The 69,743-nt window shown below is 35.2% G+C and overlaps 1 protein-coding gene across 1 annotated transcript; it reads left to right on the forward strand.

The window, feature by feature from the left end:
- The first annotated feature begins 31,268 nt into the window (after positions 1–31,268).
- Positions 31,269–59,069, forward strand: LOC149576341 (N-(5'-phosphoribosyl)anthranilate isomerase 1, chloroplastic-like). The gene is made up of 4 exons (XM_089816913.1): positions 31,269–31,731; positions 32,450–32,820; positions 58,088–58,254; positions 58,391–59,069. Exons 1-4 carry the CDS (start codon positions 31,635–31,637, stop codon positions 58,611–58,613), a joined length of 858 nt encoding a protein of 285 aa, XP_089673039.1. The 5' UTR covers positions 31,269–31,634; the 3' UTR covers positions 58,614–59,069.
- Positions 59,070–69,743: the final 10,674 nt, after the last annotated feature.

Below are 69,743 nucleotides of genomic sequence, written 5' to 3' on the forward strand. Positions count from 1 at the left end.
CCTTGACCTGCACTACTCTAACAAAATTTATGTTCGTGAATCCCACAAGTTTGATAAAAAGGGTATCCAAATCTACTCTCTAATTCATTATTCCACACTTATATCTGCAAGAAAAATGGTTTCATTGTTTGGATGAGAGGTTTGCCTTGGTAAAACCCCAGTTTGGAATCAACCTTAATAATAGAATTGAAATAAGGAATGCTACCAAGTAGTATAAGTAAATCTAACAATGAAGCTATGATATTCAATAGATATGCAATTGCATTTGAAATGTAAGCAATTATATTGATATGAAAGCTTGAACATAACATTAGTAAATGCAAATAAAAACCTCCATGATTGTATGCTTGAAATCCATCTTGATAGAAGAATGAATATATCTTGAAGGTGAACAAAGGATCTTGAAGGAAGATCACTGATGAGGCTAATTATTGCCTCATTTTATGATAATTTTAATACTTTGTTTTAATACCACCAAGACATTTGTGAACTTATGTTTACCTGAACTGATGATTAGAGTCCATAATAGAACCATTAACCTATCAGTAGATAATATGTCATATTTTGCCAATATTGTATATATAATGCAACATTTCATATAACCATCAGAATGTGTGTTCTTATATTTGGATTTAATTTGATTATGCTTATTTGCAAATATCTCTGCATTATAACTAACTTGTTAGCAAAGGAAGTTGAAGATGGTCAGAAGCATTCAAGGGGAACGTTGAAGATGGTCAACGGCATTCAAGGAGAAAATATTAAGGTTCAACCATGTTGGAGTGGAAGAAGTCATAATGGTACCAAGAGACACGGCCGCTACCAAGGAGGAGCTATGAAGAATTGCTATATTTTCTCTACATTTACTATTGTGTCAAATTAGTTGTCGAGACTTTATTACCTGTGTCGTGAACTATTATCTTTCCTTCTTTTTCTCTGACAGATTTTTAATTAGTTTGTTTGCTTTCTTGTTTTAGAATAAGTGTTAATTGTCTTTTTATAGGGATCAGATCAATAGTGTTAGGAGGTTAGAAGAAAGTTTATGAAAAGAAACTGTTGACTCTTGCAGTGAGTTGTTTTTACAGTTTTATGTATCATTCTCATGTAAGGAATTTTTGGAACATAATGAAATAGCTCTTGGTTTACATTTTGTGTTAGTAGATTAACAGAAGCCAACCAAGGGGGCCCACTTGGGAGGTGGATTAGATTAGAGTAGTATAGATTTGTTTTTAGTATTTCTAGTATTGTAAGTAGAAGTTATAAGTTCCTTCCTATAGCATCATACTTTGTGAGTGTTCCTGCAGCATTTGTAAGAACAATTATAGTAGATGAATTGAGTTCTTATATAAGTTAGTATTTAATTGTATTTCCAACATTCATTTCAGTGAAGTGTGTTAGTTTCCTATAGCACTAGTGTAGGTTCTTTCCTTGCATTTTACTTTCCTATAGCATAAGCATAATGACTCATTAAGAAACCTAGTGCACATATTGTGCCGACCATTTCAAGTATACATCCCTAGTTTGACAAATTAAATGCATCTCATGGTGAAGAAAATAGTCCTTAGATTGAATATACTATTCCTAAGTACAGCCTTGGGCATGATTATTATACACCTATTGTGAGGCAGATCATTTTTTGTGCCATTGCCAGGAATGGTGTCAAGCTGGGAGCATTCTTGAGTCATAGTTCTTAGTTGAATTTTTTTAGAAATTTGTAGTCCTAAAACTTTCTTCACTAGTGTGAAGAATTCAATTGCATGCATCGAAGAGGAAGACAACAAGATCAATATGGTAGATTTCTTCCACGGGAGTCTATTAATTTGAATGAAGAAATTGAACAACAAGAAGCTAAGTTGCCTTTTGAGGATGCAAGCCCTATTTTTCCTACAAAATAATCCTCAAGAGCAGAACCTATGGATATGAGTGGTCTTCAACATTTTGTAGAAATTTTGGCTAGTTTCCTTGATAGTACTGCTCCAAATCCACCAATTGTTAACAATCTAGTACCTAATGTTCCTTTTCAGCAACAACCTCATAATCTAATACCTCCAGTAATGGCACAACCTACTTTTCCATTTCCTCTTCCAAGCCTCGTAAATAATGCTAATCTCAAGAATATACCTACAGCTGCTCTTCTAAAGTTCTATGGCCTTGCAACTGAAGACCCTGATACTTTCTTGTTTGAGTTTGACATACTTTTTCGTAGCTTTGACTACAACACTGATGCCCATAAGCTCAAGTTGTTCCCAACAACATTAAAAGAATAATCTCTATGATGGTTCATGGGCTTAGGAGTCAATGCAGTAAGAAATTGGGATGAAATGCAAACTTTGTTTCTAGATAAATACAAAGAGTATTGCAAAGCATCTAGTTCAAGAGGAGATGACATCTTCGGGATATCACAAAAGGAGGAAGAAACATTGGAAGACTATGTTTCATGTTTCTTGTATACACTATAGAAGAACCCTCAGCATGTGTTGTCTGAGGATTCACAAAAGCTAGTCTTTTTGAGAGGTGTGCATGATAATTGTCTAGAAGCACTAGACCTGATGGGTGGTGGTGATGTATATCAATCTTCTGAGGATGACCTCAAGAAAATCTATCAAAACTATTCAAGGTCAACTATGAAGAAAGGTCGAGGACCTCATTCCATAGTCACTAAAGGAATTAGTTAGAGTATTTCAAAGCTCGAAATATCTAACCTATTGAAAGATTTCAAGCAGGACATCATAAATGATGTCACTATACATCTCAACACAATGACTATAAAGAAGAATTATGCCAAAGCTAAATCATGATTGGCCAAATATTGTCCTCATTGCCACAAATAGAAGCAAGACTACGCATGTAAACTAGTAGCCAACCTAGAGAACCAACATTTGTCGACTAAGTACATGAAGATAGATGGGGATAATGATTGGGTGTTCTTCATTGGTCAACGTCAACCATGGGCCTTGAGACAAGGTATGCCTCAAGATCCTCTAAAATTTTCAAATCCTTATAATAATCAATGGCAAAACCAAAGCTATCAGAATCCCTCCCAGTACTCCCAACCTTCTTGGCCAAACTAGTATAATAACCAGTAGCCAAACCAGTACATTCACCAATGGCAAAACTAGTAAAACAATCAATGGCAAAATCAATAGAACAATTGGCAACCACCGTAGGGAAATTGATAGCTTAATAATTAATGGAGGGGGTCTTCACAATGGTCTAATCAAAATCCTGGTAACCCACAACTCCTACCTCCAGTTCAACAACCTGCAATAATGCCACCTCCTACAAAAACTAATGTTAACCCTAAGCCAACTCAATTGCCTGCTCAGCCTCAGCCAAATCCAAAGAACAAGCAACAACAATAGCAAATGTGCACTACAGATAATCAACAATTCCCTACATATTCCTTAGAAGTATCTGATAAACATTTAAGATTAGGTAAAACTTTGCCTATACCAGAATACCTTATTATAACAGAAGTTGCAAATACTCCTGCAGCACCCCTTCCAGAAGTGATACTGCCAGATATCAACCTGCCAACAGATGTATCTAGCAAGACTACTGATCATACCGTAGTGAATCCTCCTTTTCCACATAGACTAGATAAAGAGAAATCTATACCCCAAAAGGAAGAGACATTTGACATTATTGAGCAGCTAAAAAACATGCATGTTCAAATTCCTCTATTTCAAACTATCAAAGATGTCCCTCTTTATAAAAAGGCTATTAAGGAAGCATGTCTTAAGGAGCTAGGGCAGAAGCAGAAAGACCCTAGAATAGTTCATGTTGTTGGGCAACTAGCAGATATCATGTTAGGGAAGGTAGTAACACCAAAGTATTCAAACACTGGTAGTCCAGTGGTTAACTTGATCATAAATGGACAGGCTATAAAAAATGCTTTAGTTGATCTTGGAGCAACAATTAGTGTAATGAGCAAAGATACAATGCATTAGTTATGCATAGAGGGATTAAGGACAACTCCCATAGTGTTACAACTTGTAGACAGTTCAACTGTCACTCCAGATGGTCTCATAGAAGATGTGATAGTGACTTTAGATTCATGGGAGTACCCTATTGATTTTCTTATCCTATCACCCAAAGTCAAACTTTCTAGCTATCTTGTCATATTAGGAAGACCCTAGTTAGCCACTACTAATGCCAAAATTAGTTGTAGATAAAGCAATATGACAATTTCAAATGGTCAAAACATAAGGAAGCTAGAGCTATATCCACCTGACTAACCCCAACTAGATTTGGGAGAACCTATTTAGCTCGATTTAGGAGATGAAGATGAAGAACTAAATTCTATAGCTCAGCTCATGATGTTGCATAAACAATCTTTTATGAAAATATAGGAAGAAGATGATATAGTACAAAGAATTCTCACCAATGAGTGTATAGTGGCCAAAGATATTGATGAAAGTTCTATCTTACAACTATGTACGTATGAAGACTGTGTTTATCTAGCAACTCCTAAAATAATTGACCAGCTATTGCCAAGAGAAGTATCTACAAGACCAGTACTAGAAGTGTCAATGGTGGAATTAACAACTACTGTGGAACTTTGCTCTGGTTATAATCTTCATGTAAACAATAAGTTGTCCATATCCCAATTGGAACTGTTAACCAGGCTCCTTAATCAGCATGAAAAAGCCTTTTCTTGGGATTATAAGGATATGGTAGGATTGAGTCCTAAAATCTACACCCATAGGATATACATGAATGAAGAAAGCTTGCCACTTCAACAACCTCAAAGGAGAATAAACCCAACATTGCATGAAATAGTTAAGACAGAGTTGCAGAAATTGTTGGATGCTAGATTTATCTATCCAATCTCTGATAGTAAATGGGTATCACCCTTAGTTATTGTACCTAAGAAAGGAGGGGCAAATCTGTGTAGACTATAGAGAATTAAATAATGCCACAAAAAAGGATCACTTTCCTTTACCTTTTATTGATCAGGTTTTGGATACTTTGGCTAGAAAGAAATACTTTTCATTTCTAGATGGATATAGTGGATACAACCAAATAAGAATTGCTCCAGAAGATCAGGAGAAGACCACATTTATGTCCTTGGGGTACTTATGCTTATTCTGTATTACCATTTGGTTTATGTAATGCACCTGCTACTTTCCAAAGAGTTGTAATCAACATCTTCGTTGATATATCACATGATTTCATGGAGATATACATAGATGACTTCACTACATTTGATGTCAAATTTGAGGAAGCTTTGAAGAACCTAGGGAAGGTACTCATCTGATTTGAAGAGCACAATCTGTCTCTCAATAGCGAGAAATGCTTCCTGATGATGTAGGAAGGAAAAGTATTGGGAATTTTTATCTCTAAAGCTAGAATCCAAGTAGACCCTACAAAAGTAGAGGTAATTCTCACACTCGCCACTCCTACAAAATAGAAAGAAGTCATATCTTTTTTAGGACATGCTGGTTATTATAGAAGATTCATTAAGGATTTTAGTCAGATAGCTAGTCTTCTTCATACCTTGCTTACCAAAGAGGCTGAATTTGCTTGGACAAAGGAATGTGACAACTCCTTTCAAAAGCTTAAATCATTGTTGACCGCTGCACCAATACTTAGGGGTCCTGATTGGACTTTTCCTTTTCACATACATACAAATGCTTCTAACTATGCCATAGGTGCAGTTCTAGGACAAAAATCCCAACATCTTGAAAATACAATCTACTATATTAGCAAGAGCCTTCATGGACCAGAGTTAAACTACACAGTGACTGAAAAAGAACTATTAGCAGTAGTTTATGCTCTGAACAAATTCTGGCATTACATAACTAGCTATCCCATATTTGTTCATACTGATCATGTAGAAATTAAATACCTCATGAACAAACTTGCTATTATAGGCAGGTTAACAAGATGGCTACTGTTGTTACAGGAATTTGATATCACCATCATTGATAAGTGTTGGAGAGCCAATGTGGTAGCTGATTATCTATCAAGAATCCACCATGATAAGAATGACACTACTCTGATAGATGATGCATTTCCAGATGAACATTTATTTCATATTACTATCCAAACTCCATGGTATGCAGACATTGCTAACTATATTGCAGCTAATAAAATGCTAGCACATTTCTCTTACAAGGAAAACGAGTTGCTCGTAGAGAAAAGTTTCCATTTCTCTTGGATTGATAATATCTTATTTTACATTGGACTTGATCAAGTTATGAGGAGATGTGTGAGGGAGGATGAGACATATGACATTCTACATGCCTATCATAATGAACCATGTGGAGGACTTCCCGCAACAATTTCAACAGCCAGCTTCAAATGAACAACAGGTAACCCTTCCTGCAACAGAAGGTGCTAACCTCCTACCTACAGCTCTTCAATGCTAATTTCTTCGAGCATGCCCATAATAAAAACTTTATGTCCACATAAAGTTCAAAAATTCTCCATTCACTTTCTAATTTCTTCTTTTCCAACTCATCTCATTTCTTTACCTACCACCCACCCACCTTTCACACCATCATTTTACAATGCTTTTAATAAACACCACCAGTTTTGCTGATGTATGCTATCACTATTGATATATTTTCCACCACCTTTTGGTATGTGCAATGATCAACTAATAGGTATAAGCTTTTCAAATCTTTATTCATTTATAGTACATAAATTTTGTTGCTTATATCTAGTATTGCATTATTTCTATTATTGCGACATTATGCCAGTTCCATACCTCGTATTAAGTATGACAAGTGTGGACACTTATCCATGTTTTGTAGGGGGCAGGGAAGGTTACTAATTCCCAATGACATTCCTATTTATTCATTAAGATTTTTCAAATCTTTATACTCCCTTTTATTGATTAAAACTCAATTGCTATAAGTATGCAAGTGTCTAGGTGTCATACCCTTATTCCTAAATGATTCCCTACTGTCACACTATGATGTGACCCAAATTTAATTTTCAAGTGATCCGAATTCAATTCTTAGACAATTTTCACATATCTATGATTTACTCTCATTAAACTACATTATTATTGCTCATGACAAATTTTTATGATATTAATTAGCTGAAAGAGTGTGAAATGTGAAAATGGGTCTGTAAAAAAAACAAAAGAAAGCCTAAATTCATAGGAGGGAAGAGGGAAATAGTGCAAGCAAAGTAGAGAGTGAAATTTTCAAGTAGAAATGGGTGGATAATTGAAGCAACAAGAACCGGTGGAGCATACTATTTTACTCTCAGACATAGAAGCAATGAGAAAGATTTAATGTGTGTGGCTGGTTAGGGTATTTCTTAAGCCTAACAGTGTTTGATGAAGAAGTAGCCACATAATTTACAATAATATTTAATGACAGAGAAGCTACTGTATGGGGATTGATGGTTGTTGCTATAAAAGAGTGAATAGCAAAAGTAACTGGGTTACCAATAGTAGGAGAACATTACCCTAATATGCATGATGCAAGATCAACTAGGGCTCAGTTTATCACACCAACTGATCCTCAACTAGATATAACCAAGAAGGGTTGCAAAAGGACATTTCTTCTGTCGCCATACAACAAACTGGTTATGCACATTGTCAGGTACCTCACCTGTGAAGGAAGATTCTCATATTTGCATGCACATCATTTTAAATTGCTCAGTTACATAAGGCACAATTATCTAGTAAATATTTCCAATTTCTTGGATAACATGTTATGCATTAGTGCTGAAGAAACCCAAAAGGGGAACGACAACTCTGTCACCCATCATGCCCTAATCAAATTGCTCATAAAGAGATCATTTAGGGATGCCTCTCCCATCTCATGGGTAGAATTTGTCCAAGCTAAAACCCTACAACCTCAGGTTGTCCTTAATAAACAACCCAGTGAAGAAAATGTAGCTCCCATTGATGAACCTATTGAGCAAAGCACTCAAGATGCTGAAGCTGGCAATGTACAAGAGAATGTACAAGAAAATGTGTCATTACCTGTTCAAGAGACTAAAATACCTACCTTTTCCTGAGCAAAGAGAAAATAGAAATTGCAAGAAGAGACCTCAGCTCTAGTAGTAGAAAAACCAAACCCTACAATCGCAAAGAAAAAGAAAATTAAGACGGGTCTTGCAGCAGTCACTCCTGCAGCAGAGACATTGAAAGGAAGTAGTTGGAAGAAGGCTATGATACCTAAGGAGATCCCTATGAGAAGAAGTCCTAGAATGAGGGACAAACTTCTAAAGTGTCAATAGAAGCTTAGTCTACTTTATCTAAACCATCCACTAAAGAATCCCTAGTATAAATTATTTTGGATGACTCTCCTCCTCACCCTGAAACTTCAAACATTCCTAAAAACCCTAATGAGGAATATAGGGTTGAAGTAAATGAAAATCAAAATGATTCCCCAATAGGAAAACAAGGTACTCCACGTTGTAAAGACACCAACCTAGTTCCCTACAAGCCAACATGGCTTATAAATTTCTTAGAGCAGTCGTGGAGGGAACAGAGGAAAAAGAAAAATAACTACGAAGAGGACAAGGGTTCCATTGCCTTGCAAAAACTTATTTTCCAATTGTATGGAAAACATATGCTTGCTGCAACCCTATGAAAAGAGGAGAGGAAGAAGATGAAGAAAGTCATAGTGTCCCAAGGTGAGGAAATTAGAGATTTGAAAGAGCAATTGACAAACCAAAAACAAAGGATGGATCATGCCCTCAAATTGGTTGATCAAGCACTTGCTTGCAAACCACCACCTCAGATTTATGCTATGTGTTTAAAGGAACAATTCATTTTATTCCAACTTATGCTAACCCTCAAGAACATAAATGCAAAATCCAAATTAGCTTAGGAATTCTATGGTTTATACCAGACTCTACCATCCTAGCAACAAAACTTGCTCTATGAGTTACATGTGCACAATTTTATCATCCCAATAGAAACCCAATGGAATCCTTTACTCAACATAAGGGATATACATCTGAGGGCTTTGATGTCCTAGATGTATAATGAAGCTAATTATGATAGACAATTGAATAATTAGAGAGATGAGGAAAGAACAGAGCCCCTATTATTAAGAGTTGAGAGTAGTACACCAGAGGAAATTCTTAGGGACTGGTTTAGATTGACTTATGGGGATAAGCACAAGGAGATAAGGGACAAAATCTTCACTGCTAGAACCAAGGTCTATGTAGAATATGATAACCTACCTTACTTTACCTTTCAGAGAGCCATGGTTGGTGTTAAAAGTAGGTGGGGTAGATTACCTGAGACACTCAAAAGATCAGAGCCACACAATCCTATCAATTTAGAGGCTGCCCTTAACCGAGTTCCATAGTATATACAATTGGGGAAACAGGCTAGGCTAGAACTGTGGTGCCCACTCACAATGCAACCTCCAATGCTCATTTGGCCCCTGTATGATATTGATGCTGACAAACTTGATAAGTTGCAGAAGGACAATAGAAGGAAAGTTTGGGAGAGAACATGAGGATTTTACTACACCTTCAAAAGTAGTAGGAGAGGAAGGATTGAAGTTGGAGAATTTACATCACTAACCAGGAAATGCCATGCTTGAGGAAAAGAATCAGTTTACAAGGGGGCAGATGATGAGGCTAATTATTGCCTCTATTTTATGATAATTTTAATACTCTGTTTTAATACCACCAAGACATTTGTGAACTTGTGTTTACCTGAACTAATGATTAAAGCCCATAATAGAACCATTGACCTATGGGAAGATAGCATATCATATTTTTCCAATATTATATATATATAATGCATCATTTCATATAACCATCAAAATGTGTATTATAATATTTGGATTTAATTTGATTATGTTTATTTGCAAATATCTCTGTATTATAACTAGCTTGTTAGCAAAGGAAGTTGAAGATGGTCAGAAGCATTCAAGGGGAACGTTGAAGATGACCGAATGCATTCAAGGAGAAAACATTAAGGTTCAATTGTAGTGGAGTGGAAGAAGTCATAATGGTACCAAGAGACACAACCACTACCAAGGATGAGCTATGAAGAATTGCTATATTTTCTCTGCATTTACTATTGTGTCAAATCAGTTGTCTAGACTTTATTACTCGTGCCGTGAACTGTTATCTTTCCTTTTTTTTCTCTGAAAGATTCATAGTCACTTTGTTTGCTTTCTTGTTTTAGAATAAGTGTCGATCCTCTATTTATAGGGATTAGATCAATAGTGTTAGGAGGTTAGAAGAAAGTTTATGAAAAGAAACTATTGACTCTTATAGTGAGTTGTTTTTACAGTTTTATGTATCATTCTCATGTAAGGAATTTTTGAAACATAATGAAATAACTCTTGGTTTACATTCTATGTTAGTAGATTAGCAGAAGCCAACCAAGGGGGGCCACTTGGGAGGTGGAATAAATTAGAGTAGTATAGATTTGTTTTTAGTATTTCTAGGATTGTAGGTAGAAGTTATAAGTTCCTTCCTGTAGCATTATACTTTGTGAGTGTTCCTGCAACATTTGCAAGAATAATTATAGTAGATGAATTGAGTTGGAATATAAGTTAGTATTTACTTGTATTTCCAACATTCATTTCAATGAAGAGTTAAGTGTGTTAGTTTCCTATAGCACTAGTGTAGGTTATATCCTTGCATTTTACTTTCCTGCAGCATAAGCATGACTCATTAAGAAACCTAGTGCACATATCATGCTGACCATTTCAAGTATACATCCCTAGGTTGACAAATTAAATGCACCTCATGGGGGGAAAATAGTCCTTAGATTGAATATACTATTTCTAAGTACAACCTCAGGCATGATTATTATACTCCTATTGTGAGGCAGATCAATTACACCACCATGATGGTTAGATCTAGAGTTTGAATGATGAATCTTGAATGCTTGAACCAAATCCCTTCAAAGGCTTGAATGCTTCAATCCTTGATCTTCAATTAAAAACTTGAATACTTGAATGATGAAATGCTTGATAAAGTAGGTAGTCACTCATAAATTCACTCATAGTCCATAGATGGTTCATATAAAGTGCCTAGATTGTAGATTGTAGAAAGTGGATGTCAAAATGAGGGAAGAAGGCTTCCTTATATAGAGATCTAGGGCACTAACTCCTAGAGAAGGCTAACATAGGAACATTAAATCCCATTTTATCTTAACCCCTATAAATGGACCTAGATTAAATATAATTTAAGAGTCTACCATTTTGAAACCCGAAACAATTGACCCAAAAGTAGGACAAAGAAACTTTTCGAAGCTTGATGTCCCGAAACTCCCTAAAATTGAAAATGGACTTGGGGTCAGTGACGAGTGTAAAAACCCTTGCCCAAATTGACTAAATTTAGCTCAAGGAATATTGTCAACACTTGTATGTTGCTTTTCCAAGATAAGAATTTTAGAATGATATTGCAATGCCTCTTATAATGAACTAATATGCAAGTGCACTTCTTTTGGTATTTTTCAATGCATATACATGGAAACTAGATATGAAATGCATGTGTACAACCAACTGACATTTTGACAAACAATTGACGTACAACTAGTGTGTTGATCATATATGTTGTTAGATAGACATTTCGTTAAACAAATGGTATGCAACATGTATCTCCTTTATTGAATTCATTCTCATGGGCTTACAATAATGACTATAGTAATGCCAAAATTTGATTCTAAATTATCATAGCAAAATCATATGCTTAGAAATTACAATGATAACTACTAGTAGTTGCAAGAGGAACCTGATAATAGTGATGCCCAAGAATGGAAATGAATCAAACATAAATACTATAGCATGGCATTGTGCATGTGTACTATAGTAGCCAAAATCTATTCTCCAATTTAAGCACAAATAGAACTCTTGAATTTAAGCTCTCTTGAATACCAAATTTAGTGGATATTTCACCACCTCAAATGGTTGCAACACTGAAGAGTTGACATTCTCTAATGGATGATTGAAATTAGAAACCATAGTTTCTTCTCCCATGTTCTTATCAAATGCAATTCAGAATAATTAGATGATAAACAATGAAGCTCTCACCTCTATTTATTGTTTTACTTCATCCTTCTAGAAGAAAATAAAATATTATTTAATTGCATTCTCTAGAAGCTTCCCCTTTCCAATACTTAATGCACTCTCTAGAAGATTCTCCCTTGCAATACAATAATTAATTGTGCTTCTAGAAAATTAAATTACTAGAAGTTTCCCCCTTGCAATAATTAATGCACTCTCTAGAAGCTTCTCCCTTGCAAAACAATAATTAATTGTGCTTCTAGAAAATTAAATTAGTAGAGGCTCCCCCCTTTCCAATAATTAATGCACTCTCTAGAAGCTTGTCCCTTGCAATACAATAATTAATTGTGCTTCTAGAAAATTAAATTAATTAAATATAAAGTCACCTTTTAATTTTAATTTATTTAATGACTTTATAATAAATTAATTTAATCAATTTCTCCTTATTTCTCCACTTAGCCTTTGGAGAACGTAAAGGCAAGGAACTCCACTAAGTTGCTAAAAAGATGGGGACATTATAGTCCCCCCCACCTGAAATTACTTGTCCTCAAGCAATCCAGCAACACAATGAACTCCAATCTCCACCTGGATCCCAGATGAAGTAGTATGTGACATCCGTGTGGATATTAAGCCAACTGCAAACCAACATCATCAAGACCAACCACATGTCTTGCAGCCTAGCACCCAAAACTTGTGTTGATGATGTAGAAGTCAAAATGTCACCAGAAGGCAACTCCATAGAAGATATATGAAACCTCTTCTTCCCTGTATCCACCCACATAATATATATCAGACTGAAATCCTAATCATCACCAACATGCATTGAAAAAGATGTAGCAACAGGCAAACCATATGCACTCATGCCAATTGTATCAACAATAGGTGTAGCCACATCAAAATATATGGACATAGGAACATTACCAACTGCCACAACACAAAACTGAATCTTTGTAGATGGTGAAAACTAGGCCCAACTCTACTCAAGTGAGTGATCAACATCAAATTGTCATAAGACAATGTTGCATCCATGTCGAACATAGTACTATCCAAGAAATGAACATTAGTACTTTGTTGATTGATAGTATAACATGACTCTGTCACTATATCATTCACCTCATCAGCAATAACAAGTTTACTATCATCAAAGCACACATCTACAACCGCATGCATACTGCTAAAATCCTCATTGGACGGTTCAACTGACACAAAAGTGGTTGCTGATATGATGCATCCTCGCATGCTCCTACTCCCACTATTGCCATCAAATACATGATCTGGGGAACTCATACCAAGAACTGTATCATTTGACTTAACCTGACATGAATTCTCATCACCTTCCACCTCAATTGTGCCCAACTCATGCAATAACTCATAAGAAATGTTCCACAAATATGAAGCTGCAACTATGTCATCACATTTCATTCTTTAAAAAAGTGATATCATGCTTTGCTCAAATTATGGATTCGAAATTAGTTGGGTCATCCGTTTGTGATTTTGATTCATCTCATTCACTAGCACATCCAACTATTCCACAATACCCTATATCTCAAAATCTTCAACCCTTGGTGGAGAAGTATGCCCTCTACGAGTATAATGAATACCAAACCTTCTGTCACCATTCATAAGCTAAAAACTGAGTCCTCTAGTTGTGGGTCAAAAGAAAATTGATGAGCACTCCTCATAGTGTAATGTCGATAAAAATTCCCAATCTCATCATCATCAAATTGGGAATTAGAAGATGCCTCCACTCTCTAACTCTGAACTATTGGTTGGGCAAGATCCTAGGCAACCCTCTCAGCAAAACCAACCACAAAATCTGTATTGGGAAGCATTATAGTTGAGGTCTCTACAATCTTCCTCACCGATCGTCATATAGCATGAGAGCCTCGAATGAGAGTACCCTTAGATATATTGTATGGAACCTCCAGCAAATCCAAGCTCTCAAGAAAATACTCCACGAATGACTTGGTACAGTAGAAATTATATGTGGAAGCATCAATTTGCTCCCCCCGCAATCTATAGTTGATCCCTTTGAAAATGTGACAATGCCAACTATCCAATGCTACTAGCTATATGAAAAGGAGAAATAGATTCTATATCCTAGACGAATGTGTTTGCCACATAATCACATCCCTCATCCTCAACCATAGAAGCAAACTCACCACCAACCACAATATGTAACAAGATAGGATCTGGGGCTAGTGTCGACTATACCCATTCTGAGAGAGTCCACAGTCACGTCAAGCTCTCGAGTGAGCTCAACCACCTCCTCCTTTTTCCCTAACAACATCTCATAGTAGGTGTTGCCCCACTCTAGAAGGTAATCCCTGTCAGTAACTAACTTAGAGTAACTATGCTTCAAGATCCTAACAACCTCTCAAAGTGCATGAACCTCTACTAGAGAAAGAGTACTATCACCATGCTCATCAAACATAGGAGCACATATACCACGTGTAGCTAACATCTGACAGATAACATCATAATGCTCAAGAGCTAAAGAAATATTACTATCACTCACCTTCAGCTGACAAGTCACATGATGCCTCTATAATCCCTAACTCCTATGCAAGCTCTTTGTCTCACTAACTGCACTGAGATAGGAAACTAAATCGAGCCTCTCCACCAAGAGATTTCTCATATGTGTATTATCTTCCTTGCACAATTTTGCATTTGACATACAACTTCCATGTACCTCAACCAAACTCCTCATCCGAAGAAATGGAAGCCCTTGCCGTATCAATCTCATCGCATGTCTCAACTTCCACCTCAATAGTAAGATCCTGTAAGCATCAATCTTGGGACCCATCCAAAACCTCCTTGGAGCCATCACCCAATATCTGATAGGTGGTGTCATGTCTAGTACATCTCATAGCATCATCAAATGTGTCCATACTATCTACATCGACATCTCCTGACAAAGCCTCAACTGTGGTCTCCTGACTCAGCACCAGGCTACGAATCAATAATACTAGAGCATAAACCCACATCTACTTACTTTGTTGAAACACCCACATCACCAACATCAAAGTTGAATGACTCTATATGTGCCTCTATCCCACCTAAGGAAGCAACTGCCTCCTGCACTATAGCAACACCATGAGATCTCACATACAAATCTCCAATAATAATCTTGTCCTTGAGAGAGCCGAAAGTATCAGTGGTAATAACTACATCAACTGTCTCTACACTAACTGTAACAACAACTCTAGGAGCCTTAACCTGTTGAAGCTCAATGCTACTAAGTCCATCTTCAACACTACAGATAGGACTAGCAAGTGTCCTACCAAATATAGGTACATCTACATCAGGGACTCCTATCAAGGAAAACTCAAGCTTCCTTCCCTGCAGCCTCGATGTCGACCTTCTAAAGGCAGAAACCATACACCTCGTTGCCCTTTCAAGTATCTCTAGTTCCGACAAACTCTCCGTCAATCTCTGTTGATGAAACTTAAGTTTCTCCATACTCTCTTGCAAAGCATTCATCTTCATGCTAACTTCCTCATTACTCCACCGACTTTTAGAACTATTAGTCCTCCTATGTCTATCCATGGCTAGAAAATGCTAGAGTGCTAGTCACTCCAAATGCAATAGCAAATCTGACAATAATTAATATTTCCCTACCCCACAAGATGGTAGGAAACTGCTCTGATACCAATGTAAAATCCCTAACCAGTTATAACTTCACTGAATACCAAATTCTTTACTAATTCATTGTTTGACATTTTGTCAAACACTTTGCAAGCAAGCTCTGATACCAATGTAATATCCCTTACCGAAACTGCTGAATTTAGCTCAAGGAATATTGTCAACACTTGTATGCTGCTTCTCCAAGCTAAGAAATAAGGAATGATATTATAATGCCTCTTACAATTAACTAATATTCAAGTGTAGTTCTTTTGGTATTTTCAATGCATATATATGGAAACTAGATATGAAATGTATACCTACTACCAACTGACATTTTGACAAACAATTGACATAGAACTATTATGCTGATCATATATACTATTAGATGGACATTTCATCAAACAAATGGTATGCAACATGTATCTCCTTTATTGAATTCATTATCGTGGGCTTACAATAATTACTATAGTAATGCCAAAATCTGATTTTGAATTATCACAGCAAAATCATATGCCTAAAACTTACAATGTTTACTACTAATTGTTGCAAGAGGAACTTGATAATAGTGATGCCCAAAAATGGAAATGAATCAAACATAAATAATGTAGTGTGGCATCATGCATGCATACTATAGCATCCAAAATCTATTCTCCAATTTAAGCACAAATAGAACTCTAGAATGAAGCTCTCCTGAATACCAAATTCATGGGATATTTCATTACCTCAAATGGTTGCAACACTGAAGAGTTGATGTTCTCCAATGGCTGACTGAAATTAGAAACCTTAGTTTCTTCTCCCAAGTTCTTAGCAAATGCAATTCACAATAATTGGATGATAAACAATGAAGCTCTCGCCCCTATTTATTCTTTTCCTTCACTTTTCCTTCTCCCTTCTAAGAGGAAATATAACATTATTTAATTGCATTTTCTAGAAGCTTCCCCCTTTCCAATAATTAATGCACTCTCTAGAAAATTCTCCCTTGCAATACAATAATTAATTGTGCTTCAAGAAAAATAAATTACTAGAAGCTTCCCCCTTTCCAATAATTAATTGTGCTTCTAGAAAAATAAATTACTAGAAGCTTCCCCCTTTCCAATAATTAATGCACTCTCTGGAAGCTTCTCCTTTGCAATACAATAACTAATTGTGCTTCTAGAAAATTAAATTACTAGAGGCTTTTAAAAAATTAAATTAATTACATATAAAGTCACCTTTTAATTTTAATTTATTTAATGACTTTATAAGAAATTAATTTAATCAATTTCTCCTTATTTCTCCACTTAGCCTTTGGAGAACGTAAAGGCTAAGAACTCCACTGAGTTGCTCTAAAGATGGGGACATTACAATGCACCCTCCCTAAAATTGCTTGTCCTTAAGCAATCCAGCAACACAATGAAATCCAACCTCCACCTGGATCCCAAATGAAGTAGTATGTGACATCCCTGTAGATATTACACCAACTACAAACTAACATCATGAGGACCAACCACATGTCTTGCAACTTGGCACACAAAACTTGTACTAATGATCTAGCAGTCAGAATGTCACCAAAAAAAAATTCCATTGAAGATCTATGAAACCTCTTCTTCCCTATATCCACCCACATAATATATATTGGGATGAAATCCTGATCATCACCAACATGCATTGAAAAAGATGTAGCAACAGGTAAACCATATAAACTCATGCAAACTGTATCAACAATAGGTGTAGCCACATCAAAATATATGGACATAGGAACATTACCAACTGCCATAGCAGAAAACTGAATCTTTGCAGATGGTGAAAACTGAGCCCAACTCCACTTAGGTGAGTGATCAACATCAACCTCAAACATCAGATTGTCATAAGACAATGTTGGATCCATGTTGAACATAGTACTATCCAATAAGTTAACATCAACACTTTGTTGATCGATAGTATAACATGATGCTATCACTATATCACTCACCTCATCAGCAATAAAAAGTGTACTATCATTAGAGCACACATCTACAATTGCATGCATACTGCTAAACTTCTCGTTGGATGGTTCATTCAACACAGAAGTGGTTGCTGATATGATAGCATCCTTGCATGCTCCTACTCCCACTATTGTTGCATTGGCATCAAATACATGATCTGGGGAACTCATGCCAACAACTATATCATCTGACTTGACATGAATTCTCATCACCTTCCACCTCAATTGTGCCCAGCTCATGCAGTACCTTATAAGAAATGTCTCATAAATATGAAGCTGCAACTATGTCATCACATTTCGCTCTTCAAAAAAGTGGTTTCATGCTCTGCTCAAATCTTGGATTTGAAATTAGTTGGGTCATCCATTTGTGATTTTGATTAATCTCATTGACTAGCACATCCAACTGTTTCACAATACCCTATATCTCAAAATCTTCAAACCTTGGCAGAGAAGTACGCCCTCTACGGGTATAATGAATACCAAACCTTCTATCACCATCCATAACGTTGAAAACCAAGTACTCTAGTCATGAGTCAAAAGAAAAGTGATGAGCACCTTGTAGTGTAATGCCGATAAAAACTCCCAATCTCATCATCATCAAATTGGGAAGCAAAAGATGGCTCCACTCTTTGACTCCAAACTATTGGTCAGGCAAGATCTTGGGCGACCCTCTTAGGAAACCCAACCACAAAATCCCTATTGAGAAGCATTGTAGCCTAGGTCTCTATAATCTTCCTCACCAATCATCGTATAGCATGAGATCCTTGAATGAGAGTACCTTTAGATATACTGTATGAAGCCTCCAGCAAATCCAAGCTCTCAAGAAAATACTCCATGAATGACTTAGTATAGTAGAAATTATATGTGGAAGCATCAATCTGCTCCCCTGCAATCCACAACTAATCCCTCTGGAAATGTGACAATGCCAACTGTCCAATGCTACCAGCTATATGGAAAGAAGAAATAGATTCACTTCTAGTAGAAGGAAGAAAATCACCATGAGAGCCAATCTCCACTGATGCTCTCACATCCTCTGTACATACTACACTCATATGCTAGATGAATGTATTTGCCACATCATCATGTCCCTCATCCTCAATTGTAGAAGCAAACTCACCACCAACCACAATATGTAATTGAATAGGATATGGGGCTGGTGTCAATTGTACCCATTCTAACTCCATGGTAACCTTATCCAACTATGACTATGACTCCTGAAGAGCCAACTAAGCATATTTGAGATTGTCCACAGTCACCTCAAGCTCTCAGGTGAGCTCAACCACCTCCTCCTCTTTCCTTAACAACATCTCATTGCAGGTGCTACCCCACTCTAAAAGGTAGTCCCTGTCAACAACTAACTGAGAGTAACTATGCTGCAAGATTCTAATAGCCTCTCAAAGTGCATGAACCTCTTCTAGAGAAAGAGTACTATAACCATGCTCATCAAACATAGGAGCACCCCAACCAAATGTAGCTAACATCTAACGGATAACATCATAATGCTCAAGAGATAAAGAAATATTACTATCACTCACCTTCAGTTGACAAGTCACATGATGCCTTGGTAATCCCTAACTCCTATGCAAGCTCTCTGTACAACTAACTATACTGAGATAGGAAACTAAATCGAGCCTCTCCTCCACAAGATTGCTCATATGTGTGTTATCTTCCTTGCGCAATTCTACATCTGACATACAACTTCCATGTACCTCAACTGACTCCTCATCTAAAGAAATGAAAGCCCTTGTCGTATCAATCTCGTCACATGTCTCAATGTCCACCTCAATAGTAAGATCCTTTATGCATTAATTCTGGGACCCATCCAAAACCTCCTTGGAGTCATCATCCAATATCTGACAAGGGATGTCATACCTAGTACATCTCATAGCATCATTAAATGGATCATCAAATGTGTCCATTCGACATCTCCTGAAAAACCCTCAACTGCAGACTCCTGACTCTGTACACATGACTCAGTGCCAAGCTACAAATCAGTAATACTAGAGCATAAACCCACATCTACTGACTCTATTAAAACACCCACATCACCAGCATCATAGTTGAGTGACTCCATGCATGCCTCTATCCCACCTAAGGAAGCAACTGCCTCCTGCACTATAGCAACACCATGAGATCTCGCATACAAATCTCCAATAATAATCTTGTCCTCGAGAGAGTCAAAAGTATCAGTAGTAACAACTGCATTAACTGTCTCTACACTAATTGTAACAATAGCTCTAGGATCCTTAACATACCAAAGCTCGGTGCCACTAAGTCCATCATCAACACTACAAATAGGACTAGTAGGTGTCGTACCAAATATAAGTACGTCTACATCAGGGACTCCTTTCAGGGAAAACTCAAGCTTCCTTCCCTGCAACCTCGATGTCAACCTTTTAAAGGCAGAAACCATACACCTCTCTGCCCTTTCAATTATCTCTAGATCTGACAAGCTCTCCCTCAATCTTTGTTGATGAAACTTAAGTTTCTCCATACTCCCTTACAAAGCATTCATCTGCAGACTAACTTCCTTATTACTCCATCGACTTCTAGAACTATCAGTTCTCCTATGTCTGTCCATGGCTAGAAAATGCTAGAGTGTTGGTGACTCCAAATGCAATAGCAAATATGACAATAATTAATATTTCCCTACACCACATGATGGAGGAAACTGCTCTGATACCAATGTAAAATCCCCAACTGATTATAACTTCAACGAATACCAAATTCTTTACTAATTCAATTGTTTGACATTTTGTCAAACACTTTGCAAGCAAGCTCTGATACTAATGTAATAACCCCAACTAGTTATAACTTCAAAAAATGCCAAATTCTTTACTAATTCAATTGTTTGACATTTTGTCAAGCACTTTGCAAACAAGCTCTGATACCAGTGTAGTAAACCCCAACTGGTTATAACTTCAACAAATACTAGATTCTTCTCTAATTCAGTTGTTTGACATTTCATCAAACACTTTGCAAGCAAGCTCTGATACCAATGTAAGATCCCTTGCCCAAATTGATTGAATTTAGCTCAAGGAATATTATCAAACACTTGTATCCTGCTTCTCCAAGCTAGGAAATTTAGAATGATATTACAATGCCTCTTACAATGAATTAATATACAAGTGCAATTCTTTTGGTATTTTCAATGAATATACATTGAAAGTAGATATGAAATGCAAAGCTACAGCCAACTGACATTTTGACAAACAATTACATACAACTATTATGTTGATCGTATATGCTATTAGGAGGACATTTTGTCAAACAAATGGTATGCAACATGTATCTCCTATATTGAATTCATTCTCATGGGTTTACAATAATGACTACAATAATGCCAAAATCTGATTCTAAATTATCATAGCAAAATCATATGCTTAGAAATTACAATGATAACTACTAATAGTTGCAAGAGGAACTTGATAATAGTGATGTCCAAGAATGGAAATGAATCAAACATAAATACTATAGCACAACATCATGCATGTGTACTGTAGCAGCCAAAATCTATTCTCCAATTTAAGCACAAATAGAACTCCTGAATTGAAGCTGTCCTAAATACCAAATTCAGTGGATATTTCACCACCTCAAATGGTTGCAACACTGAAGAGTTGACATTCTCCAATGGCTGACTGAAATTAGAAACCGTAGTTTCTTCTCCCAAGTTCATATCAATTGTAGTTCACAATAATCAAATGATAAACAATGAAGCTCTCACCTCTATTTATTCTTTTCCTTCACCCTTCTAGAAGGAAATAAAATATTATTAAATTGCATTCTCTAGAAGCTTCTCCCTTTCCAATAACTAATGCACTCTCAAGAAGATTCTCCCTTGTAATACAATAATTAATTGTGCTTCTAGAAAATTAAATTACTAGAAGCTTCCCCCTTTCCAATAATTAATGCACTCTCTAAAAGCTTCTCCCTTGCAATATAATAATTAATTGTGCTTCTAGAAAATCAAATTACTAGAGGCTCCCCCCTTTCCAATAATTAATGCACTCTCTAAAAGCTTCTCTCTTGCAATACAATAATTAATTGTGCTTCTAGAAAATTAAATTAATAAAATATAAAGTCACATTTTAATTTTAATTTATTTAATGACTTTATAAGAAAATAATTTAATCAATTTCTCCTTATTTCTCCACTTAGCCTTTGGAGAATGTAGAAGGCTAATAACTCCATTGAGTTGCTAAAAAGATAGGGACATTACAACAAGGTTGACCCTGCCCTAGGTCATGGTCGAGGTCATCCATGACCTAGGTTAGGGTGAAGGTCGACCTTGACCCAGAAAGTCTAAGTCCTCAATTTCATAGAGGAAGTTGTCAAAAATGGGCTGAAAATGAAGAGAGAGAAGCAGAACAAGGGGAAAACTACTAGATCCATGCAAAAACCCATTCAAGGTGCTTGACATAACCCCAAACCATTTACTCAAAGGGCTAAACACTCTTAACATGGAAGTGCTTCCATTTTAAGATGACACATTTAGCCCCCAGTGCAAACTCTTGGTAAAGGAGAAGAAAGAAGAGATCCAAGTGGATTCGTAATGAGATAAAATAACACTTATCTAAGGACACAAGCCCCTAGTCTAAGGATTCTAACTCAACCTACATACATGTGTGTGCGAAAAAAAATGATATAACGAAAAAGGGGTAGTACTAAAACCAACCCAAATCAACTAGCACAAGAAACCTCACTAAGAAATATTTCTCATACTCATATCATATTTGGAAAAATATAATAAAAATATAAATTATTACATAAGAAAGACAAGAGCAACACTATAAATAACACAGCTTCATGATCTAGTCCTATTAGCATAAAAGCAAAGTGATTACCTCATCCAGATGCCCACCGTACCATGAGTCACCAAGGGAGAGGGAGAGCCCAACAGGTAGCCAAACCTGATAGTTTAAAAAAGTCGCCTAGCATCGAGTCGTGCCGCATTATGCTACCGTGACATGATAACTTCCCTTCCTTGATAACTTTTGAATTATTAAACAACCCATGAGACTAAACCATACCAGTTCATAAGGGTATCGAAGCTGGCGTCGCATCCGTACCGCTTTATGGGGGCCCAAGTTTAAAAGGGTCCATACCAGCTCATGGTATGGTAGTGTGATATGATAGTGCCCTCCCACCCGGTGGGCATAGGGCCACCAACAAGGTGTGGTTATGCCTTGGCGTGGCTGTAAGGACTGGGCGAGACGATTTTAACACCTAACACTATGAGGAGGGGCATTTTAACACCCAAAAATTGTGCTTGTAATTGTAAATGTATCTTCTAACAGCTTCTAGAATACTCATAGATCTAACTTCTTGTAGAACTATAAATATGAAATGTGTGTCTTCTCAGGATTTAGCAACTTATGTGTGTTATTTTCGGAAGATTTAGCATATTGAAAAGGTGCATATCTCTTTAGGATTGAGCAACTTATGTGCATTACCTTCAAAAGATTTAGCAATGTGTGTCCCTTCAGGATTTAGCAACTTAGGTGTGTTACCTTCAGAGGATTTAGCATATAAAAAATAAATAAAAAATGCACATCTCTTCAGGATTTAGCAACTTATGTGCATTACCTTCCGAGATTTAGCATAAAATACAAAACTATAGCACAAGGGAGACCCTATACATGCCCCCTTCCTTATCACGGATGTCTACTAGGCATGATAAGGAAGAGGATACCTACGTCACAAGGCAAAGAGATATCTTGTTTATCAACAATGTATACCATATTCTTAACAAGGGATATTGACCCCTACATCCAAGAGTATAGATAATCATGAAAAGGATATGTCACTTGTGGAAAAAGGATCCTCAAATAAAGAGATCTTATCAATAGGACTCCCACCATAGAGGAATGCTTTTAGATAAAATATCATTTTTCAAAGATAAACCAAGTGGGAACAAAGATTCAATCATCAAGCTCCCTATAAAGAAGAGGAAGAGGAATCTTTGGAATGAGGAAAATAACTCTAACACCAAAGCAAGGGGAAGAGTTTATAAAGAACATAATTTGCAACATATAGAAGAGGTGATCACTGAGGACAACAAAATCTCATCGAAAAGATTATCCATAGTCAAAACATTTGTTAGTATGATGAAATAATATTGCAATATAAACAAATGCCACTAAGCCAGGGAAAGCAGATCCCTAGACAAAGAGAAAGGAGAAAGAAACTTGTCCCCCAAGGGAGGAATACAAGGGACACCTTTGCAAAACAAATGTCTTAGAAAATATATCTTGGACTAATTCTATGAATGAATATAAACATAATACAAAATCATAGAAAAAGGAGGAAAGAATACCAATTAAGCCTAAGAAAAGGCCTAATGGATCCTAGGAGACTGGATGCAAATATACCTCTTGCCCCCCAGTCTAGAGACAACAGGAGGAGAAATCTATATTATATCAAAAGGAGGGGAATTCCCTGTATCAAAATTATGAAGGAATTGTAAAACCGCACAAGAGTGAGATATGATTCCTAAAGCAACTCTTTCATGAACATACAATTTGAAATGTCTACAATCAACAAGTAAGTGTGTATTACGATAATGAAAAAGACATTTGTACTTAGATAAGGAAAATTTCAGTATGGATTTAAAGATTTCTTTTTTGGAATTGATTAATTCAACATACACCTATTTAGCCACCTCTTGATGAATATCAGAGTTATCTAAAGTAGGTGTAGGAAAAAGTTTATGAAGAGAAGGATGATGATTATCATCACCTTCCTTAACTTGATATTTCGAACAATCAACACCATGAAAATCTAGTTTAGAGGGTATGTGAACATAATACTTAATACCATGCTCATTAACTCCAAGCCCTAAACCTCTATAATGTTGTTTAGTTATCATATTATATCATGTAAATCTTCTATAGGAGGTGATTGTTTATCGTGCTCATAAGAAAAAGTTGTATAAGATGGAATAATAGGTTTGGAAGAAATTTCTTTACCCTTTCCTTAAATATCATCATGAATTGAAGGAGAAGGTAAATCAAAGAAGTCTTGCACATTTGTATCCTGAACTATAGCTTGTAGTCCATCATAAGAAGAACAAGGATGAACAGAAGGAGATCTAGGCATCAGATTAGGAATAATAAGATCTAAACTAAGAAGATTAGGAGATGGTGTATCATCAACCAAATCCTTCACATAATCGAAAAGAACAATAAGTCGACCAAATGAATCCTTAATGAAATTCTTGAATGTAGGAAGACTAGTATCAGTTAAATTCACAAAAGCATAAGCGAGAATAAAATGAAAGATCATGAACATAATAAAATGAATGATACTCTCGTAAACCTCATAATTATGGTAAAGAGATGCTAAAAGAAGAGTAATAAGGAACATAACCACGCATCCAAGTATCTTCATAATCTTCATAGCAAATGAAATGCAAGATTTTTTTTTTTGGTATTTTTATTGAATATAAAGATTTTTTTGTATTTTAATTTAAAATGTAAGAGCATAAACTAAAAATGAAATTTAACACTGTAAAACACAATAGGGCATCCAATTCCACAAAAGAAAAGAGGGTACGCGTATCAGGTTCACCAAAATGAATAGGAAGAAATAAGTCCTATCCTCAACCCTAATTTCCCACATGAATGATCCAAATTGATTAAGCACAAGAAAGTGATCAATGCAAAAATGGATCATGTAATGAAAAATAGGCAAAAAAGAGGTCCTATGGTCATCCTATTTGAGAAGTGTGAGCTTAAATCTTAAAATAGATAAAGACAAATACTAACCTTGAAGTAGAATAAATTTGGAAAATGTTAATTTCTGGTGTTCGTGTACAGTTCTGGGGATCTCTGCAACCTACTCAATTGGAAATGTCAAGATGGAGAAAACCCAAAAAAAAATGTCCTTTTGAAGGAAGGTTGACCTTGACCTTGATAACGGGGCACAATTTTACCCTAGGGCACAATTATACCTTGAAAAATCAAACTTGACCTGCACTGTTCCGACGAAATTTCTATTTAAGAATCCCACAAGTTTGACGAAAAGGGTATCCAAATATGTTCTTTAATTCATTGTTCCACACCCATATCTATAAGAAAAATGGTTTTGTTGTTTGGATGAGGGGTTTGCCTTGGTCAAACCCTGATTTGGAATCAACCTTACTAATATAATTGAAATAAGTAATGCTAGTAAGTAGTAGAAGTAAATCTAACAATAAAGCTACGATATTCAATAGATATGCAATTATATTTGAAATGTAAACAAGTATATTGATATGAATGCTTGAACATAACATTAGTAAATGCAAATCAAAACCTTCGTGATTGTATGCTTGGAATCCACCTTGATAGAAGAATGAATAGATCTTGAAGATGAACAAAGGATCTTGAAGGAAGATCACACTACCATGATGGTTAGATCTAGAGTTTGAATCATGAATCTTGAATGCTTTAACCAAATCCCTTCAAAGGCTCGAATGCTTTAATCCTTGATCTTTAATGAAAAACTTGAATGCTTGAATAATGGAATGCTTGATAAAGTAGGTAGTCACTCATAAATTCACTCATAGTTGGTAGATGGTTCATAGAAAGTGCCTAGATTGTAGATTATAGAAAGTGGATGTCAAATTGAGGGAAGAAGGCTTCCTTATATAGAGATCCGGGGCATTAAATCCTAGAAAAAGCTGACATAGAAGCATTAAATCCCATTTAACCTCAACCCTTAGAAATGGACCTAGATTAAATGTAATTTAAGAATCTACCATTTTGAAACCCGAAACAGTCGACTCAAAAGCGGGAAAAATAAACTTTTTGAAGCCCGATGTCTCGAAACTCCAAGAAATTAAAAAATGGGCCTGGGGTTAGGGATGAGGTTGACCCTACCCTACATCAGGGTCAAGGTCATCCGTGACCTAGGTCAGGGTTGAAGTCAAACTTGACCCAGAAAGTCAAAGTCCTCAATTTCACAGAGAAAATTGTCGAAAATAGGCTAAAAATGGAGAGAGAGAAGCAAAATGGGGGGAAAACTACCAGATCCATGTAAAAATCCATTCAAGGTGCTTGACATGACCCTAAACTACTTACTCAGAGGGCTAAACACTCTCAACATGGAAGTGCTTCCATTTTAAGATAATATAGATCTCATTAATCAATACCACACTCTACATAAGGAAATGACCTTTCCTTTATACCAAGTCCTAAAACAAGTATTGATTTAGCCTAGAGGCTTTTTCAATTTATAATGAATAATACATGACATCATTAAGATATTACAATACACATTACATTACAATTAAACTCTTTCTATAATTATTTTATCAATAGTCGACTCATAGGAACAAACACATTGAATAAACTTCATTAGCCAGCTCAAACTTCATATCTGATTTTTCCATTTGGAACATATCATCTTGAACATGTCTCTAACAATTCTCTAAACACGTTGAACACAACTACATCTAAGTCAAAAGATACAACCAATTTACTAGTACCCACTTTCCATAAACTCTCTCTGAAAGCTACCTCCATAAAACCTTGCATAATTCTTTCATAATTGCATATCTCTTTTTGTGCAATTAATTGTGGCATCTATACACATCATTGAATATATGTCTAAGATCGCACAACCAAACTTGTTGATCCTTGACCGCACCAAATGCATCTACCTTTGCAACTTTGGAAATATTCAAAGAATAAGGTGTATGTTGACATTAATGATAAACATTTTCATGAATGCAACACATAAGCACTAAATCATGTCTCTAGCAATGTTGTGATACTCCCCCATAGAAATACCATCGACATTCATGCTAACAACAATTGGGTTAATTATAGGTGTTAACGTGACATTTGGTGAGCATGGAAATGTGCCAAGGTGAACAGGTTTGGGTCAGTTATGGTTAAGTGGAGTACCCTAATGGGTGTAATAAGATGGAGTTTTGATTAATACTAAGGACACTGTATTTTAATTAAAATGACACAATCGCCACCATTTCTACCCACTGGGCGGGTTCACATTATAAAGTGAATATTCATTGACAAAAAAAAATTACTAATCGGATAAATTATATTTCTTTATTAAGAATTCTATTTTAATGAATACATTAGAATCCTATGATACCAGTCGACTGAATTTCTTTTGTAGTATTTTTGTCTAGACCATTACAAATTTAAATAAGCAAAATGGTATGATAGATGTGTAATGTATTCATTGATAACAATGTACAAATAAAGATAGAGTTGTTGGGTATTCATTGATAACAAAAACAAGAAAGCAATGTGAAATCACATAGTACAATGATCACAACTCAAGTAGATTGATAAGTTCATGAATTCATTGATGACATTAGATAAAAAATTTGTGCGCTATGCAGAGTTTTGGTAATGTATTCATTGGCAACAATGTGAATACATCAGATAACTAACTATGCATTTTGCAGAGTTAGTCAACGACATTTCATTAGTAAATACATCACCTAACTACTTGGGCATAATGCACAACTAGTTTTATAATGTACCGAATTACAACATTATATAAACAAATAGGTAATAACTGAGTATTGATCGAGAACATTACATAAGTAAGACAACATTGTGAAATGTGAGAGTATAGTGAGAAGAATACAAGAAGATTGACATGAACATTTCATTGTGGAATACATCATAAAACAAAGTATGTAGAATTCAAAAGTAGTTTTGTAGTGTACTCAATGAATATGAAGGAATCAAATAACTTAAGTAGAATGACTTGTCAATTTTATAATTGAAATAGGCAATTTGTGGGTATTCATCGATAACAATTACAAAATGAAGATAACATTGTGATTTCTTGGTGTACAATGAATATAACTTTGTAGAATGAGTAGTACATTTCATCGATGAATACATCACATAACTAAATGTGCATTATGCATACTAGATTTAGTATTGTACTCATTGATAACTTAGAAAACTAATAAACCCAACTAAACCAAAATGTTGTAGTGTAGTCATTGACAACATTAGTTTTGCAATGAAGTAATTGAAAATATTAGAAACATCAACATAAAGCATTCAATAAGCATTAATGATTTTTATTTTATTTTGAAATTTGCACTAAAATTGACAAACAAACAATGCTTTAAGGTATTCATGAGTGTGCTTACACCATACACAACAAATATACAAGACAATGACAAAAAACAAACATATAGTTTTCAACGTATGTTAAATATCAGTAAAACATTCATTAAGCGTAGGCATTAAGCAGTCAAAGTAGCAAAACTTGAAAATAATTTTACAATAGCTACAGAAATGGAAAAAATACTTGCATGAACTTTATGAAAGCCTACATTATGCATATGATAATAGGGAATAAGCAATATCAAACAAAGATAAATAATGCATATACATGACAACATACGTTAATAATGACCATGAAGCATTCACTTAGTAGTCAAAGTACTAAAATTAGATAAAATATGTGATTTAGTAGCAGTCAAATTGGAAAAAAATTGTGCTTAACAAGCAGTCGAGTTGGAAAAAAACTATGCAAAAAAATACTAAAATCTTTAAAAGCCCATGCATTCGAACCACTAAAATAAGAAACAAACATGAATTGAACAATATGTTACTAACTTGAACAAGCACATAGAATTTGTAGACTGCAAAGAATAATCCGAGAGTGTTCAAACAAGAAATTTTCAAAGATATTAACATAACATTCTATTTTTCTTATAGGAATTTTGTCATAGAAGAAATGGTTTGTCGATTTGAATTTTGAACTATGATGGGAAGTGATTGGTCATTTCATACAATAAATTGCATTTAATGTTTGCTTCATGCAATGACTTCTTGATTTCAAATTATTTTTATTTGTTGTTTCTTTTTTTAGCTTCCATTTATTTAATTAAATTCAATTGTTGTGTTTCTATCTATTTAATTTAATTCATTTGGTGAGCATTACACCATTAACTGACCATGTAGGTACCAAAAGAAGTTGGTTTAAATGTTAGAAGCTACCACAATTTTTCGGGTCCATGTGCATATGAGAATGTTTAAAAAGTGGGTATGCACCAATAGCTGTACATTTTTGTATGTCACAAAATTTGTAATGCATGTACAACGCGTGTATGTGCACATGGATGTAATAGAAAGTGAATATTAATATAATCACTTTGTATTCTTGAACTAATCATGTCAATATGCAAATATGTTTAGCAACATGCTTTTAAATAATATAAATGTCAGCTTTTTTGTGCAATAAGGTGTGTAACATAAACATGTTTGTACCAATAAATATCCATGTAAATGATTATGTATTAGTATAAAAAGGAATTGCTAATGGTATTCACGGTGATTTGTTTTAGCATGTATTGATACAATGTTGTCAAAAAAATTGAACATTAAGTCACTAAGTGTAGGTATTAAGTGAACAACTCCTATTAGGGGAGAGGACCCAATAATTGAGCGGGGTCCAATAGTCGATCATCCAATTGTGAACATAGAGTCCAATCTTCCAACATATTTTTACTATATATTGTAATTAATTGATCTATTTGTAAATGTAAAAAATTCTAAATGTTGATAAAAAATATACCAATATTTGAACACATGAAAACTTATAAATGTTATAGAAAAAATAAATAAATGAATTCATTAATGAGTAAAATAAATAACTTTTTGTTTCAAACAAAATATCATAGCTATCTGATATGTGTGTGTCACTTAAAACATAATATGCTCATTTAAATAAACATTGATATCTTAGTGTAGACATACCATTCTTATGTGTACAACTATTGGGGTAGCAATGTATATGCATAAAGTAAACCATATCAATAATATGTATCATCACAAATATAAAAGGTGAATACCAATAAATGCCTTGTATTTTCTTATGAAATGTGTGAGATTGTGAGAAAAAATTAGTGTTCAACTAATGGTCCCTTTGTGTTAGATATATGTTGTATTTTATATAATAATGTGTTATTTTTATAACAACAAATAAATTTTTTGTGTTAAAGTATGTGTCTTTTTGTGTTATTTATAAAAGTTATATGTAACAAATATTTATGATTAATAATAACTATTTGGTCCATTTAAGTTGCATATATGTTATATTTCATATAGTTATACAATATTCTATTAACAACAAGTGATAATTTTAAATTCAATTAGTAGAGATTTTTAGATTAAGCTTTGGTCGAATGTTCAAAAAGTCATTTTTTAGACACATTTCACTAAGTGCACTATTTTAACGAGTTGCGTGATGAGTCACACCTTCAAACCTTAATTATAGGTAGTTCAATGTCCATTTTACATTTAAAAAAAAAACGAAGATCTTACGACATCCCAAGTAGCGGCTACATGTACTGGTCCTCATAACTAAGAACAACGTCTAAACACTAAGGCCCCGTTTGGTTGGGGAAGCTGATTTTTTGACATAACCAGGTTATCTTATAACCAGGTTTTCGAAAACCTGGTTTTGTGGTTTGGAAAGCCAATGGTCCGTTTGGTTGACACGAAAGATGAATATACTGTGGACCCCACAATATTATTAAAAAAACTGTCATAAATTTCAAAACCTGGTTTTAATTTCGAATTCCACCTTTTTGTTGAAAGAAACTTCTTCCAATTTTTGACCAAAATTGGAAGATGAAATTGAAAACCAGGTTATAATTTTAACCAACCAAACACCAAATTTTTTTTGCAAAACCTGGTTTTGCCTCTGATAACCCGGTTTTGGCCCTCATCTTCCAGCAACCAAACGGGGCCTAAATTAAAACACGCCTTACAAAGGGGAACGCAATCTTTTTTCCGAGCGTCTATTGTATATTTGACATTTTAATTAGGGTTTAGCTTCTACTATGATTGAGGAAGATTGATAACAGTGCGGTCATTCAAACCTGGGCGGGCTCGTCTCCCTACATGAAAGGGTATGGTTAGACAAATTCTGGAACAACCCGGGAGGTTGCAATATGATTTGTTGCGACAGGGAACATTGTGTCAGATTACACGTCTTGGGATTACTGGATATACACACGCTATAAAGAAACACATCGTATATCTGGCTAGAAACTGTAAATTTGTTGAAGCGAGGAGGCCTTTAGTTGGCATGTTTGGAGGGACGCAGCAATGCAAATCCTGAAAACCAAAATTGCTGTAGGGCCTTCGGCGGTCACATCGAGATGCAGAAAAGAATCTTCAGCGAGGTCTTTAGCTTATGCCACAAGTACGTACTGTAATGCCAATAATTGATCAATTTATTTATCCGTTTAGAGTTTAACGGTCTTCAATTTTCTCTGTTGTAATGGTAAAATCGAATAGGTCTGTTAGAACCCTTTTTATTCCTGATTCTCGCTGTTGCCGAATCTCTGAATTTCGTTTGCTCTTCTTTTGTTCACTAGACGCTAGTATCCTGGAGACATTTAGTTAATGGGCAGGAATGATTCCTTTAGCGAAACGCATATATTGAGAGAAATGTTGCAAGACATACAAACCCTTAGAAACAAAAGCTTAAAGAAAATAATCTTACCAGCTATGCTTGATGAAAATAGATGCACTCTATTCAAGGGAAAGTGAATTTTGGAAGTTTGAATATTCATACCAAGATATAAACTTGCGATAAGGGAATTAGAATATAAACACAGGCGTAGCCTCAAAGAAACCCGCTGTTAATATGAGTTGCTCGCCTCCTCCTGTGCCCGTGCCATAGCACCTGGTGATTGTGTTTGAATCTTATACATTCGCAGCCCTATTTATATGTGCAATAGCCTATCTCAAAGTGATGATTCCGTCCATGTATCCTATGTCTTGTGGCGAGTGCGAGTTCACTGTTTTCTCTGACATTTATTATACCCAGTCTTACATCATGCAGATTGTTAGTGCTTATGGGTTGACTGGATATCTTTACAGCCGTGCTAAATGTTTAAATGATTTGCAATCATCAGACTTTTGCTGCATGAAGCCAACAGAAGCAAAAGATATGGTAATAATGAGGTTGCATGCTGAAAGAGATCTTTCAAAGGGCAGGATTCAATCAGCAGACAAGATAGCAGATTCATCACATGCATTAGTTCCTTTCGTGAAGATGTGTGGGATCACCTCCGTCCATGATGCGGTTCTTGCTGCAGAAGCAGGTGCTAAGTTCATTGGTATGATTTTATGGCCCAAGTCAAAAAGATCAGTTTCACTAGATGTTGCAAAGGAAATCTCAAAAGCTGTGAGGGATCATGGGGCAGAGCCTGTGGGAGTTTTTGTTGACGAGGATGCCAATGAGATTGAACGGGCATATGATGCGACAAACATTGCCTTTGCACAGGTGACGCACTTAACTTGGTAGTCAGTTTATTGAGTTATGCAATTGAGTTCTTATCAATAAATACATTGCTAATTAGTTATTTACATGCATTGGAAAGCACAAACCCGTTCTAAATTTATACATCCAGGCTCCACAACTCAGACTCCTTGGCAATAAGATCTCGGCAAGCACTGGTTGAAAGTATTGCTGAATTCCAGTAGAAAATTGCATTTACCATATGCCGCGTGCAAACACCATAAAAACTTCTGAAAAGAATCTCATTTGCTATCCTGCTACAAGACAGAGTCCAAAGGTTAAAAATTAATTAAAGTGGCCGCAACTGTTTCTGTTGGTATTTAAAATATATAAAACCATGTTACACGGGGATGCATTTCTTCTCCATAGGGGATTCGTCCTCGTCTCTGAAACGTTTTGGGACAGTGGGACGAAAATTAAATGTCCCCTAGCCATTCCTGATTTCAAAAAACTGCAGGAAACGTCCCTTGACATTTGGGGATGACTAACTCTCCCCATAATGGTTAGGGTATGCCTAGAAGGCCCCCTATCCGTCCCTAAAACAAAAAAGTGCCCCTACAGATTCGGATGATTTTTAGCATTAAAAGAAACAATTTTTAAATTCGTTTTGCTAAAGCAACAATGCAAGGGGTCCACAAGGCGCGGTTTCATGTCTGCAGAGGATAGAATTCAAATAGTTTAAATAAAAATAAAAATATCATTTTTTTATATTAATTAATAATATAAAAATATATTGTCTAACATTTAATTTAATTTTTTAAAACATATTAAGTTTTATTTATTAAATAAAAATATGTTAAAAATGTATATATCAAATTAAAAATGCCTTAGTTTCATTGGCTGTACCTGTAGCCTATTGTATTTTGATGTTTCAGACTTCTTTTTGAGACATTTTGATTTGGACATTTATATTGATAGACCATGGTTTTGATGTTTGAGACTCTTTAGAATGCTCTTATACGGATTTATACTGCTGCTATTATCATTTATGTTGTTATAGTTATACCATAGTTGCATCGCCCTAGAGGACAAGGGGGCAAGTTTTTGGGATGGGGGAATAGAGGGCCTTAATTTGGGGATGGTGGGGGATGGTAGGGGGATGTGAGGCGATGCATTTACTATACATATGATACTTAAAATGCTAGTTATGAAAATATGTATTGCAATATAAGATTAAATACTTGAACATTGCATATAATTGGCACATCGAACATTGAACATAAGTACTCAAATCAGCAAATAGTCAACAATGGGATGTCCCCCCATCCTTGGTTGGAGGTGGCAGAATCTGGCAGTGCTGTTGGGGATGAGGGAATGGAGTCCCCAAGTCCTTGGTGTGTCCAAGTAAGTGGGGCAAGGGAGGGGGGGGCACATCTCCTTGTTTTTGCGTTATACATTGTAACTTGCAAATCCATGATCTAATTGCATATTGTCTTCTTGTTATCAATTATTGACATCTCTCTCTCTCTCTCTCTCTCTCTCTCTCTCTAACTATATATATATATATATATAGTTATTATATACAAAAAATTGTATACTGCTGTCCCCCATTGTCCCCTATTTTTGGCCCTTCAAGAAATGTCCCGGAAATGTGTCCCTTTTTGTTCCCGCGCCCCCATCCCCATCCCCAAAATGTCATAGAACATAGAAATAGAAGCATACTTGTGCCATATAACATGAAAAAGCTTATTATTATGGCACTAGAAGAGGTTTCATTCTGATTGACAGCCTAATTTTACATTTAAGGTTCTAGATCTTGTTGGAAAAAATTTCCGAAGAATCTTAGCATAGGATATTTCTTTGGTCCGCACCATTATTTGATATTTACTTCTAGATATTTTTCCCTTTTTCTTTTTTCCTCCTCTTAGCAAGGGAGAGATATTTAGCATGATCAGCACACATAGCTGCAACCAAAGATGTCAATGATAAATTCTCATCACATACATTCTCATTAAAACATGTTATCTCAACATAACACAATTCATTATAGTAGCATAATATTATAATATTGAAGTCACAGAGTCACATAGTCATGACTTCTACTATGTCTACTTGCAAAGGGTGGAATGAGGGCCTTCACCGTAGACTTCTCCTTGAGAAGAATCGATTTCCACCATGCCTCATCACAGAGGGTAGAATGAGGGCTTTCACCTTAGGTTTCTCCTTGAGAAGAACACATTTCCACCTTGCCTCATCGCAAAGGGTGGAACAGGGGCTTTCACCTCAGACTTTTCTTTGAGATGAATGCATGTCAAACATGCCTCGTTGCAAAGGGTGGAACAAGGGCTTTCACCTCAGACTTTTCTCTGAGATGAATACATGTCCAATGCATGTCCAACATGCCTCGTCGCAGAGGGTGGAACGGGGGCTTTCACCTCAGAATTCTCCTTGAGAAGAATGTGGATCCACCATACCTACTCGCAGAGGGTGGAACAAGGGATTTCACCTCAAACTTCTCTCACAAAGAACTTATTAACAAGGGATTTCACCTTGAACTTCTCCCACAAAAAAGAACTCATTAACAAGAGATTTGACCTTGAACTTCTCTCGCAAAGATAAACTCAATAACTTGTATAAGAATGGCTGAGATTCTTTCCCAACATAGGCTCCCTCTCAGCAGGGACAACTTTCATCACAATAAGATAGCTGATTCCAATTTAACCAAATAAGCTTCCAAAGAATTAGACATCTTTCTGTTAGGTAACCTCCTTCTAAAGCTGAATAGTCTCCTTTTGAATAGCATTTCCTATATATGATCTTCCTCATTTAATGAAGATATGTATCAACAATTCAATCCCATGACTGCAAGCAGCATCCCCATGTTCGTTTCTACAGTCTGGGCATAATCTTTCATCATTCCGTTGCTTCTTGTCTTGCAACCAAGAGGGATTAATAATTACTCATAAAGGAATCAACCTATATAGAGATCAATGCTAAAAGCAGACACTATTTCCAGTTCTATAACAAAAATTATAATCAATATTCAAGATATAGAGCAATAATGCAAACCAGCATTCATAACACTTGTTAAATTGAATGCAAACATACACACAATGTAGAATGGATCTCAAAGCATAATAAAACTTATTAGTGCCAAAGATATAGATGTGGAAGAGATTAAATTCCAAAACTTATCTGGAAATCTTTCTAAGATCCTTGTTGCTAGAAGCTGAGGTTTTGCACATTTGATAAATCATTCAAATGCTTCTTTACTTGGTGAATGCGTTCGGAAGGCATTTGTTGCTCGTCCAAGTTTGATACAGACAAATCTCGTAGCCTTGGAGGTACCTGCACAAAAAATATATCATATACAGTCTTGACAATCTCCTATTGTGAGGAAAATGAATTATAGGGAGACTCTACAAGTCAGGTCAAATGGCTGAGTCATCACATGCTCAGTAGACTTGATAATTGTTATCCTTGCTCAGAAAAGCATCACACAAGTACATTGATTCAGTAGACTTGATAAATTTATCCTTGCTCATATGACAGTTACAAAACATGGAGGTTATTTTGAAAACTGCTACTTCAGAACACAAGGCAATTGAACACCTAACATATATCTTTCTAACACACAAACAAACTTGGATTCCCAAATTCACCTGGAATGGCAGAAGAAAATCCTCCTCACGATAAAATTTTGCACAATTAATACTTGGTTCAATTGTACAAAAATCAACCAACTACAACAATAGACAAGTGATACAACATGATGAATTGTCACAATCAAGAAGCACCATTATGAACTGACGGATAAATAGGAAAATAAATGCCATGACACATCATAGAAGAGAGAAGTAACAGAGCCCAAAAAGAGGACGTCAACTATGCACCTGCAAGCTTAGTAGAGATGAAGACATAAAAAATACAAAGAGATAAGAAAAGTCAACAAGCTAGAACGCACGAACACGGATAACTCCATGGAGCAAATAGTCTGATGTTACAGAGTTGTGTCATCTCATATTCATCGAATAGAAAAGAAACAACATCGACCCAACACTCTGTAAAGAAAATATGAACAGAATATCACGAAGCAACAAAGGCAAGAAAGAAATTAACCAAGGGTAAAAGTGGAGAAACATGACAACAATAATCAAAATAGGAAGAAGCAAAACAAAGAAATCCAAAGGAAATGAAGGCATCGCAAATCTCAAGATTCACATTACATGTAGCAAACCAAGGCTTCACAAACCTCAGTATTATTAAATACAAAATGGCAATAATACAACAATATGCAGGCTCCAGGAGATTTAGATTCAAAATTTATGTTGATGAAAAATACAGACAGAGATCCACTACATTCGATTGGCAGCAAAACTTCTATACATAGATGAATAACTTCTGAATCAGATACTAATCTGTAATAAAATGAATAAGCTCTTAGATAGAAAATAGTTGAGCAATTGACAAGAGGAAGAAGAGTTAGATCCAGACAAATAAATAAAAAATAAACACATGCTTATGATCTTGAACTGACAAAAACACAAGACATCACATTGATGCCAGAACATGACAAGAAGACTTTAAAAGAAGCTCTCTTATTTCTGTTATCCAACCTGGCTCTAATAACATGTAATAGATATGCTCAGACATAATGATAACAACAATAAACAAAAGTAGAACAAAATAGGTACAAGAGACATGATGACTTTATCCTGGGAAAACCCTCCAACTTAGGGAAAACCCAGCCACTCCAGAAAAACATCTCGTTTATTGATAATAAAATATTCACATACAATGCTTTTGACTTGATACAATTGCATATTACATAAGGCTATATATATATAAAAGACCCTTCATATCACATCTAAAGGTCTCTTCAATTTCCAAATGCACATGTCTCATCATAAATATCTTCTCCAGTTGTAAATACAATACATAGGTATTATCTCAATTGTCAATATATAGCAAAATCAGAGATAAAGATATCTATTGCAGATACAATCTTCAACATAATGGATGAGTTCCAAGCTCCACAACTCTTCACAGGACCAATGGGGGAAGATATCTTTTGACCATCCAATGATCTTACAGGGCTTAGGTGGAATGCCATTGATCCAAACACACAATTGTCTTCAAATTTCTATCTCTTGGCCACACAACCTTACAAAATTCTGTAGATTCTTGTAATTCTTCACAATGATAAAGGAAGGAAAAAAGGTGAGGGATTTTTTTATATGGGAAACTAGTGAAGCTCTCCATCCATGGAGCTTCTTACCAAGATTAATCCCTACACAAAACAAAAACCAAGTCCTACAACAGTTTCAGACAAGAGCAACTGATTTCAAGCTTTTAGAAGCACCATTTCACTTAATTCACAAGCCAGTCGAGATTTTCTCTCTTTCAAATACACACTGCATAAAACCATTCATGCTTACATAAAAAACAATGTAAAACCTGTTTTTATTTTTTTTCAAGCTCTAGTTTTCTCTTCCAATTGTCACCTTGCAAAGTTTGAGGATAAGGGTTTAAAAACAAGTTGGACACTCCAAGTACTCAAAGTCTACAAACACTCTTGAACAATTAAGCTGCTTGCATGAGCAATGATTGAACTTATACAACCCATGATTGCCCATGTGGGTTCACCATACCTCAACATCGTGGAGAGGAACACACTCGGCAATGAATATTTTCATTTCTTCTACCTGATTGGTATATTTCTTGTATGTTCTGACGCTAGTTTCCATCTGCCCTCCATTTATTTTTTTTATTTGCCGTTGGTTCTTTTTAGTTTATCACCCCTTGCATGTCAGTGCTCTCGGTCGACGTTCTATTGCTGGATGTATTCCTTCATTACTCTTGTCGCTGTAACTCAATATTTTATTACTGATTGAATTATTGCCAAAAATGCTGATTACATAGCTGTTGTCTGATGTTCTTCGCCTATCTGTAGTTGTCTTCAAACTAAGACAATTTTTTGGGAAATTTGTTTTCTTCCAATTCCTAGTTGATCCCTCCCATTGGAAATATATTCACATTAATATATATTTATGAATGAAGAGCATGTCATTTGAATTGTTGACTAATCATTTTGACTGTTCAGATCGCTGTCCTATACAAATGGTGGTTTTGTAAACAACTCACATCTCTTTAGTGTTTGCCGCTAATTATATTATGTTTTAGTTTTGTGTCGTTTATTCCAAATATCTTTCAAAATTATCGATGATTACCATTGTACCTTTGGATTGTATATAATTAGTAAAAACATTATTGCCGTTTAGACTTGGCTTTGTGGTTAGTCAATTCTCCACCCAACATTGTTAATAATAAATTTTTACTCTAACATGGAGATAAATATTACTTTGGTCAATGACTATATGCTAAGTATCGTCTTCATACTACCTTTGGCACAAGGGTTTCAATTGGTTTCAAATATAATAATTGTTTTAAACATTACTAATGTTTGGATGCCACTATTATAGATTTCCTGTTACAATCTAGGGTTTCTATTACATCAAAAAATTGACTTGTCAATGCTTGATACAACCACTAGACTTATAGAATATAGGAGGTGGTTAAACCATGTCATTAATCTTGAAGGAGAACGTGGTGGTTAGTCTAGCAATCCTGCCCGCAGCATTGTCCAAGGAGATTTGAACTTGTGACGAAGCTCTGACACCACTTGTTACAAGCTAGGATTTTCTGTTGCACCAAAAGATTAATCTATCAATTGCCAATACAACCACTAGACTTATAGAATATAGGAGGCGGTTAAGACATGTTACAAATCCCGAAGGAGAACATTGGTGGCTGGTCCAACATATCCATGATCTCATCCTTTTATCTAACAGTTTATATAATTTGACTTATACGTCTCAAGTGTAGCATATCACTATATTTGTCATATATATATATATATATATATATATATATATATATATATGTATATATTATACATTTATATATTATTTCCTACGTGTCTTGTTGATAAATGTTGATACATAACATAATGTTATACTAAATAAATGATAATATTCATTTTGTTATCACTGTACTATATTAGTTAACATATCATTTTTTCATTTTTATTATTTTTGTTATTACTATTTTAGTCTTTTAGTTATTACTATTAAATCCTGTTCCAAAGGGGGGCATTACAATAAATAATATATTGACCTTGGGCATTTAATGTCTATCCATTTTGTATTATGATCTTAGTATATTATTATCATAGTGCATGATCTATAATTTATCATGCATATATATATATATAAACATAAATTTAACATCGGGCTTAATATAATAATCATAGATCATGCTTTGCATTGATAATTTGTATCAATGCTAATTGTGATTATCACAACATACTTATCGATCAAATTAAGATCGCTGGTTTAATATAAGAGACAGGTTTGTCGGGCAGGTTTAATGTAACATGTCTTACGTAGAGGCATGTCTCTACTACATTATATATATATGAACACCAATCGTCAAGTCTTGATCAAGTACAAAAATTAATCACTGCAAAGTCAAGATACAACATCGACAATTATATCGACATTAAATTGTTTCAGATTAATATTGTCATTTATATATTGGATTGATATCGATTCTGAGGTAATTGCAGATCGATATCAAGTCATATCACTTTGGTATTGATATTGTTATTGTTTTGATATTATAATCATCATCAGATATCAAAAGTAGTGTTCAATCTGCATATACACATGCAAGACAGTAATTTGAATAAAAAAATTCATTAACATATAAATCTGATCAATATTTAACATGGTATCCGGGCTAGCATAAGGAAGATCCATATCAGATTTATAAGAGATCATCTAAGCTGCCTTTAGAGTTCTTAATATACTCTACAAAATGATGAAAGGTGTCAGATTTCAGGATCAACTTGAAGGAGCATTAAACTTTGTACCTTGGAAGTTTAGAATGATGCTTGTCCTAAAAGAACATTAGTTAGAGTCATTTGTGGAAAAGGAAACATCTATACCCAGCGAAGACAGTGTGAAACATCAATGGATGAAAAACAACAACAAAGCCATGAAGATATCAGTGGATATGAGATAAATAATACAAGTAGGGCTTTTGCTCTAAAACAACCAAATCCACCCTATGAAAATGAACGAGGGTGAATCCATCACATCAGATGTCATAATTATAACAGAATTAAGAGATTGACCATCCACCATTGGCCACACAATAGATAACACAGAGTTAACCATGTTGCTTTTCAATGGACTCCCAACATCTTGGGAATTATTAATTCAAGGGATAAGTGCTCGATCTAAACCGCCTTAAGTTCAATCCTTTAAAAATTGATTGCATTCAAGGAAAGTCACTATTGATCACAAGAGGAATTGATCGAAACTCCATTAATGAAGATATTTAAGTACTCAATTCTCATTCTCACAAGAAGGGTAAGAAAGAAAGACAAAGACTCAAATGGAAAATGCTCATCTAAGAGGAGGGACATGTTTAAAGTGTAATGTCCTTGTCAGAAAATAAATATTTAATCAAACCTTTGTTAATGGGTCGATTGATTTAATATATCTCGGGCCCATTTTTTATTTAATTGTTTCTGTTGGTAGGTGTTGTCATCAGCTATCTTTGTACACCCTTGGAAAGGTTTTCCCCAACGGGTATTTAAGCATGGCTTATAGGTAGTTGTTTGTATGTGATTTGGTTTATTATCTCTCTGTACTGCGAATTCCCTTTGGGATTCCTCTGTTGTTTGCCATTTCGGAAGTGAAAGATTTTCCCTACTTGGCTTTTCGATTTTGGTGGGATTCATCCCTCAGCCTATTCCGCTTGTATGTTTTGGCTCAGGTGTGGCAAATCAGAGCATTATTACTATTTTCAAGTATTATTCTGGAATATCGTTGTGTCTGGACTTCATCTAGATCTATATTTGTTTGTGTATTAACAAGATTGCATTCATAGTAGATGGTTTACCGTACCCCTCCCAAGCACCTATTCGTGTGGCTCTCATAACATCACCATGTTGCATTCTCCCTTACTGTACGACCTGCTATCCATATTGTATGGGCAAGTTGGCAACATATACTCACCATCGTACGAACTATCTTCATATCTGTCATAGGACCATAGGCCTCTCTCATATGGCCACACACCTACTACGCGCTCCATTGCATATGTCCACTGTACAACCCACCATACATCTCTTCTAGCTACTGTACGACCTCCTATACTAGTTTGTACGACCTTCCAGAGCCATATTGTACGCCCCTCCAAGAGCCTATCGTACAGCTGTCATGTCCATTTTCGTGGGGCATCCCTTTACACTATATATTGTACGACTATTTCCCCATTCACTCCCATTGTGTGGACACCTTCATTCATAGATTGTACAATCTCTACCCATCTATTTTGCACGACCAAGTATTCTTCTCCCCACCATGTGTATCCATTTCAGTGTGACTAAGTATAGCCCCAGTCTCTCCTTACTTTGGAACATTACAGTGGTATCAAAGCCAGTGATTCTGCCAGCCTGTGGAAGTGAATGCAAGTTTATACCCATAGAAGGTGAAATAACCTTGTTGGTAGAATGGCAAAACATTGGGATCCTATGATAGGATTCATAAATCTTTTGAGAGAGCTAAGCAAAAATCAAATGCAAATCAACAAAACCTAAAGGCTTATGCAGGAAACACCACAAAAATTAGCTAAGGGAAAGACAACAGGGGAACAAAATGGGCATAGCGACAACTTTGTTTTGGGAAGAACAAACTTTCAACCTGCTCGCTTTCGACCCTCAATACCCATCTTCCTTCCAAGGACAGAAGCATTGCGCAAAGAAAGAGAGCCCACTTTTCAGAAAATGCAAGAAAAACTTTGGGAAGATTGGCAGAATACGAATATGGAAGGTGATATATCTTACAGAGACTGTTGATCTAAGAATGAGATATTCTGGCTGGGGAAATCATAGTTATTTTAATGATGACCTCAGGAGAAAGATCGGAAAGGTAAACTTATCACCATTTGATGATTCTGGTGCCATTGTCGCACAGTCATGGGTTCTGAAGGCAGATACCTATTTCCAACTCAACCTGATGCCAAAGAGGAAGCAATTAAGTTTGCAACACTTCATCTGGAAGGAGTGGTTGCATCATGGATTGATCACTCTTTGTCGCGACCAAGTAACCTCTTATGTCGAGTTCACTGAGAGACTCATTGACCAGTTCGATGGGAAGGATCTCGAACTAAACTTCAAAGATTTAGCTTAGCTAAAGCAAACAAGTACGGTAGAGAATTACATTATTGAGTTCCAAAGGCTGTTAGTACTAGTCACAGACATCTTTGAAAGACTTCGAATCGTGTTATTCATGGATGGATTGAGAGAGCCTTTGAGAGGTTGGATCAAAGGGTTCAACCTGTGCGCACTCGACGAAGCTATTAAGGTGCGTGACATGGCCACATCTTCCTCCAAAACTCACGTAGCTACGCCAACACTGTCACCACAAGAAGACAAAGACAAGGAGCTAATTCAGAAAAAAACCTTAGTTGGATGAAGACTCTCAGCAAGAGCTCTGGAGAAAAAAGCTCTATTTCATGTGCAAAGAACCATGGTGACCTGGTCATCGTTGCCTTGGGAAGGGAAAGATTCATTACATTGAGTTGATTCTTGATGATGACAAAGGACCAATACCTGCAGTGATTGATGAAGAAATTACCCAACAGGAGAGAATAAATGCCCTGATACAAAAAGGGGGTTCGATTGCTACCCTCATTACAATGGTTGGAAGTAGTATCTTCAAGGTTTGTGGCACACTTCACGAGAAATGAGTCCCAATCATGATTGATAGTGGCATCACACTCAACTTCATAAATTCATCTTTGGCCACTGGTAAGGGTTTGCATACATTAGAGCATGGAGGATTTGAGGTTAAGGTTGTTGGAGGAACCTTTTTACCTTGCACTCATGTGATCCCATGGCTAAGAATTTCCATGGGAAACTATACATTGATAGGTGATTTCTTTGTCATAGGTTTGGTTGATACTGATATCATATTGGGGATCTAGTGGTTGGAGACTTGACCAGTACACCCAAAGTTTCAAAAGGACAGACTTTTCATTCGAGATGGATGGCAAAAAGGTGCTGTTAAGAGGAATGTCAAATAAAGGACCGAGGGAAGTCACAATCAAGAAGATGGAGGCCATTCTTAAACATGATATGATCCCAGACGTGCAAGTAAAAACATAACAGTCAACACCTTGACTAATTCTTTGGATAATTGGCGAGCCCATCTATTGGTTGAGGACTTCAAGAACACTTTTGCATGTCAGTTGATGGATGGCTATATACATGATGAAAAATACAAAGTTATTGATGATATCATTTACTTCGGCGATAAGATCTACTTAGTACTTGACTCAGAGCTGAAGAAGCTGATTACAGAAGGTTTGCATTTGCTTGAGGACAAGCAAATTTTGGGACGGGAGAACTGTAATGTCCCTGTCATAAAATAAATTTTTAATCAAACCTTTGTTAATGGGCTGATTGATTTAATATATCTCGAACCCATTTTCATTTTAATTGTTTCCGTTGGTAGGTTTTGCCGTGGACTATCTTTGTACACCCTCAGAAAGGTTTTCCCCGATGGGTATATAAGCACAGCTTGTAGGTAGTTATTGGTATGTGATTTGGTTTATTATCTCTCTGTACTGCGAATCCCCGTTGGGATTCCTTTATTGTTCTCCATTTCGGAAGTGAAAGATCTTCCCTACTTGGCTTTCCGATTTTGGTGGGATTCATCCCTCACCCTATTTTGCTTGTATGTTTTGGCTCGGGTCTGGCAAATTGGAGCATTATTGCTATTTTCAAGTATTATTCTAGAATATCGTTGTGTCTGGACTTCATCTAGATCTATCTTTGTTTGTGTATTAACAAGATTGCATTCACAGTAGATGGTTTACTGTACCCATCCCAAGCACCTATTCGTGTGGCTCTCAGAACATCATCTTGTTGCATTCGCCCTTACTGTACGACCTGCTATCCATGTTGTATGGGCAAGTTGGCAACATATACCCACCACCATACAGACTATCTTCATATTTGCCGTACGACCATAGGCCCTTCCTGCATGGCAATCCACCCGCTACACCCTCCATTGCATCTATCCACCATACGACCCACCATACATCTCTTCTAGCTACCATATGACCTTCCAAGACCATACCGTACAACCCTCCAAGAGCCTACCGTACGGCTATCTTGTCCATTTTCGTGGGGTATTCCTCTACACTGTATACCGTACGAATATTTCCCCATTCACTCCCACTGTGCGTACACCTTCATTCACAGACCATACGACCTCTTAACAATCTATTCTGCACGGCCAAGTATTCTTCTTCTCACTGTGTGTAGCCATTTCAGCGTGATTAAGTATAGCCCCAATCTCTCCGTACTTCGGAACATTACATAAAGTACATTGTTTTAGATGTGATAAATATGGTCACTAAGCAATGAAATGTCCCAAAAGGCCTAAACCTCAAGCCTCTATTACTGAAGTTAGTAAGGCAAGCTCAGAAAAGGACTTTGAAAGACTTGTATTTTATTCAGCCCTATTGAGTTGTTTGTCTACTAGTCTTAACACTTGGGTAATTGAAAGTGGAACACCTCGATCACAAGATTTAGAAAACACCTAGATAGCTTGGTAGAAAATTGAGATGAGGAAGTTACCTTTGGAGATGATTCCAACTTCCCTGTGAAAGTAATCAAAACTTGCACTATACAATTAAAATCAGGTATCTCTCTCCAACTGATAGGTGTATTATTTGTACCAGGTATCAAATGTAATTTGATTTCCTTTTCAGCCCTTAAAGGATATCGAATTACCTTCATGGATGGTAAAGTTCTAGCTTGGCCCAAGAATTAAAACATCAAGAAAGTTCACGCTATAGGAGTTCGACATGGATGCCTATACAAACTTTGCACTTCTCCTTCTCAAACCTTAATTCATCAATCCTCTAATACATGATAGATTTGACATAGAAGATTAGGGCATCTCCATTTTCGTTCTCTACCTTCAATATAGAAAAAGTTAACAAATTTTCCTAAATTTAAACAACAACATGAAGGAACTTGCAAAGGGTGTGCTTTGGGGGAGAACACCAAAGGCACCTTTCATTGTAATGAAAGTAGATCTAAAGATGTATTAGAACTTATTCAATCAGATTTATGTGGACCTATGACAGTAACCTGTTTAGTTGGATTTTTGTACTATGTTATTTTTGTAGATGACTATTCTAGGAAAATATGGATATATTTTCTGAAATGTATAGAATCTTTTGAAGTCCATATGAGGTTTAAGGAATTCAAGGCTCTAGTAGAAAATATGTTAAGTAAAAGAATCAAAACTCTAAGATCAAATAATGGAGGGGAATACATCTCTGATAACTTCAAAAGCTTTTGTAATAATCCTAGGATCAAGAGAGAGTTTATTGTTCCTTACAACCCTCAACAAAATGGGGTGGCACAAAAGAAGAATAGAACAATAGTAGAAGCAGCTAAAGCTATGATGCATGACCAAAATTTTCATATTTCTTTTTGGGCTGAAGCCCCTAGTGCTGTTGTCTATATTCAAAACAAATGTCCTCACTCCCATTTGGATAACAAAACCCTTAAAGAAGCATGTACAAAGATTAAACCTGATGTAAGCCATTTGAGAATCATTGTTTGTGTTGTTTACATTCACGTACACAAAGACAAGAGATTCAAATTTAAATCCCCAGGGGAAAAGGGAATATTTCTTGGCTACAGTGAAACATCTAAATCCTATAGGATTTACAACCTTGGACAAAACTTAATTGAGCTAAACAGAGATGTAATCTTTGAAGATATTGCATTCAAAAGATCTAAAGACATTCATAAAATGAATATTGAAGATTAAGAGTCTCTTCAAAATATGGTAGAGGATCATGCTTATGAGATTCAGAGGCAGACCCATGAATATATGGAAGATGATGAACAAATGAACCTATGAATGTTGCTGATGAGCCTAGAGATGCTACTATAAATTGAAAAAAACCTTTGTGGGCAAGAAAATGATTCAAGAGGCTGAAAATAATGCAACTCCAAAGAAACATTCAGGGAAAATAGAAGACTTCATAGATACTCTAATGTTGCCTTTATGAGTGAAATTATCAAATCGAAACCTTCTAATGTAGCGGAAGCTCTTAAGCATCAAGTTTGGAAAGATGCTATGACAGAAGAATATCAATCTATTCTTAAGAATGATGTTTTGGACATTGTATCTAGACCAAAAGATAAATTAGTGGTTTCAACTAAATGGCTTTTCAAAAGTGAACATGCTGCAAACGATAGTATTGAAAAATATAAAGGAAGATTTGTTGTCAGAAACTTTTTCAAAAGGAGGGAAGTGATTATGAAGAGACATTTGCTCCAATTGCTTGATACACCTCCATCATGGTTGTGATTGTTATTGCCGCTACAAAAGATGGAAAATTCATCTAATGGATGTGAAGTCTTCTTTTCTTAATAGAACAATAGAAGAGGTAGTATACCTAGAGTGACCCGAAGGATTTGTAATACATGGCAATGGTTCTCATGTTTGCAAATTAAAGAAGGCTCTATATGGTCTTAAACAAGCACCTTGAGCTTGGTATAAGAGGATATATCACCATCTTTCAGGCTTGGGCTTCTCCAGGAATGATGTAGATCGGAATCTATACTTTAAGGTAATTAATGGCGAAATGTCGATTCTCATTCTTTATGTTGACGACTTATTAATTACAACAGAAGGTCATGTCATTACCAAATGTAAACATGACCTAGCATCTAAGTTTGACATGAAGGAATTGGGCCCCCTATACTATTTCCTTGGTTCGGAGGTATGACAACAGACTGATGGCATCATTCTAAATCAAGGAAAATATGCTGATGACACTCTAAAAAGGTTTGGGATGATAGATTTAAACTAGTGACAACTCCTATGAAACAAATATACTTAAGTTAAAAGAAGCAACAACAAAATCAGAACTGGCAGAATCCAATCTTTATCGGCAAATGATTTGATCCTTGATGCACTTGGTCAACACTAGACGAGACATTTGCTATGCATTAAATGCACTTAGTCAGTTCATGTGTGAGCCAAGATAGTTACAATTAGTTGTAGTTTAACACATTTCGAGATACCTGCATGACACAATTGGCTATGGTCTAAAATATAATAATGTAGACCTAAATCTGCATGGATATATTGATTCAAATTGGGCTGGAAGTATAGTTGATTAAAAAAGCACATTAGGGTGTTTTTTCAACTTGGGATCAGCTATAATCTCTTGGTTTTGTACAAAGCAATCTTTAGTTGCACAGAGCTCCATAGAAGCCGAGTACATTGCAACATCCATGGGAGCTCGAGAAGCTGTATGTTTGAGGAAACTTCTTGTAGGATTGTGTAGACAATCTATGAACCCTACTATCATTCATTGTGACAATCAAAGTCATATAGAACTTTCAGCGAATCCAGTGTTCCATGATAGATCAAAGCATACAGAAATTCCCTACCATTATGTTTGAGACATGGTGGAGAGAAATGGTGTACAATTAAGATATATTAGTAGAGGAGAACAAATTGCAGACATTCTCACCATGCCTCTCCAAGAAAAAGGTTGAATATTTTAGAGGCAAGTTTGGCATGGTGAAAATCTTATTTAAGTCTCGACAATGTTATTTGTTGTACTAGTATATTTTATAGATATTTAATGTGTAAACTCTTTTATTGTCATGTGTGTGACTCCATGACTTCATGGGCCCCTATGATCCTCGTCACTTAGAGATGACAATCTGTCAATGATGAACACTTGTACTTCTGGTTGTGATTGTAAGGAGATGGCTTTAGAATAGTTAACAATACTATCATAATGGATAGCATGCAGCTTGATATCTGTGGACATGTCATGATAATTGATATCTCCGGACATGTAATGATAATTGATATCTCTTAAGTAATATCAACTAAATGGGAGATATCAAGTAAACTGATATCTATGGATAGCCATAATAATTTATATTACTGAGATGTTCATGGTGGATATTATGTGACAGTGTATCCGTGAATATGCCATGAATACATATCCGTATAGTAGGCATCGCATACCATAATGGATATTGTGAGAATGGTTAATATCATGTAACTTGAGATTTGTGGACATGCCATAACTTCAAATATCATGACGAATTGATATCTTTATCTCTCACAATAAATGGATTTATTGTGCTTACATTGTGGGTAAAGTTCCCCTCCCTAGCTAAGAGGGAGTGTTAGAGAAGTGTGGCTTTGGTCAGATTACTCTAAACGATGAAAGCAAATGCATAAATAATATATTGACCTTGAGCATTTAATCTCTATCCATTCTGTATTTTGATCCGAGTATATGAATATTATAGTGCATGATCTATAATTAATAATCATGCATCTTTACACTATTATTATTATTAAACATAAAAATGTAAGATCGGGCTTAATATAATAATTGCAGATCATGCTTTGCAATGAAATGTAAGATCGGGCTTAATATAATAATCGCAGATCATGCTTTGCAATGATAATTTGTATCAATATTAACTGTGATTATCAGAACATTCTTTCTGATCAAATTAAGAACAATGGTTTAATATAACACACACACACACACACACACACACACACGCACATATCTGCATATAAACTTGCAAGATAGTGATTAAAACAAAAAAAAATCATTAGCATAAAAATCTAATTAATATTTAACATTAAATGGTTAATTGAGCCCTTAAACACAACATAGAAACTCCCCTCCAATGGGGTAAAGAATGCATCGAGTTATAAAAAACAGTTTTTTAGAAGCCTCCACAAATCGATTTCTAGAATATAACAATGCAATGTGACTAAGCTGATTGGGCATCACCTTCCGCCCATTGACAATGCAACTTAAGTGGAGGAGGGGGTTGAGCTTTGTCAAGGACATTGTGCGACAAACTAAATCTGTGTGTTGTTCTAAACTTCTAAGGGAACGATAGACTTAGTTCCTGTTGTGAAAGTAAGGACGACTCTGTTGGAGCAATGAAAATGGAGCTAATCAGAGTTTTGATACCAATTGTAATGTTCCCTTCCGAATTTACCCTAGTACTTGCCATAGAATCATAATTGCCATAAGTAATGGTTAGGGTTGTATCTTTATCAAGTAAAATATCTACTAGATTCAGAACCCGCAACCATAACTAAGGATAGGCACACACCCCCCCAACACACACACACACACACACACTCAATGATTAGGGTTGGTCAATAACAAACATATATACAATATTTCTATCACTTCCTACCAGTCAAACATATTGGGGTTTGGAAGAAGAAGCATGATAAGTCCACCTAAAGCCATTCGACTCTAAGCCGGAGAGCAAACACTCACCCTCTTGGTCCTAGTGGCAAGAGATATGGACATCCACTTGAGTGTTCTAACTAGTGGGGTGCTTGCACCTGCTTTCTTTATCCATGGCTCACCCCCTAAGGAATCTATCATGGTAGAGTTGGAGAGGAGATTGTAATATAGGGGGCTTCTTGCTCTTCCAAGAATATTCTTTCCTTTTTGGTCCCAATGGCTGGCAACATGGCCAACCACCCTGTGTGGCCTACTCAGGTGGCAGTCTTATATTTTCCGCTCTTACTTACACCTCCTTCCTTACCTACATGAAAGGGGTTTACAAACAGGTTTATTAATAGACGTGTGTTTTATATCCAATTATACATATATGTATATAAGGGATAAATGTTGACAAGTAAAGCATAGGCAATATCTACATCATGGGCAATTATCAAGATTGTTAGAATCCGTTATAACAGTTCTGAAATGATCAGAATTCTGCTACTTTCTTATACCTGATCAGGATGTTCCCTTCTTGGGGGATGACCGTATTTTCCTTTACTGAATGATTTTCTGTATATGATTGCTTCCTTAGGAAGGTTGATGTACATTGGAAATGATTTCATTTTCTTTGATGCCTTCCTGTTTTTTTGCAAAGTGATTTTTTATCCTTCCATTTCCCTCAACAAGTGCCACCTTTGTGTGTTGTTTTTTCATGATGAGTTTGGACCTTATATTGGTGACCCACCATTATTCATTGTTTATCTTCATTAATTAAATATCACACCTTATAGTGCACCACATCTCTAACAACCTACGTAGTGTTTTACTGCACAATCAAGGTGGTTTAATTGCTGTTTATTGTCAATGCTGTTGCTGTCATAATCTTGGATAAACCCAACCACAATTAATAATGCTTCTTGTTTATGAAGATAGTATTGCTTTTGTGGTGGGGGCATGGCAGTTAAATCAGCTGGAGAACTTGTGCAGGCCTGGCACCCACATTGTATGAAGTCCACTGTTACGTAGATACCATCCATGGTGTTCTCACAGAAGAATGTGACAGAGTGAACTTGTGATGCCTCACCACCTTTTGTAGCTTAGTTTGAAAATGAAAATGATTAAGATGTCTTGCTTTTTATTGAAAGTTTAGGTTATTGACTTGAGTTTATCATCTTTTGCTCATATTTTCTTTTTTATCTCATTCTTTCCAAGAATATTCTTAGGCATCAAATTTACAAGTCTTGTTTTGGAGTCTGGTTTTATAGAGTTTGTAATGTCTATATGATGAACTTCAAGTAGAACTTAGAAAACAAATGCCTAAGTGACCTCATAGCATATGCATCAAAGGCTGAGAAACATCTACAACTTTCTCATTAGCCATAAATTCAAAGCAAGAATGAAACTCTGTAGGAGAAAGGGGTTCATAATACAAACTATGCCATGGCTGCGAGCTTACTAGGTATGATGTCCAGGCATATCTGAATGGCAACTTCCCTCATTGTTGAGATCCTCCTGGGCATGAAAGAACATTTTATAGTTGGAGAAAAATTCTTGAAACGTGTTGACAAAAGATGTTAGCTTGTTTGGGCAGTTTTTGATGACCTTGATGAATTTAAAGCATCCTTAATTCATAATACTAATTTTTCTCCTTTGATGGGCAGTCTCCTTCTTTAAGACTATGCAACTGATGAGCCGTTTTGTTGCTTAGTATTATTCAATTTTAATGAGCTGCCACAGCTTCATTGCTGATCTTTAGAGCTTATTATTGGAGATGTGCAGCCGAAGCTGAGAAAAAATTTATGATGTTCCTTTGTAATACTTCTGTTGGTTTTTCAGTGCCTATGAAAAAATAAGTTTTGCAAAAAATAGTTTGATTGAACCAATTAATTGATCCATCAGAGGCTATGAGCTTTGGAATGAGATAGCAAATGAACTCAATGCTATTGCCACAGACTATGCTGAGATGTTATCATTGGCTTTGGTAGTAAACTCTTGTTCTGTAGGGGTTGTTTGTCTGCTGCTCTGAAGCTGTTGCTTCCACCAGTCTTGCTGCAAAGGCTTTTTGCACCGTTCATCAAACTTCTGATCAACATTAGTGGACGTAATGTTGAGAATTTCGATGGTGTACTTGTAGGATCATGGTAAGATTTTCAGCACGATGGTGATCAGATCCTCTTCATCCATCCTGCGACCAATGGCCTCCAGCTGATTGTGAATATTCGTTATCTTCATAGGATGCTCCTACAAAGACACCTTGTTGTCTATCATAATGGAATGCAACATATTCTTTAGAAAGAATCTTCTGCCCTTGTCTAACTATTCATGGAGATTCTTTAGATGCGTACGAATCTCCAGTGTTGTCTTGCCAAATGACACTTTTGGAAGCATATCATTGGTATCTGATAACTTGATGAGTATAACTACTTCCTGACTGTGCTCATCAAACTTGTTCTCATCTTTGCCTGCCACAGTGGGATGAGCAGCTTTTCCAAGTACAATCTGATCCAAGTACCAGTACTCATAAGTTGTGAGTGTGCACTGTTTCCATGTGTTGTAATTCTTGTAGTTGAAGCACTGATTGCTTTTCAACATAATGTTAGTGGCATCCCTACTATTTTTCCTATGACACGGAAAATGAGGTTAATTTGTTAAAAAGCTGCGATTCTGATTTTTTGTCCAAAAATCAGTCAAAACTTCCGGTATGAATCCCTATGTGCTTGACTGCAGAAACCTTTGATTTTGTTAATGAAAAAATCAGAAAAAATAGTGGCCACAATTTTTTTTAAACATAAAAAATGTAGAAGTTTTTTTTTTAAAACCCTAGCCTCGGGTCTAAGGGAAACCCTAGCCACGAGGATGAAATATTCAGTCACAAGCAATAAAGAACCAGAGAAACCCTAACCCACGTGGAAGATCTGAAAGCTGTCACGTGTCGTGTTCTTCAGTCCTGGAAAAAATGCAGAATGAGAAAACTGCAAAAAACACGTTGCGTGTCGTAGAGGGAAAAGTGTCCCCTCAAAATGGCATAGTAAGGAAAAATGGCATCAAGAACAACAATCTGCTATTCTAAGATGATGATGCACTTTGAAACTAGAACAAAGGAAAGAAAATTCAAGGATCAAGATGAAGGAATTTTCCCAATAGCAAACCTTCATCAAGCAAGAACATGGGACAAGTTCGGATTTAAAGAGGTCCATGGACAAGTTCAAAGATTCAATTCATGGACATTCATGTGTCCCTATGCAGGTCAACACACTTGGTTGAAGGATAAAGACTATCCTACAAGGAGATCAACTTGTCCCTATTCACATCAATTTTCCATAAGGATCAAATGAGTACACCAAGGAATGTTCGAGGATTATTTTAACACCAAAGTTAGCATGGGAGAAAGGACACAAGGGCAAGTCTGAGGTCGAACAAGAAATAATTTAATGACAAGATTCCCATCAAGGGAGATCTTGATGATGATCGAGTCATGCAAGGAAACAAATTTGGTATGCCCAAGGAAGATGTTAATGTGTTCAAGGGATTGCTCCAAGGATCAAATCCAAAGATGAAGTCAAAGAAGAATTCCATATGATGAAGGTAGATAAAAAGGGTTCAAGCATTGTAAAGTCCAACCATCCAAGAGAAAGAAGTCCAAGAACGATTAGGAATTCCTAAGGATAAGGAGTTTGAATTAAGATAAAGATTGCATGGAGAAGTTAGAGGTCATGGAGTTACAACATAACAACCTACCTAATATTGACATTAACTTAGTGAAATTTTGCTCAAGTTCTCATCAGTTTTGCTAAGAGAGAGGAGAAGAAAGGAGTATATATATCTTGGATGATGATTTGTATGATGATTAGGCAGCTTCCTTGTTTTTTTATTGGTCCTCAACCCTTTAAATTTTCTCATTGGCTTATTTAATGGTGCTTCATTCCTATTGGCTTCTTTTGGTTGCCCTAATTAGGGTTTGTAATGGGTTAGTTTGGGCCATTGATTTTAAATCAATCTTGGCTGTTCATTGTAATTGGGGCTCCTATATAAATCCTATCCCTCTCATTTGTAAAATGGTACTTGCAGCATTGTTGCTCATATAATGCCAACTACTCTTCATTGTTGTGTCTTGCATTGGGAATTGTTGAGATCAAGTTTGCATTATTGCACGGTAATCCAAATTTCCTCGCTTAACTTAGGATTTCATTTCATATTGTTTAGAAGTAGTTTAGTTGGATGAAGGAATTGTGGATGTTTACTTGCTTAACTTGCCTATAAACTAGGCCACTAGCATCTTACTGATGGTAGGAGTGCCTTGTGTGGTGAGCTAGTGAAAGTGCTTAATGTGAATTAATGCCCAATCTTTAGTTTTCATCTATTGAAGAGCGTAGATATTGATTTGAAAACCAATTGAGTATATCTCTAGAAGCTTGCTCTAGGTGGATGTTGTTGCTGATAAAGCTACATATAGTAGGGTCCAAGTTCATCCATACTTCCCTCCTGAGTTACAAGTAGTTGTAGAAGTTAAGTTTGAATTAAAGTGGAAAACTTGGAAAATTAAACAATATTTGCATTGCACATTGTGAAGCCAAATCTTTAGAAGTGAAAACAGTTAATATCCATTGAATAAATCAGTGTTCCGAGATTGCGAGTCCAAGGCAGAGGCGGCCTTTCTGAGGCAAATGGCCTCTGGACTTGGACTTGGCCAAGTCCTGGCAGAGTCCAGGGACTTGCTGAGTCCCGAGCCCAGGACTCTCCCAATTTTTTTTCCTTTAAATTTTTTTTCTATTTTTTTAAAAAAGATAGAGATTTTTGGAAGGTGTTTTTTTTTTTTCAGTGTATGTTAATTCTGAAAAATATGTTGCGGGGCTCACTGCCAATATTGGTTACTATCTGGGTTTCATATTGAAGAAGTCGCTTTCAGCATTGTAGAGTTCAGTAATGTTGTACAGATATTTTCAGATATATATATATATATATTTGTGTTAGAATTCTATAATGATGTATATGAGTTTTTTTTTTTTTTTTTGAGACTTACGTGTTCATGAATGTTAGAACTCTCTAGTGTTGCACATAAAGTTACAAACTTTCAGACTTACGTGTATATGTGTTGTTGGCTATGTCCTTGATCATTTTCTTGGCAAAAATTTGTAAGCCAACTATAATTGTTATAAAAGACTTTTACCATTGAAGGTTGTGTTTCACCAAGCTAATTGATAGACATACTTGAAAGCATTGTTGTTGTCTAGAATGTGCACTTAAGCTGTAACAAACATATTTCTCAATGTCCGAGTCTTCCATGACTTATCTTAGGCATATTCGTAGGAGGGCATAGGCTACTATGAACCTTAGTCTTCTACACTCTAACTGATATTTTGATATATGTTTTCAACTTTTGATTCCATGGATTTCATATATTGTAGACATTTGACAGTGACACTATGTTTAACTTTATATTATGTTATTCAGTTTTTTTCCTTTAGAAATTCGCTGTTATACTTATGTGATCTATACAAAATTGTGTATGAGTGCTAAGTAGTTTCTATTTATCTCAATTATTGTGTATTTGATGTTAATTGACTAAATGAAATATGAAAAAATCTTTAAATCCTTAAAAATCTTTGAATTTCGTGGATTTTCCGATTTTCCGAGTCCTTGCTGAGTCTGGTTGCTGAGTTCGAGTCCGAGTCGAATTTTGACTTTCCGAGTCAAGAGGCGAGTCCGAGTCTCGTAACTATGGAATAAATAGTGCAAGTCCCCTAAGTGATTACCAACAAATCCTATCATTTCATTGAGCGAGTATCCGCAATTGAAGGAACCTTGAAGTCATTACATGATCTTATGTTGCAAGCTTAGTGTGAGACATGACCTTATATATCAAGAGAGGATTGAGTAGATGTTTTCTCGAAATCGATAAGTAAAATGTCAAATTGTCATCAGTAGAGGGGATAACGGTGAGTGCTGTTGGCAGGATATAGAGAGGGCTGTGAGGCATAACAAATATCATTTGGGTCATTTCTAGACCCATGTATGATATATCCAATTTATACCAATTTTTAGCCTTAAAATGGCTCTAACATGGCTGAATAAGCTACAAAAGAGTAAAATATTATAGAGGAAAAGTCATAAAGAGGCTATTTAAATATGGAAAAGTGGGAGATAGATGAGCGAGTAAAAATCAATTCATATATATATGTATGTATGTATGTACCATTCTCTATCTCTATCTTTCTATCTATGGGAGCAGCTATCATTAGGAGTAACTGGTCTAAGTGGTAGGTAGCTCTGTTGAGCTACTACCACAACAATACATTGGCAGGCAGCTAACACACGTAGGAACTACTGGGCTTCACCCTGCATGCACTCTATACATAATGGCCCCCCACCATTTTAAGATATAAAAGTAAATGAATATATGATGTTTTGGAAGTATATATAAGAATCTATGTATTAATTGTAATTGGTTTCGACTTATTGTACATATGAATTCTTCCTTTTTATTGCATCGCAGGTATATTACATATAACAGAATATGAAACCTTAGAACTCCGGTCAAGGCTTTCTGTCAATAAGTGCTTTGTGTCACTTATGCCCCATAAGTTTTGATATCTTATTGATCTCCCAGACCTGTAATGGGTTAATTAATCATGATTCTATCAGAGGGCCAACCATACACAATGATACGAACATGACATTGTTGCTGTCATTACATACTTTAAGGCATAATAAAATTTTGACATACTTATTCAGTTATTAATAATAACAGGAATATAAATTCTAGCCATAGTCTGGGCATAATATTTATACTGCACTGAACTAGAACGAACAAAGTAAAGAGAAACGTCATCATCCATTTACTGAAATGTGTTGAATGAAGGAACGGCAATTCACTCTAAGAAATCACCCTCAAAATTATTCTTAAACGAAATGAGTTTAATAGATCACTCTGCACTGAAACAAGGAATATGACTGCTCTTTTTCAAAATAAACTATGAAATAAAAAATGGAGGAAAAGCCCATTTGTTACTGTAGTAGTTCTACAGTTGTTAAAGGGAAAAAATACTTGACTGTAGGAGGTTAGAATAGTGTATCAACTAGAAGGCTCTTTTTTTAATAGAAAGAAACTAACAGAAAATGATGCTATCATACTGCCTGTTATAATAGGAGTTTCGGCCATTAAGTGGTTTCTGTTCTTTTCTTTGAATTATGTTCTGTAAACCCATCATGTTGACCTCTCACAGCCAAGAATGGAGGAGTACAGAAGCTGTTTTTCTTTTCAATTTGTCCTTATGTAGTACAAGGCTACCCTTTTTAGCAGAACATGCCTGAATAAGACTTCTCCTGACAAAAGGAGATTCACCATCCAAATATGATGATTGTTGATGAGGACTCAAAGGTACTTCTAATCATACAATTCATGTTTGTGATTCGTTATCATGAGTTGGCCTAAATTTAATGTACTTAACTGTTATTTTGATGAATGGGTCATCTATAGGCTAATTGGAGTTGAGTGACTTGTGAAAAGGATATTTACTATAATTGCTAATTACTGATTTCTCTTTCCGATTGAACTTCGGTAGTTAATTTATACGTTAGTCTTAATATTTGCAATTTTGCATAACACACAAAGGATGTATCATTTATTAACCAGACCTGTCATAATTAGCCTTCAACTTGTCTTGTTCAATCAGAATCCCGTGGGATTCCTGTATTTATGCTTTCTGTTTACTGTATTCTTGTGCTTTCTGTGAGGGATTTAATTTTTCAAGTTATTTAATACCGAAATTTTGCAGCAAACAAAAATGTACACTTTCTGAAGGCTATCTAAGTGGCAAAATGTTCACCATGAAAATGTAGAAAAGAAAACTGCTGTTTTAATTGTGAGATGTGGCTGTTTGATGACATAAAATTGTGTAATTTGCAGCTTCATGGAAATGGTGCACGGGGTGCTCTTTCAAGTTTGGTGCAACATCGCAACATTATATATGTTATGCATGTGGATAAAAGTGGGGTGATTCTGACAAAAACCCCTAAAGAGGAATGTTCAGCTTTGGTTGATTGGATTTTGATTGACAGCTTGAGTGGTGGAAGGTGCGTTGGATATTTTAGGATTTAATGTTATATATCACCTTGCATGCATAGATGTTTATTATTTTCCTGTTAGGTTTATTTGTATGACTTAGAATATTGGCGGCTAACATGGTTACTTAGTAACTTCTTGTTTCAGTGGTCAAAAGTTTGATTGGGAGAATCTACAAGTTCCAACTGATTATAGTAAAAATGGATGGTTGCTAGCTGGTGGCATTAATCCAGAAAATGTAAGTGAAGCAATATCAATTCTCAGACCAGATGCAGTGGATGTATCCAGTGGGATTTGTGGCCCTGATGGTATCCAAAAGGATCCTGCTCGTATGGTCTCGTTTATGCATGCTGTGAGGCAAAGCAAATGAAACAATTTGATCCAGGCCACAGAATAATTATATGAGAATTTGATGCACTGATTCTTGATTATATGCGACAGCTTTACAAAGGCAGTACACACGATTATATTTATGAGTCAGCTATAAGACTTTTTGTTGTATCCAGAGTTCTCAGACTCTGCTCTGCTCAATCTACAAATGTAAGTCTGCTTTGTGATGTAATATCATTTTAGCCATTTAGTATGGTTTGGTATGGCTACCAAAAACGCCCAGTGAAACAAATTTGCCAATTTTTAAAAGGGCGAAATGCTGTCCGAGCAGAATCTTTGAAGCTAATCAGAAAAAATAAGATAAAAACATGTAAATCAATAAACACCTTTTAGAAGGAATAATTTGTTTAGATGCATTAAAAAGGATAAAAATCCAGTATGTGCTTTTCAATTATAAGACTGCAGTTTATAAATAAATGCTTTAATGTTTTTTCAATCGGTCATTACTAGGAGATAGAGCTTGCTTGTAATCTTAACTCATCATTTGCTTCGAAATCTAGTTCTCATTTAACATCTTGATATCAGTTATTCGGGAAGACGAAGATTCAAGTTCAGTTCTATATTTGATCTAGAACAAGACCAGATGAGACGGGAAAAACAGAGAAACGTTATTCAGTTGGGATAAAAGGTAGCAGAGTTGGCTTCTGTGACAGTTCAACAGGGAGGCTTTTTTAATACATAATAACCTCACCAAGTCATCCTATATTGGTAGATAAACAGACAGGAACATCCATAAAAGTAAAATACGTTAAAACATGTACATGCATGCAATCAAAATGATAAAAATTCCTGTATATGGAATTTATGGGAGCAAGGATCGAAAATGAAAATCTCATGAGCATCTTGTTCGAGCTGCACCAAGTCACAAAATGTGACCTAGTGCCAATGTTAGCTTGTAAATGCTGCACGAATCAGTGAACTAATTAATGATAACACTTTATGAAGTGGTTTGTTTGTGAGCAAAAATAATTGAATACTTTTGCTAACAATTGATCTTGGAAGATGAAGTACTTGCACAATATGATGAAAGCAAATACATGCATCTATGGTCATCCTTAACATCACATATTTTGAATCAAGGCATCTCAGATCTAGTGGATAGCGGGGTAGCAAGACAAAGGTTCCTGTGTTTTTCATGAGTTGATTAATGATAGGACTTATGGTGTGTAGGGGTAATTGAACAGCGATAAATTTGGTAGCACCAATGATAATGATAAATTTGATAGCACCAAGGCAAAGCCATAAAGGTTATAGCTTGTGAGGTGAAGAGATTTGAACCTAAGGGCATGACACTTCTAAAGGAGCCTTGTAGAAACTCTAAGGGCCCATTTGGTTGTAGGCATATGAATGCATATTGAGAATAAGAATGGCTATTACAATAAGAAGTATTTTTGGAATGGATGGACATAAGCTCATTTTAGAGGCAAAATGAGAATATGTATTCCTATTCCTTATTCCAATTGTTGTACCAAACAGAAAATAGAAAACATATTCCTAATTTCCTCTTTCTATTCCTATTCTATCAACCAAACAGGCTCTAAAGGGTAAGGTCTATGAATGGGGAGCTAATGTGTAAGAATTATGGGTTCATCACAATTATAAAAAATAATGATACATCTACTATTTAGAATTGTACAACGACAATGAGCATATTTATGTTAAGCAACATGTAAAAAATAATGAACCTATGAGCTAGAATTGTACAATGACGATCATCATCATGTGGCCACTAGGAATACCTATAGACATGGATAGTTGCTTAGCAATTATGTTTGACTAGAGCCTTGACTTCCCTTGAGAGTTGTTAATGTTGGAACATTACTATGCAAAATATGAGAAAACCTTTGGATGAAGTGAAGACCTTTAAGATTGTTTATAAGTGCTATACAAAGGGTTTCTTGTAGATGTTTAATAACACTAAATATGTTCTCACCTAGCAGAAGATTTTAATAGTCTTCAAGATGTTGATCTATTTGAGACACTTCGAATGAGTAGTACACAATGAAATTAGATGATCAAAGTAGACATCCATATCATGGAAGGTTGTGTAGGTTAGGTAGTATTTTTGTAAATAATAGAAAGATAAGGAGTGTTGTATGAGTTGAAGCACAAGACGAATTGTTAAATTAGGGCCATACTTGAACAAATTGTGAAATCAGGGCCATACTTGATTGTTAGTTTGAAAGAGATTTCTATGTATCTATAACTTGTATGAACAACAATCTTAGAATAAAGAGACAGAGTTATGAAGCTTATATAATGCCTCACACAGAATATCAAATTTTGAAAATGAAGTTCTATAGTTTTTGTTTGACAAGTTTTATAAATGTAAGCAATGAGTTCACCAAAATGTAGCGTATGAAACTTGAATGATAAGAAGTACTTTTTGTCAAATGATTTCATTGAATAAGGTCAACCAATTATTTTTAGCAAAAAGATGAATCCAATAGGAACATTATATGTTTGTTGATTGTAATGTGTAAAAGATAACTATTTTTGAACAAACTAAAAATAAATAATAAAAGAGATTACCATTAGTTTTATCATATAAATTCTTGGATTAATTTGTTAAGAAAGGTCATCCTTAACCTAGAAGTTGGTTTGTAGTCATCCTCCATAAAAGAGATAATGAACACAAGAATTGTATTGAAATGAGGTGAGTACAAATGTACAAGGGGCCTTGTTTATCAAGACAATAGTAGATAGGTAGAGTGGACAAGCTTGAGACAAGTGTCTTAACATGGAGGAGTTAGAGTCAAAATTGGATAGAATATTTACCCTATTAATGTGGTGACCTAAGCAAATTCAATCAACGACTATATAGTTGACACTATTTACTCCAACGCTCCCCATTAAGTGCACCTCAAGAAGTAAATAATCTATTAGAGATGCTTAATGGGTCTTGATAGCAAAGTCATGTTAGGTACCTGTGTACACAACTATAATACAATCTCTCATAATTGGAGACAAAAGAGAAAACATAATGGGAGAAGACTCTTCTCCAAAAGAGCGAACATGAAGGTTTATGAAGCCCAAAAAAAATGTTAAAATTTTGCGAACATGAACATCATTGAAACACAAAGAATATGCAAACAATTACCAATGATTGATATGGTCCTACGTATGATGATTCTCCTTTGAAAACATGATAATCAGGAAGATAACAATCTGTATGAGTGCTCCAAATGGTACCTCCCAAATGATTATATAGCAACAATGAAAATACATTTGTTGATTGACGATACAAAAAACATGAGTGTGCACAAGTAACTTTTACTCCACAACTTATGAAGTTGTTTAAGTGATACAATCGTCACTTCTCAAACAAGTTGAAAATGTGTAATAGGCTAAAAAGAATACAGAGTGTCTTAACACACTTCAAGCAAAACCAAGGAATCATTAGCACAAACAATATGCTACTTCCCCATAATGTCAGAACGACAAGACAAATTCATTGAAATGGTGTGTCACCACGCTATACATAGGGGACCAAAAGAGTATCTACAATCGAGAAAAGGGTGTGTCAAACATCACACTCGCACGAGGCAAGAATATCAAAGATTCCTTATTGTCATGGAGGATATGTCACTTTGACAAAGTTATGATTGACAAAGGCTTGATACAAACCCCCATGACACTTTATACTTGAGTGTGAGTACAAAATTTTTATGGCACATCATGCATGCAAAAATTCCTTAAAGACATGATGACACTCGATCTAATGTCCAAAGAATTAAAACGTCAAGAAAAAACTTGCACTAATGACTAGTGCATGGAACCACCTTTTTGATGAATCTTTGTTTTACTATTTACTCTTTAATTATGTTTATTTAGATCAGCACATTAATGAGATAGATGGATAATGTAGACACATACTTCAACTCTACTTCCTCCAGAAGGATATTGTTTAGTCCCATTTGGACTCTAACTCCTTTGAGTGGAGACACTTGTCTCACCCTTGTCCATTTTTACTATGTTGTCATCTCTATGTAAGGAGAGCATGTATACATTTTTACTCACCTCAATTCAATATAGTGCATGAATTATATTTCTATATTTTGGAGGATGTCTAAAAATTGGCTTCTAGGTTAAGGATGACCTATGCTAACATAAGCAAGGTGAAACTATAAATGCAAAGTAGAGAAGAATATGGAGAATAAATATAGAGGCCTCTAGATTGGATTCTAGTGAGCATTATGAATGTGTAAGTGTCTTGTTGTACTCTATATGGTAGGAGGTACTAGATTCACTTAATATATTCAAATGATAATAATTAAAATGACAAGTAAAGAAAAATCAACAAACTCTTATGCAATTGAATATATTCTCCAAAAAGAACTTGTAGGTATAGGAAACGCCTCAAATATATTTGGGTCCTTTTCAAGAATGATCAAGCCCCATTTGTCAGCCTTTCAAGTTCCACAAAACAAGCTAAAAGGTACAAAATAAAAAATTGTGTATGCACCCATGCCAATTGTTTCTAAGAATTAAGAGCAATGAGAAATGCAAGTAAATTGAAATGGAATGGAAATAAGAGAGTTGATGAACAATAAGTGAGATGTCAAGTGCCAAAGCTAAGAGAGACAAGGATTACATGACATTTGAATGGAGAAGACAAATAAAACTAGAGTAAAATCACCTTTCATGTTTGGTGAGAATTGTTGTAGAATATTGTTAAGCTTCTCAAGATTTCAATAGAGTGTTGGAGATTTGCATATGCTTCAATACTATTGCTATAATGTTCAATGTTGATAATAATGGTACATAATTCGAAAAAGAGAGTGAAGAGTTGCAAGAGAGAAAATTAAAAGGATTACAAGAGAGAATGCAACACGCTCAAGTTAGATGGAGGAAAAATGAGAGAGTTGAGTGGCTAATTGAATTTTCTCTACTATAGTTACTTGTAGATTAGAAAGGTGACAAGAAAAGAAATGCTCAATAATAATAATAAAATCCTTAAATATCATAGGCTTTGCAAAGTTAAATGCACGTTTGCATGTTGTGTTACTATCTTGATAATGATGGGCTTAGAGAATGTAATAACTCAAAGAAATAGCACTAAAATGATAATTGTGTCAATATCTTTAGAAAAGGTGATTTTAGGAAGTTAAACCTTTGGTTCCATAGAGGAAAAGGTCAATACAAAGGTTGAATGACTGATAAACACATTAAGGGTGACAAGCACCAAAGTAAGCTTAAAATGTCACACAAACTTGTACATGTACATAATTTTCCATCATTATGGGCTGAGGAATGAGGAGAAAATGTTTATAAAATGTTAATTGTTTTCTATCCTTGGTTGCATATGTATTCATGTTTATGTGTATTTATTTATGATGTCTGTGAAGCATTCTCATTGCTTCTACTAAGGCATGATAGGCAAGACCCAAACGTTTTTGAAATTAACAACTACCAAGAACAAGGGCGTTGACTCATTACAAAATCAAGGCCTAACAACATATTAGCAAGCCATCAACAACACTCAATCAACACAACAAGTGCTAATGAGAAAACCCACATTTAATACAAAGCACAAAGGCTTTTGCCCAAACACAGAGGGTTGAACTCACAAGATGAGAGAAGAAGGGAAAGAGTTATGTTTATGATGCCAGATTATTGTCTAGGTAATACTATCCTTAGGCTCCCCAACAAAGAAGACTCTGCTAGCGTAGTAGTCTACATAATGATCAGAATGTTGTAGAGGCTGAGTAGTGTTAACAAAAGTATGGTGCAAAGTAGTGACATAAGTAGAGGGAGTGGATGTCTCCCCTTGGCTAGAGGAAAAAGCACCAATAGGATTTGGAACAATAGTAAGGGTTACAATAGGAGCAAGATGTGAAACAACCATAGAAGCTTGAATACGATATGAAGTAGGAGCTTCATCAAGATTATGTAAAAGGGTTTCAACATCATCAACAACCTGTGAATCCTCATAGGAGGATACAAAAAGAGATTCGACAACACAAATTGTTAGGTGATTTTTACAACCTTCCACCAAGTAGCAACACCTTTACGACATAGAAGAGTGAAATCAATGGCCAAGTGACTAGTAGAAAAGTAGTGCCGACAATGAAAAGGAAGACCCTCATAATCAAATGCTTTGGTCTGTGGCCTATCCCAAACCATGAGAACCACGTCACTACAAAGCGATAAAGAAATATCTATATCAATTAGGGGCAACAAGACCTAGATAATATTTCTTCATTTCTCTTTTATTTAAGATGAAGAAGATATGCACTATCCTAAGACAACTCAAAGTTGTCTTCTTATTGTTGTTTCCTTCTTATCTTATATAACTTGTTGCCCTTATCTTGAGTAGTGTTTCTATGGCATCTAACCTTGAGGGCCAACATCTTCTTCCATACTTTTTTTTTTTGAACCAACCCTTGCAACTAGTGCATCCCAAGAAAAATCATAAATAAACATCTCTTCATTTAACAAAACTCCAATGATTTTATTAAATTTGGGTGAAGAAGATCTCCCACTAATTATCATAATCAATTTTTCTCATGGATGAATTAAGAAACATTATAATAAAATGTACCCATATCTTCTGCTATCTTTACTCTTAATTATTATAACTAATTCAAAACTAAAGTCAAGGTATTATGACGATCACTCATAGTACCTTCATGTTTCACTTCACATAATATAACATTGTGATATTGCTATCAAGATTTAAATGTGTAGCTTAAGTCAAACTCATTAACACGTATATCATGAGTAGTGATTCACACATGAATCCATCTCTCATGAGAATAAATGGAACACTTAGCACTCATTGGATATAGGTGATTCAAAGGTGAAGAACCTTGTTATATTTATATGATATTGTTGGATCAACATAGAGTTCCTATCCTCTACCACAATAAATTATATGTTTGAGATCTCTTTTTAGTACATTTATTATTACATCTAAAATAATTTAAATTGGTACTTCTAGATTTTGTTAACAAACATAGAGTTCCTATCCTCTACCACAATAAATTATATGTTTGAGATCTCTTTTTAGTACATTTATTATTACATCTAAAATAATTTAAATTGGTACTTCTAGATTTTGTTAACAAACTTATTAAACTTGTCACCAATAAACAACATAGTAATGAATAATAACTAGAAATCCAATTCCATAACACATTGATTTTTTCTCTAGAGGAAAACCCTTCATTAGAGGGAAAAACCCCAATGGGGATGGTACCCACTAAATATTTTACTAATATATATAAATTCCCTGTAAAAAATGTGACTATGTTAGGAATCAAATACAATGCATTTAGTACAGTTTTCCCTATTAGAGAACAAATCCATGTTAAAGGACCTTGAACCCTTGTTAAAAGGTTCACAACCCTATTAGAAGTTGATGAGAATAAAAGGCTCATTGCTCAAAAGATAGGAAGGTCAAACCACCTCCTCTTTTGGATAAAAAGTCTAATATGCATGAACTGAATGATTTGCAACTCAATTGACAAAACATTTCCTTTGAAGTCTGCTAGGAATGATAGATTTCACACATACCTCTTCTCAAAGCATCTGACAATCCTTGAACTCTGCTATGATATTCCAACACTAAGGCTCACGTGTATATTGATTATTCCACACATTACAAATGAGGAGAAAAACTTTCCTTTATACCAATTAAAAAATAAGTTATTCAGTTGGCCTATTAGGACTTCCCTAATGAACAATTAAATACATAGGAGCATACTGATGTTGGAAATTTGTTTAGCTCTCCCCTCAAGATTTATGACAAGGGCTTAACCGCCTCTTGTGTACTATAAGTTGAGTGGTTGTATTAGGCATTAACAGATTGATCTTTTGGTGCAACAACAACCCCACTCTAACAAGTGGTATTAGAGCTTGGTCACAGGTTCAAATCCTTAGATCCTTGGGTAACATTGAAGGGGAGATTTTTGGAAATTTGTTAAGCGATCCCCTTGGGATTTGCAACAAGGGCTTAATCACTTCTTGTGTACTATAAGTTGAGTGGTTGTATAGGGCATTGACAAATTGGTCTTTTGGTGCAACAACAACCCCACTCTAACAACTAAGGTATGCAAGCCTCCTTAATCAACTCTGAGACAAACATTACATAAGGTAATCCATATGCTACAATACAAATTAACTCTTGCCAATAAATATTAATAGTTCACTACAAGAGAGGATATCCCATAGTGTTCGATGTCATTTTCCTTTCCTCTTTCCATAAACTAATCTATATTAGGTGTTATATTTGCTGCTTCTAATCTCTTCATTTTGACCTATCTAAGATATATTTTTTGCGATATGTTTAATTATTGTTCCCTCACAACTATCTATCCATTTGATGCTAGATGTTTATGTTCCTATCCATTTACTCTTCAATTAATTTTCCATGAGGGGAGTAATAGTTTATATGCATGGTGGCTATGCATTCATTGAAATCACCATGGTCGAAACTTTTCTCGTCCAACTCTAGGCTTGAAAGAAGCATAATAGTTATTTGACATACAAGATCAACCATACATAAGGTATAGATTCAAAATGTCTCATAGAACTTTGGGTTGCCTTCGTCGAACCATATCCTCTCACACAATTTATCCACAGAATCGAAGTGAGGCATATTGATGAAAGTGAAGCTCCAGTGCACTCTCTACTAGAGTAGCTTTTTGCAGGGTTGGTGGTGGTGAGCTTTTTTTTAAATCTCTATAGGCAAATAACATAATTCTCATTCTAGAGACTTCGCATGTTGGATTAGATCCATTGAAACTCCATGATTCACGATAAGGGAGAATCCCCATTCTTTGTTGGCACTAGTTACTGCCGCCAACACAAGATGATTCTAAAGGTCATTAAATCCTTCCCCTCCCTCTAAATTAAACCCAAATTGAGATATATCAATCACAACCAGATCAACTTGATTTTGCATCCATGTTTTATTGATTCTTATTCTCTTGCATTTGCAACATTGTTGCGATATCATGTTGTTTTTCTTAGGATCATTGCAAATGTACTAAGCACTGCCATGTTTTTGTTATGTATTTTTCAAATACAACAATCTCCCTTGTATTTATATTAGAAATAAGGCTATGAAGAGACATGTCCCTCCCTTCATGGGACATCTCTATTCATTATTTACATAATTAATATAATAACACACACACACACACACACACACACAATAACCTTATATCATATTTAATGAATACATTATATCTCATAGATAATTATTTATATGTTTATCCAACCAAAGCTACAAAACATTAACAACAACAATAAAGCTCTTCACATTTTAAAGTTTCATGGTTAATGGGCCCTTGGTCTATTGGTGAAGTTGAATGACTCACAGAGAGCCCATCAAGGATCAAGTCTTTTTTTTCAAGAGGGGTAAACGCTTTGACTTGGAGCTATGAACCAGTGAGGCCACAAACGGGGGACCTCATCCCCATGAGATTTGAACCTTGATGGCAAGGATAACAAGTCAACAACTTAACCATCACAACATGCCACTATTGGCTCCAGGGATCAAGTCTTGTTGAGTGCAAGGCGGTGTAATATTAACCAAAAAAAAAGATAAAAATTTATTATGTGAACTAAGATGGCAATAATGTCATACAGTTAACTAGTTCTTCCAAATAATTTATTTATTTTTATTGCAAAAATAGTAAACATAGGGTAAGTTAATCTTATTTTCATTTATGTTTGATATGGTTGAATTTAGTTTTTGTGTTTGCAAAATTAAATTATATATATATATATATATATATATATATATATATATATATATATATATATATATATATATATATATATATATATAGGAAACACTTATATTTAAACATGTATAATGACAAATATATATAAACTAATTATATTTTAATATAATTGAATAATACAAATTGGAAATTCTTCTAACTGTAATAATACTTTACTAATGCTTTCTCTGCTAACTCTAAATTTGGTTAGGTGGAATCTCTTCTTCTTTTTCTTGTTAAAATTATAATCATTTTAATAATTATATAAAAAGTGATTAAATTAAATGTGACATTTTTCATATAGAACTTGTGTTGGATGAATTTATTATCTATTTAAAATTTCTTAAAATTTTATTTAAAAAAAAAATATTTATATTGTGATATTTTAGTTTATATATACCAAAATATTTTATTTTATGGTATTATTGGTAGTAAGAAAATATACTATTTAAAAATAAATAAAAAATTAATTTATATATTTAGTGAGATAAATGTATATTATGTAGTAAAAGTTATTAGTAAAAAGGTGTTTGTGTTTTGATTTACATACATTTTGAAGCTATAGATAAAATTATTAAATAATAACAAACCATCAATCTTTTTTTGATGGAGGTCATCCACAAACAAGTTTTAGGTACTCCATACGAGTCGTGTGCCTCAAACCTCTTTCACTAAGAGCCAAGGACAAACAAACAATCAATCTTTTTTAACAATATAGATAACTTCAATTTTTTAATATATATAATAATTAATAAATAATATTTCTATACCTTAATATTATTACTGGAAAAAAGTTGAAACAATATATTATAACAAAATGAATTAGTATTTTAGAATTAAGATTCACATCATAACTATTGTTATCATTAAGGTAGAAAGAGAGATTTAGAATAAATTTAAACAATATAATATAATAATAAAATCAATTCAAATCATGGTTAGAATTAAGGTATATATCATAATTGTTGTTTAGAATTAATTGTTAGGGTCAGAGTTATAATAAGAATTGAAGATCCACTATAATTAAAGTTAGGTTTTGATTTATAATTTTACTTGTGATTAAAATATTTTGTATTCAAATATAAATTTTGTACGTACATGAAAATTTTACCCCTCTTATCAGTTCGACGTACCTAAGATGCAATTGCTAGTTTAAAATCCAAGGAACTGTTGGAATTAGATGGATGTTCTCTCATTCGTTGAATCTTTGATTCAGATCATAAGAAGAAGCATTGAGAGCCCTTGATAATGGAGGAGGATCGAAAGACTGAGATCTCTTCCCTAAAGCAAAGGGACACACACATATTTGAAAATAAAGGGATTTGTTACGTGCCCATTTATAAACACCATGCGAATTACATTGATAATCTATTATG

Source organism: Cupressus sempervirens, chromosome 1, assembly GCF_028749045.1.
Source record: "Cupressus sempervirens isolate cs-2001-9-10 chromosome 1, ASM2874904v1, whole genome shotgun sequence".
NCBI lineage: Eukaryota > Viridiplantae > Streptophyta > Pinopsida > Cupressales > Cupressaceae > Cupressus > Cupressus sempervirens.

Bases quoted from the DNA above. Each gene is read 5' to 3' on its own strand.
- LOC149576341 (XM_089816913.1), top strand. From the start codon at position 31,635: ATGCAAATCCTGAAAACCAAAATTGCTGTAGGGCCTTCGGCGGTCACA. The intron at 31,732-32,449 runs GTACGTACTGTA...TGCAATCATCAG, and splicing joins GTCTTTAGCTTATGCCACAA to ACTTTTGCTGCATGAAGCCA. The intron at 58,255-58,390 runs GTGCGTTGGATA...TTCTTGTTTCAG, and splicing joins GACAGCTTGAGTGGTGGAAG to TGGTCAAAAGTTTGATTGGG.